This window comes from Pecten maximus, chromosome 15, assembly GCF_902652985.1.
Source record: "Pecten maximus chromosome 15, xPecMax1.1, whole genome shotgun sequence".
Taxonomy (NCBI): Eukaryota; Metazoa; Mollusca; class Bivalvia; order Pectinida; family Pectinidae; genus Pecten; species Pecten maximus.
This window is the reverse complement of record NC_047029.1, coordinates 24,054,124-24,126,212: the sequence shown is the minus strand read 5'-3', so window position 1 is coordinate 24,126,212 and position 72,089 is coordinate 24,054,124. Positions and strand designations below refer to the sequence as shown.

Genomic DNA, 72,089 nt, shown 5'->3' with positions numbered 1-72,089 from the left:
CATACATTCCTTTAGAATATAAATACAAGTACACGGCCATACAGAAAAATAGATATAGGTTGCTATAGGTAATAAAAAGGAAATTGGTATTGCAAAAGTACTGAAAAACGGGTGTTACATTGATGATAATATCATGTTTAAATGGACAGCAATCAATGACTTGTAGAAAATAATGACGTTTTACAATGTCTGAACATTCAAACATAATATAATGGAGTGAAATTATAGTGAATTACAATAAAAATGTATAAAAAATAGCGACGTTTTATGATTACAAATCCATTGTTAAAAATGAAAGCATTTTATCTTGAAAAATCAACTATTAAAATTGATTACTTCATCCAATAATCATAATTTGAAATAATTACAATGAAAAAATACAGAAATGGGAAAAAAGGAAAAATAGAATATATCAAAAAATGTCTTTTAATTAAAAAGAAAATAGTATAATATATGTAAAATTCGAAGAGCATTACTACAAATATGTATATATCCACATCATGGTGTCAAATACATTGTGTTGCAAGTGTCGAGTTTCGTTACAACAGCACAATAATGATACAAATAAAATCCTCTTTTTCAAAATTAGATCTATAATCATTAATTATCTAATCATTGGCCCCTGATGACAAGGATCACCAAAAATCACGAGGATGAAAAGTTATCAATAAAATCAAATTACTTCTAACCTGACGCTATTAACATTTGTCAGTGATAAAAATTGTTCTGGGCAAATCAAACAGCATTAAAACCACATGATATAACCGGCAGACAAGTAACGGTTCTTGAAGAAGTGATTTGTCATCCACCATTTGCGGAATCTAAGAAATTTCCCAGGGTGGGTCGATATCGGCCGTTACGTCGAGGCAGAGTTGTTGACAGTAGGACGACAGATCTATAATCAGTGGTTTCCGTTGTTCAGTTCATCAAATCATGTGTTGTATTATATAAAAAACTTCAATGTTTCCGAGTTATATATGATTGAAAACAAGACGAGTGCATGGCACCATTAAATATTAATTTAGTACAATACAATACAATCAGTCTTATGAAAGTGTCGCATGTCAATTTTACATAAAACATCATAAGTATCTAAACTATACAGAATTAGTGATTTAGTGATATATGCAGTATATGTCGAATGGTGAATATCAAACTACCTTATACAGTTGTTCCGCCCTTCTAAGACTCGTCAGTGATGTTAAGGACCAACCGAGTGGATATGCAGAAAGGAGACACGAAAATCACAATGGCAGATACTATTATTTGAATATAGAGAGGGAGGTTCATTAATCTTGTTATTTATCCAATCAGTTACATATTCTCATTATTTTTGTCATCTTGACACAGATAAGTTTTTTCTACGATAAATGTAAAGGTAAAAAATTATCTTAAATATATAAAGTTTTAATGATAACCTTATTAATATCTTTTTTGCAGTATAAACAATAAACAGCATGAACAATTGATTTGTTATTTCAACAATTGAATGTGATCAATAAACAGTATGTTAAAGTGTTGTCAACCTGTTTACTTACAGAAGTTACAAAAGAAAAATGATTGTACAGAAGGCACCCCCGGATATAAGCATCTTTCAAGTTGGGAGTTTGATAAAATAGAGCGAAAATAAATTAAACTGTATCATAATTCAGAATCTATCAGCATCATTTCGGTACTGTATCTTAGGAAATTGAAATATAGATGTAGAAGAAAGACGAGAATGGTAAAGGATATAATAGAAATATCATGCAGTATTTTTTTTACATACACTGTAGTAAATAAGATATAAGAAGTTAATTTTGCTGTGTACTTATACGAATGCCATATATTACTTGTAACTATTCATAACACAAACAGGCTACAGTCATTTCAGTAAGACATATCATACTACCTCAGGACGCTGGATAGAGAAAAATGTATCAAGCTAATATACATTTATATATATATACACTTACTTCGAGGGGGCTGGATACATACATTCCTTCGCTAATATACATTTAACTATATATCTAGGGTCTAGTAAGTAATAACGACGGTATAATCCAATATAGGTACTGGATCGTAACAAACAAATGTTGGATGCGTATTACTAGAAATAGATAATTGTCAAGTACATATGTAGTAATAACGACAGTACAGACAAGTAAAATTGTCGAATTTTCGAGGCAATCTGCCACTTTATCAAGACACAGATAAATTACAAACGATCACGTATAGACATAGAACATGGAACAGTTACACAAATATAGTAGGTATAAACAACAATAAATATCGTTATGTTGTAAAAACGATCCCTCCTCGGCCGATAACTATATATTTATATATAATATATACTTACCTCGAGGGGGCTGGATAGATATATACCCTCGCTAATATACATTTAACTAGGTATATATTTGTATATATACACTTACCTCGGGGCACTAGATTGATAGATGCCTTTACATCCACATCTATAAATTTGAGAATAAATTCAAATTATTTTGAATGATATTGATATATTTCATCATTGTATTTCAAACATGTACAACATGGCATGAACAAGAAGGTATTTCAATCTTTTCTCTCAGTAAACGTAAGCTGACTGTTTCATTCAATATTCATTCTAAAATAATATACTTTTAATCATAAATAATACATATCGATATTGCATGCTCAGTTTAAGGTTAAACTTACACTCTCTTAATACAGACTGGACTTATGCTTAAAAAATTACAAATCACTTAACAGTTTTTATTTTTTTCATCTTTGCGTTTCACCACTAAGTAAACATTGGTATTTTTGATAATTTAGACATCAATTGATGAGCACGAGATATCCGGTTTGTATTTATCTGACGAGTCGGTCAGCACGGGTACTCAGTATAGTCTTAATAAGTAGCCCTAAGACTTGGCCGTTCGTCCTGTTGTGACAAAGTGTAAAGTGGCCACTTAAAAAAAAAACTGTAAGTCTCCTCTTTCCGACGTATTCAATTCATAATTCAGATTCCTCCCCGAATGAGTGGGGGCGTATCTGGTCGACAAGGTCGTGTGTATGCACATTACCACCTCGATATCCAACCCGGCACGCGACACTCGACGATTCTGATTGGCCAAATGGGATCAGCACGAGCGCTTTATTTACATAGCAGGATTATAATATAAACAGATTTTTCATTAATTTTTAAGATGAAGAAGAATTATTTCCATACAGAGAATGTAGTTGTTAAGATGTTTCCAGGATAAATTGGCTAGTAGGTTTGATATGAATCAAACTGTTTTATAAACAAAATATCTATAAAACATGGATGAAACGGATTTTGACGATTTTGATGCTGCTTTTAACGATGAATTTTCCTTGTCTCCTGTTTCACCTTACTCCTCACTTAGTGACAGTCTATCACCATTTTCAAATGACTCTTTAACCTCCAATAGTCGGAGTCGAGACGATGGATTACGTCGACGAAAACGACGACGATGTCCGTATCAGCTTGTGCAACAGAGAGAAGCCGCTAATCAAAGAGAAAGAAAACGAATGCAGTCTATTAATGAAGCGTTTGAAGGACTCCGTACACATATTCCAACTTTACCTTACGAAAAAAGACTCTCCAAAGTGGACACGTTAAGGCTTGCTATAGGATATATATCCTTCCTGTCAGACTTAGTGCAAACAGACTCCGATAATCAGGAACGATTAAATCCGAATTCCGGATTACAGGCGCGGAAAGTTATCATCCATTACCATACAAGTAAGTCGATCAATTTAAAACGTCATTAAGTTTTCGTATTGTTTAAACTCACTCCCTATACACTCTGTTTCCTCTTTTTTCAGTCTTTAGATTGAGTTCCTTCTTTGAGTTGCTTTAAATAAAATACCGCAATTCGTCAGTTATGTTATAATTAAAAAGGGGCGTTAAAATATTTTGAGATATACAATGTACTGAGACGGATTAAAGGGTCATCTTCAGAGAAAAACATATTGAAATGAAATACACCTTAAATCTGAAAGATAATGATTATTTCGGGGAAATGAAGATACAGACGTGATTAAAAGCATAATGTAAATGTCACATATGACACTTACTCCTTATATAAATAGGTAAGATACTGGTAGCAGGTAACATATTGTGTAAAGTATCCGTAGTCAGTAATATTAACCAAACCACAAATAGAATCAAATGCAGATACAATTGGAGAATACTTGTAAACCTACTAGATTTTCCATGGGGAGATTACCCGTGGCTAACTTTTAAAACCCATATCAGGACAATTTATAGTCCCTGTTTTAACAAATTACATACGTATTGTGAAACGGTATATTCTAAGCTGTGCTGCTGCTAAAACAATTTGAAAATAAGACTATTAACAATAAATAAGCTCTGCGAGAAGTGTGTGTCTAGAGTTTGAGTCGAAATCGGAAGAATTAACAAATATATATGTACCGTAGTGTATTAGTAAAGTACATTTAACAACAGAAGTGAGTTATGATGAATAGAATCATCAAATCGTCGGTTTACGTTATAGGAATGTGTAGTAGGAAGAAAAGCATTATATGTAGAAAGGTTTTACATATCTACCTAATACAACATTTTATCTCCATAATCATTATTTCATAAGCGAAAATGACTCGTTAATCAAAATAAAATTGCTTGTAACAAGCATTTTCACTGGCTTAAAACCTTATGTTATCAATTTACTGCGTAAAAAATGGCGTTGCCGTTTGTAACGTCGCCTTTGACTGGAATAAACAGCTGCGTAATAATTTCTAACAAAAAAGAGTTCGTCACTTAGTGTATGGTAAATCAAAATATAAGGATTGATTTGAATATATTTTTATGTTATGGAGATGTAACACAATAAACAACGAGTGTACTCTCATCATAAAGTACACCCCGTTTTGAAACTAACTACTGTATTAAGATTGAAGAAAAATGAAAAAAAATTAAGATAATCAATATGATATCAGGAGAGAAGAAAAAGCCATGAATATTCCAATTTGAAAAATATTGTCATTTTCATATTTCACATATAATTGCAGAGTCAAAATAGTGCTAAAAAGCAAACACATTAAGAGCACATGTTCACAAGCGAACCACTATTTAGGCCCCAATATGTGTCATCTTAAAGTATGTATTGTTTCCAAACGGGGCAACGTCCCCATGACTTATGGGGTGACACTGTTTATTAGAGGTCGTTATAGGGGAATTTTCGCATTCCCAAACTTATCAAACAAACACGATGCTACAATTTATTGGTAAAGCAAGTCTTAATTAAAGCAACTAAACGAGCATCACTATCTACTTGAAACGCACGATTTGTTTGCCGACGATTGCCGATGTTTACCGACTCTCTGCAATGTTTATTTACGGCTCATTTCAAACGCTCGCCGATTTCTCTTGTAATGATAAATTGCTGTCGACAACCACGTGACTAATTTTTTGTTTTTGCACGTGTTTAGGTTCATCCGTGGATGACAGTGAAATGTATGGACTACCGCCCCTGACCGGACACTCCTTATCTTGGAGAGACGAAAAAATGCCCATGGATGGACGAAAAAATATAATGGTAGCAAAAATATGGACACCGGAAGTTCCTCGATCCCACAACAGTCCTCGGACAGAGACGGACTTTCCTGTTTTAGCTGACTCAACCAACCCCTTGTGATCTAGAAAAACATATATTTATCAATTGATTTTATATTTATATCTAATTACTATATTGTTAATACGTAAATATTACAATATGTTTAATATTTAAGACAATTATATATACTTTAATTTAACTTCTTTTTCACTAACTGTCGAACAACTCGAGATCTGATGTTGAACAGTGACAAATGATTTGACAAATTGAAATGATTTAATAGTGAGCCTTAAGGCTTGTGTGGGTTGCGCTATATTCTTATTCTCGCCCATCGTTAGTGCGCCCCAGTGATTTGTTACTACGTGACTTATATTTAAGTAATGGTGAGAGGTTTACTGTTGATAGAGGAACTGTCACACCGAATGTCCCATACTTACCAAGTATACAAGACGTCTTCATTGTGACATAGCTTATATATGGATATTCAATAGCATATGTGATACAATTATTGACCGGAAAATGTGGTGTATATCAATCTACAAGAACTAATGGAAATCTGTAAGGAGTATATGAAAATTAATTTAGTTAGGAATCTTTGCGATTACATTTAATCGGTTTCTTGTATTTTGATTCAAACACGTTGAAATTTCAGACAATGTTATAGAGATTTGAAAAAAACGGATTAACTATGGAATTACGTCATGGTATAAATTATCGTGTATTTTTTCTATTTCACGACTTTTATTTTTAAATTCTAAATAATATGTATAAAGTATAAATACCGATATATTTTAAGATTGTCGTAAAGTAGTGCTAGTACATATTATGTGATGTACAGCAGTGTATATGGTATTGTGTAACAAGTGTGTCTTACCCGGGACTAATGCAATGTATAAAGTGATATCTCTCTACCTGTATACCTATGCTATACCTATAATATACCTATCAACATATTGATTCTAGTCTAAAGGAATAAATATTTTACTTAAAGAACATTTTGCTTTTATTTCTTTATTTATTATTTTTCGTGTAACAATGAAAATGTATTTACATTGTATGACGTGAGTACACTGGACAATGCAAGTGCTTACCTGTCAAGCCTTGATTCAGACACAAACCTTTAGTTTATGTGCGAATTCCATTGATTTCCGGAGAATATTAACTTGTATGCAGCAGAACTACATACATTGTTGTAAGTTACAATGATTAATCGAGGGTTTTTTTTTCATCTGGTACTACAAATTGTCGTGACGTCAAATATACTTGTGCACATAATATAGTGACGTCAGGTAAAACGACGTTATTTCTTGACGACGTCACAAACATTGTTCTTCGTATCACTACACCAATGGGAACTATGAGAGGATATTATGGTCTGATAATTTATTTATTTTTTTGTTTTGTTTGGTAAGGTTGTATAAAGACAATGCAGAGCGAATGGAAATACATGTATAACTACAGAGAGACGATAAAAAGTGTGTTTTGGTATACGTCACTCATTAGTTGGGCCAAGCTAGCTCTGTGTAAAGTTATCAAAATGGTGGGCGGGCATGTCAACATAATGAAGAGAAAGGCGACGAGAGTTGGATTTTTTTCTTGTTTTTTTTAAGTTGAATGAGGTCGGATGTCTCGGATTGTGGAAGTTGTGTAGTTATATGATGCAAAAAATAATTTTGAGAAATATAATATATCAAAAGAATTAAAAATATCAATAATTGGGCGCGAAAAGTTCAAGCAAGTGTCACGAGACGTGATTATAACCAGCTACACAGTTGCCAGCCTAGTGGTAGAGTATTCGGTATTCACATACACACATTGTACAACGTTTTCGATGGTAATCACCCAACTCGGATTTCATCGCTACATTGTATTCAAGGTGTTTTTCCCCTGGTACACCGGAGATCTACCCACTGAGGAGGTAATTATTAGGAGGCTTTAGTGGGCCGTGAAGCGTAACTCTGAAATTGTCACGGTTAATTTATAATGTTCACGGCCGAGTTATAACACTTATTTAAACGGGTATCCATGCATGTATAACATATGCAAAACTCCCGTGTATCACTTTCGTTTTTTTTCAAATCTAGGTAACCGATTCCGAACAAATAGTCGGCGTCATTCTGTTTCCACATAAAGATAAAATGTTACAGAGAAATTAACGACTGGTTGTGTTTGTCTGGTTACAGATATCTCTAACAAATTATCCCATCAATCAACAGTCAATATGGCGGCGATGACGGATCACCGCTTTACCTGTATTTAAAGTTGAGCAGTTTGTAATCCCCCGTGACGCCATAACAACGCTATGCAAACAAAACCCCGTGTACATTAAACAGCGGCGGACACAAACAAATGACCACAGGATTTAACCCGTTATTACAAAGCTTAATTTTCATGGTCATAAGATACTCGCTGAATGGCCCCTTGCATCATTAATAACGCTAATGTTTACATAGTGGAAGGCTATTCGGATCATGTTACAAGTTAAAGGACCGTATCACCTGTTTCGTAACCTATCGGGCCTTATCCAATGGATAATGCAAATACTGGTCCTACTGGAATCAACCAGCGGTCGCACTCCTTTCGTATTTTTATAAATTCTTATTACAAGTGTTGCCAGGGGATCGATTGCATTGTTCAAAACTATGTTCATGTTAATAAGTGGTCCAATACGAAATTTTCCGATACACATAAGTTTCCTCAGTTTATCCACGGTATCCAAGGTTTTATATCAGAGACGTCTAGGTCTACTCCTAATAAAAAAAATACGCACGTTACCAAACTATAGAATTTCAATGTATCGTTTAAGATGCGATTTACTTATTCTACGTTTGCCTCTCATATCGTTGTTGTTATGTTAATATGCTTGAGCAGGTATATATTTCTATTAATCACACGTGGTGAAGAAAACGCATTTCTGCAACACCCCTCCCTTTAACACCGACCCAACAATAACTCAATCCCTCGCCCTCCCCTCGTTCTGACCTCCTGACCAAATCCGTGTGTTACATCGCCCATTGAACTTAAAACAGGTTGGACAGTAGCAAATCAAGATGTCGGCATATCACTTCATCCTTTGTGAAAATGATTGGCAGTCAAAGGACCAGAAATACCATATTATAAGTCAACGTACAACGAGTTTTGTCATCTAAAGTGACTTCACGTAAGACGATTTTTGTCATCTAAAGTGACTTTATCTCCTCGCTTTTAAAACTATGCATTTAAACTGTAAATATTATATAACAATTAACTATTAAAAATTAAATGACAAAAATATATATAGAATATACATAAAGAAAATAATATTTTAGTTAGTTTCTGTCTGCGTGAGGGAGTATCCCTCTTTTGTGGAGCACTCGGTCCTGTACTACAGTTGTGTGATCGCACAACATTCCAGAAACATGTAAGTTTAACCGTAGTTTAGAGGTCGGTGCCAGTTCCTAATAGGGCCTTATATTTTTATTGTTATGACGTAACTCACAATTCTAAGGTAGCTTTAGAGAAAAAGGAGTATTCTATTGAATTAGGTTACATTTATATTTTTGATATCCGTCTCAAGTTCCTAATAAATATTTTCTAGGAGAGGCCAACATGTTAGTCATCATTTGCCCTTTTAAGGTACAACTCAGAACGATGTCCATCCTAGCAGCTTTGTAGACTAGTGTACCTTCGTCACAAAAAGAGCATTCTATCTTGATCCAACCGCTGATAAATGGGGTGTGTTTATAAGTTAATTGATCTGGTCGGGTTGTATACATTTTGTTTGCGATTATCAGATCTCGTTCGAACTGATTGCCTTTAATTGATTGTTCCGACAAATTAAACACAATCACCTTTTCCGTTATCCTCATACGGAATGCTTTACAATCGCAGTAGGGTTTTGTCAATAATAAAGTATTGTAGTTTCCTTTGCTCTTTCGATGGATCGACGCGGGAAATTTCCGATCGGAACCAGCTGGTTAAAGCCAGAAGACAAAATCAATGCCAATTGATGTTTAACGAGAGAGAGCTCCCCGAAGACAACTAACTCCCTCAGCTATCTAATTAAAACGGGTATGTGTGTATTCGTAAGTAAGGAAATCAGTACGTGGATCATTTAGGAAGCATGCTGTTTAAAAATAATAAATGTTTCTATTTTTGTTTCGCGTGTGAATACTACAGGACGTGAATGACTTTGGACAGTTTGTTATGTGACCAACTCCTTCAGGCCGATATACATTGTACAAGCTACAGTTGTACCTTTTGTATTACTCCGTTTATGTTATTAACAAACATGATCTCGCGACAGTCGCCAACATTAAGGACCAATTAGAAATTGAGGCAAATTCCTCAAATTGAGAAACTGCACTTGTAGAAAGTGTCAGATCAGTTGATTGTTCGGACTCAGTGGAAGGCCTCTCAAAACAAACAACAATCAGTGATTGTTTTCAACCAATGTAACGTACACATAGTGTCAAATTGCCAGTGTTGATTTAAATTGTGTTATTCAATTCAAAGTTTTTATATGCACTAATAATTCACAATGACATCTACTTCATGATCATATTATTTATTCATTTTTTTTTTCTTCTTTTCATTCAACAAACGTAGAATCTCTACAATCCGGAACTCTCTACAAACCGGCTTTATTTTGTGGTCCCAAAGGTGTCCGGTTTAGACAGAGTCCACTGTATTAAGATCGCTAGTCACCCAGAGGTGTATCGAGGTCATGTGTCCCAGGCACTTTGAAAAGAATATAGATATAGATTTTTTTTCTTCTATGGTTAGAGAGAGTAAGAAGTGAAAGAAAATATCAATCTATTTAAATACATTCTTTCTGATTTGAACACGTTTGGTCCGTAGTATCGTTGAAAAGTCCTGGAAAGGATTAAATAGCGATAATGATGATGCATTAATGATAAAAACTTTGAAATCAACCTTAATAACCACTGGAAGGACCTTGAACTAAAATACAACCATTTGGCGGGTTATAACACAATATCCGGAAGAGATACTAACATTTTAAACCAACAATTCAGACATGGTATAGAGGCATATATTGTCTACATCCCTTAATTATCATATCATATCATGGTGCGTTCGTATTCTGCCTACGTTATTTGTGAAATTATCAATCAAAAATGTTTTCTTTTTAGTAGTTTGTACAATCTTACAATGGAAGTTTTTTTATAAAATTTCTACAATTTATTTCTCGTACTCGTGTTTATATTAATCAAAGCAACCCTTCACCCTAATGACTTTGCATCTTACCAAAATATAGGTCCATAATTGCATTTATCATTCCACAATTCTGACGTCTGGGGATGAAGACCCGGATGCTGACCAGGGCTGACCCGTTTTCGGACTACATCGTAGAATATCTTTCAGATAATTAAAAGTTGGGTGTGGATTGTCAAATTGGTCTCTATTTCGATTGTTTGTATCACACTGCTGCGAACATACTACGACTTGCTGACATGTCCGACATTTCGAAATTAAAGTTGTACTTCCGGTTATGGTCGTTCGGAAAAGTTACGAAAATCACCTCACGATGTCATTATCTTTATCATCTCGGACATTTTTTTTTCAACAATGTAAAATTTAATCAATATTAATCTCTGCAATAGCCATCTACTCATCACTGTACACAAGCACAGAAATATGACGTTAACTTCAAAAGATGATACTGGTCGAATTATGCCAAATACCAAAACTGAAGTTCAATATGAATACAAAAAAATTAAATGATAATTTCAATGGTGGTTCGAACATTTACGATGAAGTAGCAATTTAACTGCTATAAATATTTGATTAGAAATGCGTAACGGCTGATCGCTGCCGGACACTGAAGCGGACATTTCCCCAATCTAAATAAACTTTATTTGAACAGAATCGGATATTGTACTTCAATGCCGGTTCCTGAGCGGTGTCGTATACTCAAGCTAATACTGAATTGTACTGCATTATACTAGGACTGGCAAAACAAAGCCAGTGTGGAGTGTGAGTACGTACTTCAGGACGGAATCGTTCTCAACTTGGATTCAATGTCAATATACCTGAATCCGGAATGGAATATCCTTTTTCGCCATAATGCTAACTTGTTTCCAACAATGTTTAAATAATAACGGAAACTAAATATTTATCGAGTAAGCGTAACGCACGTGCAAATGTTTAAAAATGAAATCAATGATGATTAAATTCACAACTCTCAAATTAGATGAAGACGAGGAGGAATATCCGATGGTAAATAAATATTCAATATTTACCTAATTGTTATAACACGGAGGTTTGGCGGCTACCCTATCTCAACAACCATGCATGTGTAATCACGACGCCAGGATTAAAGGATACCGCAAAGGATCTGGATGGGAAGTATCGATTTCATCTCACGCGATTTGTGTTCGCTAAATTCCACAGCCCCGTTAGTGGAAGTTTCATAAAATCACGATATTAAAGGATGAAATAAGAAAACAGACATTACAACAACAAATTTTTTTTTAAAATCAAATCAAAACAAAAAATCAAAACAAAAAATCAAAATCAAAACAAAATAAATACAATATGTAGAAAAAAAATCTCAATACATTTTTGGATTGAATAAACTTTTATTGAAATATTTATTTTCTATTTTATTTATCATTACTTTAGGTTTTCTATTCTAATGGAATCTAACGTAAATTGTTTATTCCGTTGTAAGGTTGAGATCAACAAACAAGGTTAGATCCTTACTCCAATTAATGCTATTACTTGACTTATTTAATTACTTATTAGCTGAGCGTGAAATATCAAGCATCACTTACTAGATATTAGAACTAATGAAAGTCCATCGTCCGTAGTCGAACGGTTCGTCTCATACACCGGAATTGTTGTCTATTGCTGTTTTCTTTATTATTTTATTTATTCTTTTTTAAATCCTATTTAAAGAATATGTTTGATATATATTAACTGTCAAATAAAACAAGATACGGATAACTGGCTTATAATATCGCATTAGCTCAATCGTCTGATAGTGTGGCAGGCTAAGTCGTAAGCGTTTAGACATTTGTTTATTGATGAGGACGATTCTACAGCACACATCGTAATCACAGTATAAGATTGTTAAGACTATTACCGATAAAATACTATACATCATCTATACTGATGGGTCGAATTGAAATATAACAGGTAAACAGAACTATTCTATTCAAACGGAAAATTGGTAAAATCTTGCCAAAATACAATCTTACGATTACGATGAATAAACAATGATATTCAGGAAATACCGAGAATTGGACTAGGTGTTCAGACAGGGTAAGCGTTTTCTGTTTCATCCATGGTCATATCGCACTCCCAAAATTAAAATTAACAAGGTGATAACATCAAAGTGTTAAAATTATCGGGATTCAAACACGTCACAAACACAATTTCCCTGCTCCCCGTACCAATGGTGATTATATATATATATATATATCCCAGGCGATTCGCTATCCAATGACTTGATTCCGTTATGACGAGTTCCGCGACAAATATCGACAACTGAGGGGGAAAACTAACGACACAGTTTCGATAGATGCCGGTTGGTGAAAAAAAAAACCTATGGTTGACATCTTAATCTCATTTGGAAATTATATAATTTTATGTGATATGAAGTCAGAGGTGTACAATGCTTGTTGATAAGGCTAGTAGTTCCGTTATCACCAAGCTAACTCTCATTTTTAGAATGTGACGGTTGTCGTCGATGAAGCAAAATACGCTAACGCTTCCGGAACATCTGGGGCCCGTATTAATGAAACCATTCTCACACTCAAGCTTGAAATATCTGCTCAACCAATCTCCTTCAAACCCTCTTAAATCGGGAAACAGCAACTTAAAAGAAGCACCCAAACTTTCTGAAATTCCTTCAAAATTGTTAATTGAAACATCAGATTGATCAGTATTTGATCATGAACACAAAATGTATACTTAAACACGTATACGGTTTTAATGAATACAGACATTGATCTAAATTTTGTAAATCATTAAGGGTCTACGTACAAATATAAACTTTTTGTTCGTATTTAACCTTCTCTTTAATGTCGGTATTCTCTGTTATATTACCAATAACGGTGTTGACGATAAAACAAACCGATACTTTACAATAGCCTGAATATTTCTATTAGCTATGGACCTACCAGGTAAAAACTAATATTTGGAGTGTAACTTTGAAGCAACAAATGGCAAACAGTGATGTTGCTACCAAAAAACGGAAAGTTTACAATAGCTAAATGTAACTTAAAATAACCTCGTATATTATACTGCTTAGTTGTTATGTGCTAAGGCGAAAGTGGTCGGATTCATGTTCTTGAGGGCATATCCTATCGATATGGTCAATACGTGTACGTTCTACATCTTCAATATATGATTATTTTAGGGTGAAAGTAAGGTTCTTTGTTATACATAGTTTGATAAGCTATGTTTGTTTGTTTGTTTTAAGGGGTTTGACTTTCTCGCAAAAGACACATTATGTAAGAAAAAAGAACAGAAAGACGTAGTAGTAATAAAAGAAACAACAGATTTAAGATATGAAGTGATGTAACAATGGGGACAGAGGATCTAGTTGGTCTCTTTAATGTCCCTTTAATAGAGGACACGGCAGAAAGTGTCAGAGTCTTCAGGGGAGCTCACTCTTAGTCACAATTGAAGCCCCTTTCTTACATAAAGACCGAAAACATCAAAATGTTTCGACTTGCGGATCTTAACAAAAGATCAAAGAATACATAGTTATATGATTGCTTTATTAAAGGATCTGTATTTATTTAGTTACTTTTTTTATTATTATTCATTTATTTATGTATTTAGTGTTCTATGAGAACTAGATGAGCTTGATATCTATTAAGGAAATCATGTGTGTCCTTTTGCCGTTTCTGAGTGGTAGGCTCTGCAGTTACCCCGCATGCCACGTTTAGACTGTTATGAATTTCGGCACCGACTCAGATTATTTCACGTTCTTGTATAATTCTCCAAAATGTAGCGAATCAATTCAGATAGAGGTTAATTTGACCTTCCCTTGTGCATCTTGACATTTCACTGAGATTATTTTGATTTTCCTGGCTTCCTACGTGATTTCGTGATCTAGGCCAATAACATTACTAGCACATTATAAAAGGACAACCGAATGTCACAATCAATAAAGTATATATGTTATTGAGGACGAATTCATTATCCAAAAACTGGTTTTGGTTTCCATTCGGTTCTGCAAATTTCACATTTGATTCACAAACCTATTTCAAAACAAAGTTTTTAACTTAAATCGGTAAAAAAAATGTTGCCGATCAACTAAAAATGTTTTGTCAACAATCGAACTAACCAATGGTTTGGTATGAATGGTTTCAGTACAAGAACAAGATCGCGAATGTGACACTACTGCAGGATGCTCTCCGCCGACACAATGGATATTCTAATTCAATAAAATGACTGCATACTGTATATTTGAATTTTTTGAAAAGCCATGGTCATCAGGTGGATTGTTGTTACTATATAAGGCACAATGGCATTTATTTATTTATTTATTTTGTATTGGTAAGAGTATTTATTTATTTATTTATTTATCTATTTATTTTGTATTGGTAAGAGTATTTATTTTCCTCTTTATGCGTCGATAATAATGATAATCAGAGCAGCAAACGGTTCCTCATCCATCCTTAATATTTGTGAAAATCTCCATCTATATGTGCTCTTTTCTCGTACAGTGTAATTCTGAATACGGAGAATGCAGGAACGTGTTCTTCATTCACAATTTTCTTCATTTAACGCAATTTAAAAAAGGGAAATTTCCATTTGTTTCTCACGAGGAAAGTATTTTCAGTTTAAGAACCAGTTTGAAAACGAGTCTGAAAATGTACACTATAACCTAAACAGGTTATTTTGCAATCAATCCGCCCTAGATTCATATTTAAATGTGCTACCGATTATGAATATTTTGTACAATAGTCTGAATAAGTGAAATAACGGCTGGTATATACGGCAGGTGATCTCGTAGCCACAGGCTTGACCGTTGGAGCTATATGTTTGTTCACAAACAATGACTTAGTCAAGATTGTACCCATGTATCTGTTTACACTGTGTCCAGATTGGTTTGTGTTTTCAATCCCCTCCCTGATCATCATCCTCTCAAAAGGGAACTGATTATTATAGACACAGGGGGCTGATGTATCAAACTGTCAAAGGGGAATAGAGGTGTCGTAAAATCCGTTTTATCAATTATGGTCGCTGTTGGTCATTTTTATCTCAATTTAACAATATAACTGACCCCCAATTACACACCAATGGATGACCCATGGTCATTAACATATAACACGGAATCGTAAAACTCTGTCATTATTTTGCGTGAAGAATGTTTCATATGGGATAACATTGCTAATCTTTATAAAGTAGCGTTCGTGACAACCGGACATAAGGTTGTTTCAAATTACGAACTGATACAATCGAACGAAATCTTTCAAGTGGTTACTGCTCGTCATTTCTGTCTCGAATGACCTTCCAACACGTGCCACGCGCTCGTACACGATCTGGTGAGGCAGGCACGTGACTAATATAATATGACAGACCGGCAATGGTTTCTGCATCCTTTATCCGCTGATCCGTGTCCGAATTGTGTCCACACTAGACTGACCGATGGGCAGCTAAGCCGTCTAGCTATAGGCTGTAATTATAATCCTACTGACCTCTGTGTCGGGTATTATGTTTAGCAAACCGGTCCGATTTTATTACTTAGAGATGTTTTGTTTAATGCCCAAAACCATGGGTACTTGTTTCTAAATGTTGAGAAAGAGACAATTTGGACAGAGAAACAAAGAATAAAAAGCATCCGATCAGACAGTGCACATGATATTTAAATTAAATTCTTATTCTGCAAAGAGGTACATGTCAAGAAACAAACCATTTATAATTACTCCGGCCACGTGTTGGTACGGGATTCGCCCATTAAACAGGCGTCCGATTGTCTGACCCGAGTACTAAGACAAAAAACAAGTCTGCTAAAAAAAAATCCTAATTTCAGAGAGATATATTTCCAAGAATCAAGAGGTGCACTTTTCTATTGTCTGTGCGAAGCCTGCGCTTGGTCGACTGGTGCATTTACTCGTTATGGAAACAAACCACACTACCGTCAGATTTTGGCGATAACGTTGACCGAATTAACGACTATCAAACCACTCCTTCTAGTACCGCTATCAGTCTCCCGAACGTTCAAACGTCACCTTATACAAATATGAAACATCACACCTTGTTCATCTTTCCTTTTTTATATTCCAGGGCTTCAACATTTCTCCAAAACAGACCACGGCACGTTATACGGGTGCGCTGAATTAAATTGGTCATTGAGTGCAGTCCCATGTTTTACATTTCCACTTCGACTTTGTAGCAATACTGTTATGTTCCAGATGATTTAAAGTCAAGAGTTGTACATGAGACACAAATGTGAATAGCATATTTAAGTTTAGATTAAGCAATATATATAGTACATGTATATCTCGATTATAAAACTGCATCATACAGTTGTTTGTCCTTTTAGGACTCGTCAGTGATTTCTAGGGACATCATACAGCTGTTTGTCCTTCAAGGACTCGTCCATTTTGGTAGGTACATCATACAGTCGTTAGTCCTCTGGGACTCGTCAGTGATGCTGGGAACATCATAGAGTTGTATTGTTCTTCTAGGAATCGGCAGTGATGTGAGGGACATACATTTTTGTCTTTTAGAACACCTCAGTGATGTGAGGGACATCATACGGCTGTTTTGTTTTCTAGAACACCTTAGTGATGTGAGGGACATACAGTTGTTTTGTCTTCTTGAACACCTCAGTGATGTGAGGGATATCATACGGCTGTTTTGTCTTCTAGAACACCTTAGTGATGTGAGGGACATCATACGGCTGTTTTGTCTTCTATAACACCTCAGTGATGTGAGGGACATACGGCTGTTTTGTCTTCTAGAACACCTCAGGGATGTGAGGGACATCATACGGCTATCTAGAACACCTCAGTGATGTGAGGGACATACGGCTGTTTTGTCTTCTAGAACACCTCAGTGATGTGAGGGACATACGGCTGTTTTGTCTTCTAGAACACCTCAGTGATGTGAGGGACATCATACGGCTATCTAGAACACCTCAGTGATGTGAGGGACATCATACGGCTGTTTTGTCTTCTAGAACACCTCAGTGATGTGAGGGACATCATACGGCTGTTTTGTCTTCTATAACACCTCAGTGATACTAGTAATCAAGGCTGCTTTGGCAAATATTGTATTAAAATATGCAGATAATGTGTAATAATTTTTTATACATTATGTATCATATATTTGTTAATTTAAGAAAAATGAAGATAATTTATGTGACATTTCACTGCCTGTCTTGCAAAAAAATCGTATATTCAGCATAGCCGCATTTTTATCTAACTCTGATCTAACTACACTGTTTGGTTAAAGATCACCTGATGCTGTCCCTTATCACTAAAGTAGGTGCAGGGGTATGATTTTAAAAAACAATAATAACAACTGTGTGTACTCGATATCAGAGTGTTTGTCTACAGTGGAAGGACCTCTTTACTTGTAGTACACCTACGAGTTTTTTTTGGATAGTTAAAATATTCCGTGCGTTCCTTTATCGGGTTCCTTGGCAGTTGTACTCAAAGTGGAACTCGCTGTATATGAGCAGAACCAGTTCTTTTAAACGTACCACTTGGATCCAAGATGGCCGTACGGCGATTCTTCATTTGTCATGCAAAAGTACTTTTGTTAAAACGAGACGGCGACTCTCTTTTCGCGGTGATATTTTATAAATAATATAAGTCAATGTTTGACGGAACTATTTATTCATTTTACATCCGTTACGTTGTAGAAAAGGAAAATAATCGGTTTTTTATGTTTGGAAACGAGCGACGGTCGCCATCTTGGGAACTCGCTTGGTGTTCCAATGCGTTCCATTATATAATACCGTACCTTTTTGATACAACTGGTACGAAACCTGATAAAGGAACACAATGTAAGTATAATGGTATCGTATCCCAGATAGCGTTCATTACAAGTTGTGTGAAATCGTCAAAGAAAATTTTACTCTCGAGCGTTGTTCACTAATACTTTCGCGAAACACAAATCCGTTAATATATCAGTTTCTTCTTCAGTTGGACTCAATGGAGTTACGAAATTTAATCTGTATCATTTGGTAATGAATTGACCAGATTAATAATAGCAATATGCTCGTATGAAAAAAACTGACTGCACTAAACCGACCGCTTTTGCCCTATCCTGTAACCCAGCACGTACATAATGAGGAAAATCTTAATAGAGTTTTAATTAAACACACAAAAAAAACCTTACTTTTCGCCCCAGAGTGATAACGGATTTGGAATATTATCAGAATAAGCTGATTGTGTTTTAGATATATACCCATTTACAATTAATATATATATATACATTATCATCACTTGGACTGTCCAATTCTATCTCGATAAAAATCGTCCGAGTAGACAGTGGACTGGGAGTCGACTATTCAACAATTCATTCAAAGTTTTTATATTGTCTGTGGGTAAATATGTGGCATAGTCGTATTTTTGTCGGAATGATACTGTTTGATCATCCTCTAATAACGGAATATTACTTTACACAAAACATTTGACTTTCACAAGTTCTAGTAACTGTAGAATTGTACTCTTTCAATGTATTAGAAAAAATACGTGTTAACTGAACTATTGAGATTGGATCTTGCTTTTGTCGATTTCATGTAGTGAGGAATTGAATTGTTATCGATTCAAATTCAACGAACTGCAAAAAAATAGTAATTGGATGTCTGGAAGACTCCTTTATGAGATTGATTGAAAGACCTCCACCTATTGGTATACCATTGTGCTACCTCTCGACCGACGTTTTTTTTTCATACGAAGAAGGCAAAAATGACCTAGCCACGTCCTTCATAATCGCCAATAGATATATTGATGATGAACCGTCTTTAAATAGCAGGACTTCGTATTGACATGTATGATTTGAAACACGAACCCTTAAGAACCTCATACTGCTCCAAGTACACTAAACGTACTTCAACAGCAGCCGCTTACCTCGATCTTCAGTTACATTACACAGTATTGAGTGTGAAAATCTAAATTAGTCCATTTCCAAGAATGTAACATCCATGTTTCTCATTTTTGAAATATATATTATGTTAACGATTTGATTTGGTTTTCAGGAATTGTTACCAATTGTTACCGATAGATGTGGACTACTGCATTAAAAACTACAGATACATCACAGGGTTTCTACAACACCAGTCGTTGAAGACTTTGGAGAATTGTTTACGATCGTATTCATGATCTCCTAACGGACATATTTTCCATTGACACCAAACATTTCCTATTTTGAGAACGTGACATTAAAACACTTAATTTTACTGACAGGGGATGTCGAGAAAGCGGAGACGGTTACTCTTCCAGATCATCTGGTCTTATTCTGTACGTTATCTCACATATCTACGTAAAATCATTTTGTTGAACTTTTCAGCCTCATTTACATGTAAGCCTTTTGTGTGGATATTAAGACCATTATATTAAGTAATCTACTGTATGGACACCTTTCTCTTGGGACGCCCTCATATCAACTTGTGAAAATTTTAAATAAAATTGAAAAGTATTTTGTCAGTATTATCCTGCGTTAACAATGCCGTGCCAACTCCTTGACAACACAGTAGAGTGTGGCCTGGGTTTTAGCATGATGCTTCTGTAAAGTATCTAGTATTCGATGTATGGGTATGAAGACATTTTGTTATTGGGTTATTCTACATTAATAACTAAAATACTGCGAGTTTATAATACAAATATAAAATGTTTTTTTCAACACAATCAACAGGATTATATATCGATGATTGGCTTCAGGTAGAAATTATCAGGTATCATTTTAAATCAATCAGATTCTGTAACGACTGGGGAACACTAAGTCTTCCACACAGACGCAAACGCTATGTCCAACCAATGCGACAGTGCCATATAGGCTGAAAGGATACTGTAATTTTGTGGTTTAGAAAGAAGAGAAGTTCAGTCGCCTCATGCAATGGAGACATAGGATACAATTCGCATGCTTTATCCCATTATAGTCAGCACACTTAAATCATTGTACAGCCATAAGTTCAATTCCAATATCCTCATATACGAAAATATCAGCATATTATACGGATAATAGTAGCGATTTCCATTTATCCGAAATATTCAGCGAGGTAAGAACAAAGGGAATGATAAATGGAACACGATGATCCATCGGAACGTCCGTCGGGAATGTCATATGAAGGATTCAAATTGGATCCAATTACCAAAGGCCCTTTAAGGATTTCGCTTTAGATGTTCACCAGAAGATATACATTGATGTTTAGACAATTTGATATGTATTTTGTCGGTGTCATATCGCATATGCATCAAACTTAAGTGTTGCCAAATAAAACTTGAAGATAAGAACGACAATTCCCTGTTTGGTAAATTTTACGACTTTACCGTTTAGGCCTTCTTATAGAACACGATTTTTGCCATGTTTTTTACCTGTACCAGGAACGTTTGGAACAGAAAGGTTTTATTTTTAAGAGTCATCTCTAAGTAGAAACAAAGTAGAACAACGTAAACGTTCTGATATAATTTAGATAATGCATATACTTTCGCGAATTTACCTCGACATGATTTCGCAAACGCTGATCTAAAAAATTACTTCAAATTCGTGAATATTGGGCAATAATAGATAGAGAATGTGCAAGACTTCTTTTACTGGTATTGGATAGCATGGTCGTAATCCATATGTGTTATGTATATTTACGTACAAATACTCGCAAAGTACTTGGATTCGCGATTGTCTCTCTGTCGCGTATTAACGCGAAAATAAATTCCACGCGAAATATATGTGATTTTTAGTAAATGGAACATACTTGTACATGATTGAGGGAAATATGTTCGTGTCTTGTTTATTGTGACTCATCCTCAGTGTCAAGGTCATTGTACAGCTTAGTTAACAACATTATGGTTTTTTATAATAAGGCAAATATTCATCATTTACATAGAGAACCATAACGTCATGCAAACACTAGTAGTCAATACAGCTAAATAGCTGTAAGTCAACATAAAATATTCACGTAAACAAATTTAACTGAAGATCTCTTCACACCAAAACACGTAAACAAATAGTTTTTACAATAAAAACAGGGTTGCTCAAGATCTTAAATAGACTTGACCTTGTTCGCCATGACGGGATTCACTATCAATATTCTGTTTGAAACAAATGCGCATGATGTTTCCTTTTGAACTTCAGAGACCCTTGCTATGTATTGATGTATAGACTCATTGTCGACTCGGTCATCAAGAATAGTAGTTTATTTGTATTTCCGTAAAACTGTGTTAAACCTAGATGTCCTCTTGAACACTGATGTATTACCATAATGACGTTTAATCAGGACCTGGTTTGAAAATATATTACTCTACAAGAATGTATCGGCATTGTCTACTTTTGTGTATGTCAAGTATAGCAATTGAACAACCCTGAACACCCCATAATCTTTGAAGAGGAGACAACCCTCATATCTACAGGTATACACGCGAGTTCGCTAACGCCTGACTTTCTGTCAAGACAAGTTGGCTTTATCGGTATTTTCCCGCCATTTTTCGATATGCTGTTGATGTATAGTCATTATGTTTTGTATTTGTTTTGCTTTAGTTCAAGACGTTATTATGACATTCAAGAGGTTGTTATGTCATCCAACACAAGAAAAACTTTTTAAAAAACAGCAATTTATTGATTGTCTCCATGTTCCATACAGTTTCTGCTCTTGGTGTCAATATTAAGGCGACATTTTCAAATGTACACCACTTTAAGGTTTGTTTTTTATGTACATTTTGAATCTATATAGGCCTGGAAAAAACATCAATATTTATTATTATTATTATTTTCTTAAATTAAGGCTATTTTACTTAAAACTGAGACCGATTTTCTAAGCATTGTGATCTAAAACGCACGCGAAAACAAATCTGCGCGATACAGTATTTTCTTTTTGATCTCTTTAAGTGGTTCAAATTCTTCCTTATGTTATAACAACTGTTCGCACTTAAAAGTTTTAAAGAAATTTAAATATTATTATCAACAATATCTAAAACAAAGTTCCTGTGTTAAGAGCGCACCTGATGATCCTATCCAGCCTTGGAATAGAGCGTTTTATTTCAAATTTGACCCTTGTTTCAGGGTCATCGGAGCAGGTGCCTGATTATGTACAATGTTTGTTTACTATGCTGTCACAAACATCTCAAAATCTAGATAACATCAAGGGCTTTTTGTCCATGAGCGCTTGAGTCGCACTTCTTCTAACGCATGTTATCAACTGAAAAAGAGGCTCTTGCAGATGGAAAATACATATTTTTATAAAATTTCATCATGGCAGACGACCTGGGAATAATTTCTGATACCCTCCTAACTCCTATAACCAGCTGCGAATTTGTATCACGTGTTTTGGGCAGCTTTTACATACCTGCGAGTTAGGTCCCTTCGGCACATCTGCGTGTATATGGCGTCGTTCTTTTATAAAACAATGAGTTAACAGACTAATAAACTAGAAAGGTTTAGTTTTACTTCTGTCTTTAAGAGCCCGTGACCACTTTCAATCGTTCTCTCGTGCAGGAGACACGCCCGCCTGGACGTGGGCGCAAAACTTATGCGTCAAATATACGCGCGCGACTTCAGGATAATTGCGTCATACCCCTTTCCAACTAGCCAAAGAGAAAATAGGTATACGTCGCTGGATATTGTGAAACTTTCGCTAAAATTACGTAGAAGATATGGGCAAACTAGACATTATCTAATATCACGCAGGCTCTCTTTGTTAAGGGTAACTTTCCTTCCACCCATGCACGCGTTTTGCCTGTAAGCACCTGGCTAGGCCGAGCGGTTCAACATCCCGTCATGAATGCACCCTGTTCAAACCTTGATAGACCCAACTCCAATTAATCAAACTGGGGATAAAAGGAATCTGATATTTCAGAACAGACCCCTTGTTATTTTCTAATTATTAAGAGGATGCATGTGTGAAAAGCAGAAACGTCTTTCATTGAGTTATTGCATGCAAGTAGAGTTAAAAGCAGATGTTTTTCTTTAGAGAATATTAGCAAAGTTATGAATTAGTTGAAAACAAACGATACCTCAAGTGTTTGCTTGGTTATGTAAGGTTATCACAGTATAAAGAAGTTTTATTTCGAGTAATGAATTTTAATTCAAGTGTTTGAGGCTTTTGGGAGCTTGCACGAAGTGTGCGCACTAGTTCGTAAGACGATGGTTGTCAATGCTAACCTCCATCGGTAGAGTGAAGCCAAGAGAGATTTAGTGTCAAAGGTTATATAAATAATTTAAATTGTCTCTGAAACAAGAAAAATGGACGTGTGCTAGGGAAATACAGCTGTTTTAGTGTTCATTTCACAGCAAACAATGCCTCTAAAACAGCGTTAATAAAGACATAATTTCAAGTACTTTGTACACACGTTCATCATAAAATGCTATATTAATCTTTAATGTAGTCGGTGGTTTATAAATTCGAAGTTTAATACGTTTCAGCGAGTCAAAATATGGCGCGAAAGTAACGCAAAAACTTTGAAAAACTTTGAAAGTTTTAGAGTAGTTTAAATTTCCCTCCGCCGACGACAAAGGGAGACCACACGCGCATGCGTCACATACAGCAGCTCTGTCTCGGCTGGAAGCCATCCATGCATTACAATGAACGAAGGTGTCGGCGAAATATTTGCGTTGTGGAAATACAGAGAGGGCTTAAGTGACGGGTATGTAGTTTGCGGACAAAGTGGCGAGTAAGAATGTAGTTTAGCGATATCATTAATTACTTAAAAGTCGGGAAACGGATTTATCGACAAACAAAGAAATTACTGCCTGTAATGTAGGATGAGGATAGCCACAAGCTAATTTATCAATGTTAGTATGTATTAAGTGTGCAGCGGTTGATGTCTGTTCAAACTATCCAAGTGATTACTTAAAGCAATATGTTCCTTTAATTGCTTTAAATAAACATCAAGGTGTAACTTTTAAACACGATTGTAATGATACATTCAAAAGAAATATGACATTCTTATATTTTTAAACAAAAGAAATTATTTCTAATGTCATTTTAAGTAGAAATCAGTAACATTTCACGTAGGAGATTTATCCATATGGATCGCAATGTTTTCTCGGTTTAACAAAATATATAATCTATATGTGAGTGTCAGGGACTTTGTCTTGTTTGATGATATATGTTAGTGAAGAAACATCTTCAATCGTATCTGGCCGAGTCCCCATCTGTCGCTTGTTGGGTTGGCAAAGCTACTGGCCGATAACTGCTATAGGCAATGCTAATATTGAGTCGAAATACTATTCACGCTCATATTACTGAGGTCATGGCTCCTGTGGTGCCTCTCATGCGTCCGTTTTCTATCTGAAAGGTAAGAAGATATCATCAAATATGAATGACAATCGACCTATCATCTCAAGTAGAAAATGTCCGGAGATTATGAAAGTAATTACGGGGCTATAATATTACAGCATTCTGTACTATGTTCAAAATCCCGAAACAAACCGTGTCAAATTGTTAAATTCGGTCATCAATAATGACCATTATCATATATGTACCAAAAATTTCCATAAAATTGTATAAATATTTTTCATAATAATGGATATGCAGCCACGTGTGTACCTTGTATGCATAATGACCTAAAGAGTCAGACGTCCTGTTCTCTATAGAAAATCGTCCGAATAGGTTAACAATAGCCAAGCATATACACGTCGAAATAAAACCAATAGGCGTAACCGTGAGGCCGATGGTTCTCCAGAATGTGTATGACATGTACGCTAAAAATGTATGACTGCATCGTGCTCTGATAACCTCATTCATCACATGATATTTAACATCGAATAACAGTTTTTGGGTCTGTTTTAGTGATATATTTATGAAATATTAATACAAACATATCTTATATTTTAATTTTCCTTACAGATTCGTTAATATATTACTATTTTATAAAACGATTGGTAATTATCTCATATTGATATTTGATTTGATGGCGGCGTCAAAATTTATATATAGAATAAGCATAAAACTATAATATGAATATCGCTTTATTGCCAACAGGTAACACACGAAACAATGAAAAAACAAAACAATAAAACATTTGTTACAGCTGCAACAAAAGTGACATCATAACATCCTGTATTCCGTCTCGATTGCACGTGTACGATCATAACACAGCAATCCAATTTCACGGCGACATTTTGTTAACTATGGGTTACTTCCAATCAAATAAAACTCTTTAGTGTTATCCATTTATCCATAATAAATGTCTTGGCGAAAAAAATGCAATGGAATTCCCCGTGCTCGATGGGATCAGTTTTCTTTAGCCTTTATTACGTCACGTTAACGACTTAACGGGTTTTTTTCTTACTCACAAAGATTGTGTTTTACCTTCAGCTCACATTTTTCAATCTTGTCACTTAACATTGGCCCGTTGTTGACTTACCACGCTGTCTATACAATTGCTCGGAGTAAAAACGGGACGTGTAGGTTACCAGGCGAGTTCATGTACCCGTACAATCTATAATTGCCTTGTCTTTTCAATAAGAGATTTGTCGAGACGTCAGAATCCGGAATTCTAGAAATAATTTCATTTTGTAAAACGGTTAAGCTTGTAATGATACGAGTTATCTAGTGAGTTTGAGAGATGAAGAACAAATAGCTTTTCCTATATAAGTATTATCTCCACGGTGTGGATATATAAATGTATTTACATAAATTATATGGAAGAGGTGTATAAAATGCCTTACCTGTGCCTGATTGAAATGATTTTGATTTTTATCGTGTTTTTTTTGTTGTTTTTTTCATTTTTTTCTATGATTTGTTTTCTCCTTGACACCCGTCCTCATTTGACCTTAATTGCTGCAGATGATAGCTGCACACAATATACCTTTATGACGTAAATAACATTAACAAATTCACATCACTATCCCTTAATAAATTAATCGGGCATTACTCAGCTAACTAAATGTTAAATTAACAAGATGTTATTTGCTTTTCCTTTTAGGTTGCTAGGCTATGTAATGGTTTTGATTTACAGTTGTTTTCATAACGTAAAACGTCCGAATGTCATTTCAAAAACACACATATATTAAAGTGACATGAAGTTATTTTTAGATCGCCGTACTCGACAACCCCAGGAGAAAAAAGTACAATGATATAATGTATGGATATATGAGCTACCTCTTGTAATCACAGCATCCGGTTGTTACTCCGAGCAGTTGTAAATACATTGTAGCGAATCAACATCAGATAAAGTAAAGTAAAGTAACAAGATCTAAAATACTTAAAAACATTATCTTTGTGATTAAGAACAAAAGATGGTGTGACGTAATAAAGAGTTAAGGGAATATGATCCTGTCGATTACAGATAAAATGGATCAATCGGTTACACTAAAGATCTTCATTATGATGTGAAAATTCTGATTAACTTCTGACGTCATAATGACTGCATTTAGTTATGTTAATGTATGAGTAGTAAATGTAAACGTGTAATAAACATTCTCACATGATTTGTGTCTTTTATACAACTTCTGATTTCTAACCATCTATTTAGCTATATCGTTTGGCCTGAATAACGGGCGACCGTTCAATTTAGGTGATGGGTACTATCGAGTGACCAGGAAAAACATTAAATTGGTACAGTTTTGCTCCCTCTTTCATTTTAGTGTAAAAATAGGCAGCAGTCAGGACAGATTAAGTCGTTTACCTCCAGGTTATGATATTTAAATTGAACTACACTGTAAGTTTGCGGTTGAGTAGTCAAACACTCCATGGATAACTATTCATATGATATTCACGAAGATGATAATTCTACTTAATTAAACCTATGAGGATATCAACATGGGTCAAATATTGAGCATTGATAACCGGCATTATTTAACAAAAACAAACAAAATGTACTCAAAAGAAAGAAATATTAGGTGGTACAAGCTTTTGCCAATGGATTGAAGTATGTTTTTCGCTGTTAATTTCCTATACAGCAATGGGGACAATATAATCTCTTTCGAAAAAACAAAATAAAAAATAAGAATGTTTTGCTGTCTTTTGTTTTTCTTAATCCGCATTTGACCTAGATTTGTATGGAGGTTGTCGTCGTGACCTAGATTTGTATGAAGGTTGTCGTCGTGACCTAGATTTGTATGAAGGTTGTCGTCGTGACCTAGATTTCTATGGAGGTTGTCGTCGTGACCTAGATTTCTATGGAGGTTGTCGTCGTGACCTAGATTTCTATGGAGGTTGTCGTCGTGACCTAGATTTCTATGGAGGTTGTCGTCGTGACCTAGATTTCTATGGAGGTTATTGTCGATAAAGCAGAAGACGCTTACTCCCCGAATCCCCTGGTCTTGTACTTTTTCAAGAGTTTAAATAAAAAACTATGTATTTGTTAAGTTTTTGGCCGCGGTTTATCGATTTTTGGGTCGATTGCTGACAAATAGAAAACTTATTTACCATACAGAACCGTGACATCTTTTGGTTGACATCACTTATAGGATTTTTTTTCTGCTTAGCGCTGAGCATTTTGGGAGTGGGGTGACTGGTTCGCCCGTTATCAGTGTAATGTTACCAGGGTAGACTTTCTTCCTGAAAATCTTCGGCAGTATGCTTCAGTGAGGTAGCACTATGAAGTCTGCATCATTTCCACGTAATCACAATGCGACAAACACAAACACACCGGAGCCTCCCAAAACAAACTCATACACTACACGCATGCATCTGTCACAAAGAAAATGATGTCCTTGAATGAGCATAGCAGTTGATAGGACGTTAAAAAACACTTTAATCTTCTTTCCTTTTGTTATATGATATTGGACGTATTTTAAGCTCACTAGTAGTTCCAATTTGACTATCTTGTCTCTCATTATTAGGACTTAATTTTACATTATTTTGATTTTACATATATGTTTAATCATATCAATAATTATACTGTATCTAGGTATCCTGATCTATTCGGCATTTAATATTAATATGATATCCAGATCAAAACCTAGAAACATTTATTCTCCTCAGATTTATTAAAATATGTTATCCAGACAATTAGATTTACACACATGGGTATCCTCCCAAGGAAACCAGGGCCATTCTATACCACTTCTAGATTCTTAATCATATACCATAACTAGGTATCACCCTGGTATAGCACATACAGAGTCATTTATATAGACCCACATCAATACCATACCTATGTATCACCCTGAATAATACATACAGAATCATTTATATAGACCCACATCAATACCATACCTAGGTATCACCCTGGTATAACACATACAGAATCATTTATATAGACCCAAATCAATATCAATACCATACCTAGGTATCACCCTGGTATAACACATACAGAATCATTTATATAGACCCACATCAATACCATACCTAGGTATCACCCTGGTATAACACATACAGGGTCATTTATATAGACCCACATCAATATCAATACCATACCTAGGTATCCCCTGGTATAATACATACAGAGTCATTTATATAGACCCACATCAATACCATACCTAGGTATCACCCTGGTATAACACATACAGGGTCATTTATATAGACCCACATCAATATCAATATCATACCTAGGTATCACCCTGGTATAACACATACAGGGTCATTTATATAGACCCACATCAATATCAACACCATACCTAGGTATCACCCTGGTATAACACATACAGAGTCATTTATATAGACCCACATCAATACCATACCTAGGTATCACCCTGGTATAACACATACAGAATCATTTATATAGACCCACATCAATATCAATACCATACCTAGGTATCACCCTGGTATAACACATACAGGGTCATTTATATAGACCAACACCAATACCATACCTAGGTATCACCCTGGTATAACACATACAGGGTCATTTATATAGACCCAAATCAATATCAATACCATAACTAGGTATCACACTGGTATAACACATACAGAATCATTTACAAAGACCCACATCAATATCAATACCATACCTAGGTATCACCCTGGTATAACACATACAGGGTTATTTATATAGACCCACATCAATATCAATACCATACCTAGGTATCACCCTGGTATAACACATACAGAGTCATTTATATAGACCCACATCAACACCATACCTAGGTATCACCCTGGTATAACACATACAGGGTCATTTATATAGACCCACATCAATACCATACCTAGGTATCACCCTGGTATAACACATACAGGGTCATTTATATAGACCCACATCAATACCATACCTAGGTATCATCCTGGTATAACACATACAGAGTCATTTATATAGACCCACCTCAATATCATACCTAGGTATCACCCTGGTATAACACATACAGGGTCATTTATATAGACCCATATCAATATCATACCTAGGTATCACCCTGGTATAACACATACAGGGTCATTTATATAGACCCACATCAATATCAATACCATACCTAGGTATCACACTGGTATAATACATACAGGGTCATTTATATAGACCCACATCAATATCAATACCATACCTAGGTATCACCCTGGTATAACACATACAGAGTCATTTATATAGACCCACATCAATACCATACCTAGGTATCACACTGGTATAACACATACAGGGTCATTTATATAGACCCACATCAATATCAATATCATACCTAGGTATCACCCTGGTATAACACATACAGGGTCATTTATATAGACCCACATCAATATCAATATCATACCTAGGTATCACCCTGGTATAACACATACAGGGTCATTTATATAGACCCACATCAATATCAATACCATACCTAGGTATCACACTGGTATAACACATACAGGGTCATTTATATAGACCCACATCAATATCAATACCATACCTAGGTATCACCCTGGTATAACACATACAGAGTCATTTATATAGACCCACATCAATACCATACCTAGGTATCACACTGGTATAACACATACAGGGTCATTTATATAGACCCACATCAATATCAATATCATACCTAGGTATCACCCTGGTATAACACATACAGGGTCATTTATATAGACCCACATCAATATCAATATCATACCTAGGTATCACCCTGGTATAACACATACAGGGTCATTTATATAGACCCACATCAATATCAATATCATACCTAGGTATCACCCTGGTATAACACATACAGGGTCATTTATATAGACCCACATCAATATCAACACCATACCTAGGTATCACCCTGGTATAACACATACAGGGTCATTTATATAGACCCACATCAATATCAATACCATACCTAGGTATCACCCTGGTATAACACATACAGGGTCATTTATATAGACCCACATCAATATCAATATCATACCTAGGTATCACCCTGGTATAACACATACAGGGTCATTTATATAGACCCACATCAATATCAACACCATACCTAGGTATCACCCTGGTATAACACATACAGAGTCATTTATATAGACCCACATCAATACCATACCTAGGTATCACCCTGGTATAACACATACAGAATCATTTATATAGACCCACATCAATATCAATACCATACCTAGGTATCACCCTGGTATAACACATACAGGGTCATTTATATAGACCAACACCAATACCATACCTAGGTATCACCCTGGTATAACACATACAGGGTCATTTATATAGACCCAAATCAATATCAATACCATAACTAGGTATCACACTGGTATAACACATACAGAATCATTTACAAAGACCCACATCAATATCAATACCATACCTAGGTATCACCCTGGTATAACACATACAGGGTTATTTATATAGACCCACATCAATATCAATACCATACCTAGGTATCACCCTGGTATAACACATACAGAGTCATTTATATAGACCCACATCAATACCATACCTAGGTATCACCCTGGTATAACACATACAGGGTCATTTATATAGACCCACATCAATACCATACCTAGGTATCACCCTGGTATAACACATACAGGGTCATTTATATAGACCCACATCAATACCATACCTAGGTATCACCCTGGTATAACACATACAGAGTCATTTATATAGACCCACCTCAATATCATACCTAGGTATCACCCTGGTATAACACATACAGGGTCATTTATATAGACCCATATCAATATCATACCTAGGTATCATCCTGGTATAACACATACAGGGTCATTTATATAGACCCACATCAATATCAATACCATACCTAGGTATCATACTGGTATAATACATACAGGGTCATTTATATAGACCCACATCAATATCAATACCATACCTAGGTATCACCCTGGTATAACACATACAGAGTCATTTATATAGACCCACATCAATACCATACCTAGGTATCACCCTGGTATAACACATACAGGGTCATTTATATAGACCCACATCAATATCAATATCATACCTAGGTATCACCCTGGTATAACACATACAGGGTCATTTATATAGACCCACATCAATATCAATATCATACCTAGGTATCACCCTGGTATAACACATACAGGGTCATTTATATAGACCCACATCAATATCAATACCATACCTAGGTATCACCCTGGTATAACACATACAGGGTCATTTATATAGACCCACATCAATATCAATACCATACCTAGGTATCACCCTGGTATAACACATACAGAGTCATTTATATAGACCCACATCAATACCATACCTAGGTATCACACTGGTATAACACATACAGGGTCATTTATATAGACCCACATCAATATCAATATCATACCTAGGTATCACCCTGGTATAACACATACAGGGTCATTTATATAGACCCACATCAATATCAATATCATACCTAGGTATCACCCTGGTATAACACATACAGGGTCATTTATATAGACCCACATCAATATCAACACCATACCTAGGTATCACCCTGGTATAACACATACAGAGTCATTTATATAGACCCACATCAATACCATACCTAGGTATCACCCTGGTATAACACATACAGAATCATTTATATAGACCCACATCAATATCAATACCATACCTAAGTATCACCCTGGTATAACACATACAGGGTCATTTATATAGACCCACACCAATACCATACCTAGGTATCACCCTGGTATAACACATACAGAATCATTTATATAGACCCACATCAATATCAATACCATACCTAGGTATCACCCTGGTATAACACATACAGGGTCATTTATATAGACCCACACCAATACCATACCTAGGTATCACCCTGGTATAACACATACAGGGTCATTTATATAGACCCACATCAATATCAATACCATACCTAGGTATCACCCTGGTATAACACATACAGGGTCATTTATATAGACCCAAATCAATATCAATACCATAACTAGGTATCACACTGGTATAACACATACAGAATCATTTACAAAGACCCACATCAATATCAATACCATACCTAGGTATCACCCTGGTATAACACATACAGGGTTATTTATATAGACCCACATCAATATCAATACCATACCTAGGTATCACCCTGGTATAACACATACAGAGTCATTTATATAGACCCACATCAACACCATACCTAGGTATCACCCTGGTATAACACATACAGGGTCATTTATATAGACCCACATCAATACCATACCTAGGTATCACCCTGGTATAACACATACAGGGTCATTTATATAGACCCACATCAATACCATACCTAGGTATCACCCTGGTATAACACATACAGAGTCATTTATATAGACCCACCTCAATATCATACCTAGGTATCACCCTGGTATAACACATACAGGGTCATTTATATAGACCCATATCAATATCATACCTAGGTATCACCCTGGTATAACACATACAGGGTCATTTATATAGACCCACATCAATATCAATACCATACCTAGGTATCACACTGGTATAATACATACAGGGTCATTTATATAGACCCACATCAATATCAATACCATACCTAGGTATCACCCTGGTATAACACATACAGAGTCATTTATATAGACCCACATCAATACCATACCTAGGTATCACACTGGTATAACACATACAGGGTCATTTATATAGACCCACATCAATATCAATATCATACCTAGGTATCACCCTGGTATAACACATACAGGGTCATTTATATAGACCCACATCAATATCAATATCATACCTAGGTATCACCCTGGTATAACACATACAGGGTCATTTATTAGACCCACATCAATATCAATACCATACCTAGGTATCACACTGGTATAATACATACAGGGTCATTTATATAGACCCACATCAATATCAATACCATACCTAGGTATCACCCTGGTATAACACATACAGAGTCATTTATATAGACCCACATCAATACCATACCTAGGTATCACACTGGTATAACACATACAGGGTCATTTATATAGACCCACATCAATATCAATATCATACCTAGGTATCACCCTGGTATAACACATACAGGGTCATTTATATAGACCCACATCAATATCAATACCATACCTAGGTATCCCCTGGTATAACAGGGTCATTTATATAGACCCACATCAATACCATACCTAGGTATCACCCTGGTATAACACATACAGAGTCATTTATATAGACCCACATCAATACCATACCTAGGTATCACCCTGGTATAACACATACAGGGTCATTTATATAGACCCACATCAATACCATACCTAGGTATCACACTGGTATAACACATACAGGGTCATTTATATAGACCCACATCAATATCAATATCATACCTAGGTATCACCCTGGTATAACACATACATGGTCATTTATATAGACCCACATCAATATCAACACCATACCTAGGTATCACCCTGGTAGAACACATACAGGGTTATTTATATAGACCCACATCAATATCAATATCATACCTAGGTATCACCCTGGTATAACACATACAGGGTCATTTAATATTGTACCAGGTCTGTATCGATGTCATTCTTTGGTATCCTGCCTGAAGACATCTGGACTTTTATTATGCAGTCCTGATCAAACACCAAATGTACCTTCATAGATAGCTCTCTTATCAGCACCACAGTTATTGGATAAGCTGCCAGGAAAAGAATATCAAAAAAATATTCTTCATCCGGAAATTAAGAACTTTTATATCATTTCTAAAGACCTCTGAAAATTCCCATAGAGCGTCATGATTCAACTTATTAGAGAGGAAGTTGACACGATAATATATTATCCTTTTATATCTTCGATTATCTTGACTGATTTCGTTTTATGCATTAATCGCAATATTGAAAGGCATTATGTAGTAAGAAAGATATAACCTTTTGTACAGCTTATAAAGCAATAGTAATTTTAAACCTGATTCATAACATGTAAAGATGAAAGCAGGAAACATATTCACCTGAGCTTCCAAATTTGTTATTAAGGATGAAGCATGCCATATCGTTTGAATCCAAGCTTCACCGGTCCAGAATGTCCTATAGAGATGGTGAAAACGGTCGTCACATTTAAGGGTACAACCATTGGCCCAAATAACTCGATGTAACATTTCAAAATAATTGATTAATGGATATCTCAAAAAGCCAGTTTTATTTTATTTATATAGCTATTATATTCATATAAAAGTGAATTATATCTTTGGTATGTTTTTATACTTTCATATTTTTGAAGCGATCAAAATCTGTATAACATCAGTTGAGTATTTCTCCATGATTTGATATATAATAACAATTGGACCAGACGAAATAAGATGAGTTGATATCTAGATATAATTAACACGTGCCAACAAGAGCAATTACATGTAATGTAGATTTTTCTTAAACTGAAAGAGTCTGGCTAAACTGTGTCCTTCAGCGGAGAACTTTGTATATATCCACGTCTGTTGTAAAGGAAATCTATTTTTAGTAACGCCACGCGACCTCTCAACACTCCATGAGCTCTGTGATAGGGTGGGCTGGGCTAGCAGGACAATGAACAGCGTTACCGAGCCGTCTTCCCTACCCGCTTACACGTACAATCGACAACAGTGAAAGCGGTGTAGAGGTTGAGGCCGGTGTGAAACCGTGCTATATTGATCCTGTCTCAATTATCTGTCAGATGTGGTAACAGAATTTTGTCTCCAAGTGGTACAAGTTTACACTAGTGACAGTGGTAGGAGTATCTGTTGAGGATATCCAATTCGTATCCTTTTTTATCCTGACACACAGTATGTTAATTGTTGAAACATTTGTGTCATAGGGGAGTTTTATTATCGACTATTTTAACATAGACATTGTGTAGTAAAGGAGAGCATTGTACAATAGGGCGATTCATATGGTTATAACATTATGTAAATTAACAAATATGTGGAGTATAATATATTTGATTACCTTTAAAGAAACCGTTAGGGTGGCTGAATTGTATAGAGGTGCATTTTAATAGGCATATTGTTATAGCTAGCTACATCAATTAAACGTCAGAATATATTATAAATTGATAAAAAACGAAACAACAAAAGTACACCGAGAATAATAAGAAAAACTACGATTACCTGGTCAATCATTGTTACTCCTGGCTAGATGATTACAAATGCCGTGTATTTATATTTAGATGTAGTAGCATTCATGCAAAATAAAGCATTTGCCAATCAAACAATGAGCGTTGTGAAGGTGTTAAAATAACAATTGAAGAGAATAAAAAATGTAACTAAGAAAGTTGACAGAATTATTAATATAAATCGCAGGTGTATGTATACTTGAAACGGTATTGATCACCTTACAAGTTCTCTTTTGTAAATGTATCTATTAATAGGCTATTATAGATATTCATGAATATACTTTAATGTAACAAAGAAAATTGGCAGAGGTATTAATATACCGTACAGGTGTATGTATACTTGAAAACGTATTCATCACCTTACCTGTTAGTTACTGTAAATGTATCTATTCTATTAATAGATTGTATTATAAATATACGTCTGTTGGTCGATGCATCAATATCCTCATCTTTATGCTAAAACAGTGTAAACATGTTAATTACGACAATGTACCAGGTCACCTACATATATAGGCAAGAAAGTATTAAAGGGGCATTCCTTCCTATTGAATAAAGTTTAGGTCGTCAAGATTAAACTTACTGGATAATATATATTTTCCAAGAAGTAAAAGTTGAATTAATTTTTACATTTATACGCAGTTTTGCTCTCAAGATAAACCAAAGTTCTTCGAGTATAAAATTCCTGAAAATTCTTAATTCGACCCGAAGTATCACTAATTACCGCAAAGACATACAATTTTGTATACGATACACTTTTTTCCTTTATATTTCGGCGTTAATTTCATTACATGTAGGCACAAACACTCAAATAATCATCGTTCGGACATAGATTTCATCAATAGAAATCGGGAAATCGAACCCAGGCCATCTAGTTGTAAAGCAAGTGTGTTACCACTGTGCAACCTGACCACCCTATTAACATACCAAAACAGGTCCATTCGCAAACGTACCTGAGGCGCAAGACTACAACTTCTGGACGGGTAATTGAAATCTTATTCATTAACATTAATTCGAATTTAAATATAGATAATATTCGTTTAATGCCACGTCCTCTAAAAGAGAACCAATGTGATAGTAACGCAATATCCATATATAAAGTGAACATCGACATAGCCATACTGATATTATACAAGGTACACATCCCAATGATATACGACTTTGACTATAAAGCTTAATTTATATACGAATGATTTTTAATATGTTTGTAGCTTTATCACTTTTTAAATCACTGCAATTACAAAACTCTTTGTCGTGGGTCTGGTAAGTCTATCTGTTATTGAGTACTTGTTAATTACATTCAATCTCGTGTAAGTCACCTGATGTCATTTACCAGCACCATGGGTAGAATAATCTTGACTATGTGATAGTGGGGCATTAAATCACTATAAAAATTAAAACAATAAGCATGGATATATTTGTTTCAACCAAGATACCAGTATTTGACACCATACTAATATACCAATACACTTTTGTGTTTAGTACGGCTCGTCGAGCGCACTTTGTATGCTTATATTTTTAATTTTCCCACAGAGACAACATTGATGAAAGTTTGGAACAATCCACCTCCTCTCCTTATAAAATTAAACATTTGTTTAGTTCCATTTCGATTTCCCGACTTCCCGCCTGAATTTCCCTAAGATCACTGACAAGCCGTAAAAGGAAGTACTTGTATTGTTTCCCCCGAATATTAGTATATTTAATGTGGTGCATCAATTAGCAGTTCAATGAGATCAGCGAAATCCCTACGCCGGAAAGATATGCCCTAGTAATTTAAAATAGTTCCCTTTTCAATTGTGCTTCAAATCGGGATATTCACTGATAGAAATAAACCACCATTATCATCTTTAGTAGCTAGTTTACCTGATCTCTACAAATACTCAGAAACAGCGAGCCTGGCAGTTTAGCATTGACAGAATTATGTCCCTTTCTTTTGATTTCGGGTACCCAGCTAAAGGGAGGCAACTCGATATAATCCGGCTGTATACAGACTACCTCTATCACTACGTTTTTTTTTTATTCATTTTAATTACAACGATTGAATTATAACAGATACAAAACAAATGAAAAAAATAATAATATCTGCCAGTTGTGGTACTTTTATGATTTTGGAAACAGAAAATATTACACCGTTAATGATCATACCTGTCATTTTTTTAAGAAACATAAAGGTTATAAAAAATCATTATTTCTTATTTTATATTATCTTAATTTTCACTAAAGAAGAATCCGGCACTTCGTTTGGTGTTTATAGAAAGGATCTTGACTTTTCATTTAATATGAGACGATTTATTTTGAGACGAGTTTTATAAAAAGAAAAAAAAAAAGAAAAAAAAAATCTGATATAAAATGAAATCAAATTAAACATACTTTTCATCACATAACTCAGAAATTCATATTTTGACGAGTTTTAAATTGAAAATGTAATGGACAAAATAAAACAGACATTCACAATTATTGTCCATATCGTGACGTCACATTTAATATTCTTGTGCATATTACACTAGTAATATATGAATATTGTATTACACGGTCGAATTAACTGGATAACAGATTATGTGATCAATGAAGTTATTTCGTAACACAGACCATCATATAAATGCAGCAATTCAAAGCTATTGATAATGTTAACGGATAAATTTTGGTATAGAAAAACCAGTATTGATGATTTGCCTTAAGATTCGGTGACTACACATGTTACCATTCAGACTGAATTTTAGCAGGACTTTGGATGATGAGAGTGTAGTCACAAACAATCAAGCATAACATCCAATACTGGCTGCTAAACGAAAATTTGTTCACATACATACATACACTTACCATACTGAGGAAACTGTTTCGTGATGTTAATACTGTTGTAGAAATGTTAAATGTTAGTATTGATTAGACTACTATTTTCAAAAAATGTAGCAAGAGTCATCAATAATAATCACAATACAATTATTTTCTTATAACAGTATTATTGAAATATTGAAGCTATTTGATTATAAATACAATTATTCTTAATATTTGAAGTGATAAATACATATAGTTTAGTAACATTTTGTATACTATGTATTGTACAGTCAGTCTATGAGTTTAATCAAAATTGTTAATTTTCCATTTCTAGATAGTAACATGCCTGTTTCCAATACATATTGTGTTTACATGAACGAGAACGTGTTGTCACCGTCACCATTATTTCCGTAACAGATGTCGACTACTGTTAAACAAAGATGCAACATGCAAGTTGATAAAGACCATGGAATGTTTTTGGTCGACAAGGTAATCTCGAATTTTTTCTATTTTCTTGTACGATATTTAGTCATATATGTTCGATGCTTGTTGATATGTCTTGTGGTTCCGTTGTCACCAGCCTAGTTCTCATTAACAAAATATTGCTTAACCCGATTTGACCCAGATTTGTATGGCTGATGTCCTATATGAAGACACTTTCTCTTCCACAGCACCTGAGTCTTTTATTCTTGCACTTGCGATTTAATTTTTTTTTATTTTTACTTATTTATTGATCTATCTTTTTTTTGTATTTTGTGTTCTGTTCATCCATTTTAAATTGGAATTACAATTTTTCCATAATGTCAATATTCTCTTTTCCATTCCTGAAACAAAAAATAACATAAAAAATAATACTGTAAAACAGAGCTATCTAGTTCTTCCATGACTTAGCAACTATGCCAGAAACAACAATCGGAAATATAAGAGGGCTGATAGGAAAATCCAAATTAGCCAAAACCAAAATTAAACAAAAGTTATTTACTCTGAAATTCCACCATTTCATTTCAGGATATTGGATAAATCAATGAAAAAGATTTAAGAAGGAGATAATAATGTTATTGTCGGTTTCATAATAATTAGTTTTTGATATGCTAATTGCATGTTTTTCTTTTTAGTCAACCATGAAATTACTGGTGTAGTCTATGGAACGTTGAGAATACACGTAATTTGATGTATAAAAAGAATGTTTTTTATTGTCAGAATTATCAAATAGATAGACCCAACATGTGTATTTGGTTTATGTATCCCCACATATGAATACTTCAGTTCAGCCGTTTTAAATTGTCCTGATGAGCTTCTGGACTAAAAATTGCTTTTACTCATCACTGTAGGACGACAATGTTTTATTATGTAGATTGAACAATTTTGATGATCACTCTAGCTGTTGCAAAATCATACGTTCAAGTGCTTTACTTGCATACGTGTATATGTGTTTCATGATATAGGTCAAAGAAGTAATGTAAATCATAATTTTCCGGATGACACTGGAGATACGAATTACTTACAAAATGTTAATACTGTGTGTATGAGGCAAAGAAGTACTTCCAACAGTTGGACAATGAAAATGTTAAATTTTCGAGGCAATCTGCCCCTTTATCAAGACACTAAGAATACAAATACAATCACATGATATATAACAATAACTAGAACTACAATATGAATTTGTGATATATGTCTGTTTACAGGCAACCGTTTTAGGCAGAAAAATTCAGTTCCTTGAAATAAACACAAAATCATCAATTCTATCAATCTAATCAATGATTACTTGATTACTCCTACAATATGAACGGAAGTGAGCAGTATTTATCAGAGAATGGTCCTTTCCTCATATTACGATAAAGTTGATAACAGTTGTATCTATATAAACTATATTCTTTATTCTCTTAAAACATACAAGTATACCCTTGATACGTGATTTTATTAACCTGAAAAAATATCGACCGAGGACGAAGTGCGAGGTTGATATTTTTCATTATTATTTAACCGATACAAAAGAATATAATAGTTTTATTATGAAATGACGAATGCGAGTAACACTTGTTCATGTAACGATATATATAGAGACTGATTTACGAAGAATTTGTAAATATTTCATAATATCTGATATATTTGATATTACTCAATCAAAATGAAGCTAATGCATTAAAATGCATTCAATGCGCTAATTCTAAGAATGAAAGTGATTGCTTATCATGTTTCAAAAGCGTACAGGATACTTTACACTGTTAGACAATAGCAAAGGGAAGTAATTCATAATTTAGAAACACCAGTCAACCGGCACTTTGTACAAGCTTTTACTGCTTGACCGGTCAACATGACTTTCATCGGGAACACTATTTTAGCCAATCAGAAAGTGTGAAAAATATGATTTCATTATAGTATAAATTATATCCTACAAAAAAGTTTAATAAAAGTAATTAGATTTGTTAATATCATATGTTAAGAACCTTTGAGAGCGTTTTATTGTTCGTGGGGTTGTACGCAGGGCCCCTTAATCCTGCCAATCATTATCTGATGTATATTTGCAGGCGTATAAATACGCGTCAGAATGATGAGGACATATTATAATTAAACAAACAAAAATAAAAGTCTTAACTGATATCCTGACCTATGTTGTCGATATACGGATCTGTAAAATCGATTTGGACGGTAAAGAACACCTGATTGTACACATATTTGAAATATTTTGATGAGTTAAATTTTGCGTGACTTCCTGCAAACTGAGATCAGAGAGCAGAGAATAATTGGCCGGGTGCAGATAGAACGAAATATTCTCTCGACTTTTCCTGTCACGCATGTGCGCAAACTGTCACCTGTGAGCTATAATTGGAATGAAAACAAAAAATATATATGATAAAGGCGTGTCGTAAATTAAGAGCTAGACCATGTTGTATCCAAGCTATTAAGATTATGAATATTATTGACACTGAAAAGTGCACAGCAAACGTTTATTAAGGCGCTGATTATACTTGTTGAAAAGTAATCGGATTATCAAAAAAATATCAGATACTAGTAATATATGATCGTTCACGCAGTTGCTTTCTTCATACTCACTTACATGAATAATCAAGACGTCATGAACAAGTGCAATTACATTAAAGTTATATACATATACTGCATCTAGTACAACATATATGTATATAACGTTATTGTTTTTGTTTCCATTTGTGGGGCTTATGTTGAATCATTTGTTAACCTACACTGTCTATCTCATACAACTTCAGTATCCTCGCAATTAAACGTGTCCTGTTTTGCCTCGACGGTGTGGAATATTTCCTGATGTATTATTTACTCAGTCTGTGAAGTTTTCGTAATATCAAACTAAGTTCATTTTCATTTTCAGTAAATGCATCCAGCCTCCCGCAAAAAAATGTAATTCAAGTATTTATAAAAGACTCATTACAGTTGATTTCACAATAACTTTTATACCTTAAATTGTCGCCAGTGATTCGACAGTTATGTACTTACCAAGAGCCGTGGTAATAATGATATACTGTACTGAAAAAAGAAAATTTCAGTTGAAAATCTGATGACACACAAGTCTATTTCTTTTCCGTACAGAACTAGCCAATTCATAGTTAGGAACAATGGAATCCATCATATGTAGTCTTATGTACAATATATATACACTGATGAGTAAGATAATTGAAAATAAATTGCAATTTATCGTGATGGAAAGTATCAATTTGGGCAATACAAAGATTGACGTATTAGATGCTTAATATTTTTATTCATTCAATTCATACATATTCAATACACATATTAGATGCTTGATTCTTTAACAGGTTATCCCGTTATCATCACCCCGGTTTTCATTTTGAGATCGTGCTATTATTTGATAGATTGACATAATTTTATCGTCGATAAAACAGAAGACGTTTATCCTTCCTGAACACCTGGTATTTTCCAGTATTCTCCGTACAAACCCATCCTTTGTTCCTAGTGCGCCCGTATCTCCGTAAATCTGTTTCGTTCTCATATTGCTATTCCCTTGTTACTTTTGGTGTGTCTTAAGAATCAACCAGTTCAGTTTTTACAACTTCCTAAACGAAACAGAAAACATATTTGAGTTTATGATTATTTTGGAAACTTGATAATATGCAAAAGAACGGAAAGAGATTATGAGCTTTCAAAAAAGCTTGATACCATTCAGTACTGGAACTAATTAGGAAAAATGGGAAGTTTTTTGTCGAGGAAAAGGTTTGGCCTATCCTTGGAATCTTTATCGTATGCTTGCACATAGAAGTAACAGAATATATTCGAGCAGTTTGATATAAAATGGTGCTAATATCTTTTTCGGATATAGATTCCATAATCTTCAAATGCAGTATCAAATATATGTAAGTGTAAGAATGGTTGATAAAAAAGTAGGATAACAAAGCGCCCTCTCTAATTTTGAAAAGAAGTTGACGGTACTTGTGAGATTTTACTATGAACGGATGGTTTCTAGAGAGTTGGTGAAATGATTTAACGGTGGATGAAAGCATCTGCATATGTAATTTGCTATTTGTAGAGGAAACGTACGTTTCATCGTACCGAGGGTTTGGGCTCCCCTGTTCCTCGTCCCTTGGGACAAGACCTCACAAACTGATCCAATCCCATTTACTGCTGTTTTGTACGATACAGAAATTTACGACTATCATATGTTTTGCATATGACCACTTGCAAATTAATTTCTGTTCTTGTTAAAAAGTAAAATTAATATAAAATACAATTATATTCTGTGTGACTCTGAGACAATACAGTCTCATATAGAATGATAATAAAACGTGGAAATGTGGAATGTATTGATGTTAACAAATGCAACAAAAACAAATCAGAGTAGGAAGAAAACGGGTTGATCTTGCTATTTCTTACCTAAAAGGACTTGTTTCCATGTGTCTTATTTCGTCATATTATCATCAACACATTTTCTCTTTGTAAGGGATTATGTGATACGGGGATGAAAATTATGTTGACAATTTTATTTTTTCCGTTTGTTCATATAAGTTTGTGCTTTACTGCATCTTATGTTGTCGGAAAATGTTGAGCGAACATATTTGGAAGATATAGTAAGTATGCAATGTGGATACCACTATAATTATCTTAGAAATGAGACAACAGTAAGAGAAAGTGATGTATTTTCTACATTTAGGTAGGTATCTTCGTGTTATTCTATATATATTCTTGGCTATATATTCTCGCCCATGATAATCAATAATAAGATTTAATTTTGAATGTAATCATATTTGTGTCGGAATAATAAACATTAATTAAATAGTCCAGAATTATTTCAACAAATCAGATTACATAAGTGCAGAATTATAGAAGATCGCATTGCTTTTCTAAAAGAAATATCATTTAAAATTCATAAAAACAAATATAAAAGATACGAAAATAAAAATTCAAAAGTTGGGATTGGAACTTTTTTTTTTTTTAATTTCCTTCGTGTGTCAAATAATGAGATACTGAGGACTACATCTTAACAATAGATTAAACACTATGTATTTATCTGATAACTAGAAACTTTGAAACGCAAAAAATCCAAATAAATTCAAAATAAATTATATCACTAATTTGATGATAAGCATTAACGACTGTACATACAAATAGGATACACGAGTGAATACCGACCGTAAATAAGAATGTAGCACGAAAAATACGTTAATAATGTTGTAACTACTTATGTCCAATCCTGTTGTCATTTTCCTTCGCAATAAAATCAGTTTAAACAATAAAATAGATAATAATAAAAAACCTTAATCGTGTCGCAGTTTTGTCTTACACTCCTCAGTAGGGACTGGGGATGTGAAAATTCAACATGATCAAATGATAAAATCTGGAAGTGATATCATTTTATTGATTTGGCAATTTTTTTTTTTTTTGAATTTTTGTCTAAGAAGTTAGTAAATCAGACAGGGCTAATAAGGCGCGGTAACACACAAGGGTGTTTCTGAGTTCTATGATAGCTCAAATATGCACCACTTGATCAACATTTAATGAAAGGCAAAGTTTATGGATCCGGAAAATATATTCAATGAATCAATAGGTTCATGATTGTTTCAATGGAACCAAATGTAATTCTGTAGTTGTAATAAACATGATGATTGATTTCAATAGACGACATGATTAGAAATAAATAATAGGTAATACTTTCAACAGAACATAGATGTAAATGCCACTGACAAAGATACATGGAGAGTAACACCATGTGGCCCGGAAAGGTGAGCGTCTTTGCTTTGTCGACAACACTTTTAACTTGAATCTAGGGTGCGTTATGGCACATCATCAGAAAATCAAATAACAACGATAATCATAAAATGACGTAAAGAAATGTTTGTACAGAATTTTTGCTATATGTGCGTCTGTACCGAGAAAATGTAGAGGCACTGACATTTCTGGTTAGAATCGGAAAGAATGACAAACAGTAAATGTATTCGTCGTCGTCGATAGCGAAGTGATCACTTCTATCGTATTGTAGATAAATGACAAAGAACTGAAACGAGTGTTTGTGGAAGAACTAAATATGAGTTCTGATAGAGGGGTAAATGAAAAGAATGAATTGAATACAATTAGTAAATGCACTATTTGACGACTGCTGCTCTCTGCTGTAGAAGTTGATTACCACATTGGAAGAGTATCAATTTGTACCAAAAGAACATCAATGATGATTATTAATAACTTTCATAATGGTTGTATGATTCGTGTTTGCACTCCGTATATCATAGTTGTCTTCATAATTATGTAAAAACTTAATTTATTATACCATAGGTTTTGGTTATACTTTAATTTACTTAAAGTTTTCGGTTATGCTTTATTATACCTAAGGTTTTTGGTTATACTTATATATTTACATTTTGGTGGCAAAGCCACGATATAAACTAAGTAAAAAGATTTGCAGTCTATGTGACCATAATTGACACCCAAAACATGACATCAATCCATGCCGCGCATGAATATATTCACTCACCGGAACTACGTGTAACTAACGTAAACAATCATAGCTCTATGAAAGAAGCATAGGACTACGTCGTTTTTTATGTTAATTAAAAAGTACCAAAAGAAATTTTATACAATATTGTTACACAAATAATAAAAAGAATTGAACAGACTGTGTTTTATTTCGTATTATTTCAATGCACTCTTTTATTTGCTAAACTGCACGAGACAAATGAATTTTGAAAAAATCGGCTGTTCTATTTGTCGAACCTCATTGACGAAGTCGCTGAATATTGGCATATTTTATGCTAACTCAACTTTAATTTTCAAAAATAACAAAACAAATATGTCGAAAATGTAAATATAAGCATTAAACTGTCTTTTTTGGTGTCTATGGTCGATATAGATGCCAGAGCTTTGCAAACAAACGTGTCATATTGTGCTAGCGGACAATATGACGTTTGCTTGCAAAGCTCTGGCATCTATATCGATCATAGACACCAAATAAAGAAAGTTAAATCCTTAAATACCTAAGGTTTTCCGTCATACTTTATTATACATAAGATACCCAAAACTATTGTCTATACCTGATGGTATTTTGTGTTAATATTATATTTCTAAGCATGTTTATTTTGCTCTAACATATTGAATTGTTATCATTTAATTATCATCATATTCTGTATTAAAAGCATACATTAATCGTTTACATTGAAAACGAAAAATTCTCTTCTATGTCTTCAGTAATATCGGATATCTCTTGAAGCAATATCATCGTTACCTTCCCCTAGACAGCAAATTAAAATGTTGGTCTACTGATCCTGCCTGAAAACAACGAATTCAACTATCATAGATACTGATATCATTCCTGTAAGTAACGGTCAGTGATAATTTTCATAAAAACAGGTCTATCTTTCCCTTACAAAGGTATACAGTGTATGTTGGGATTTCGTTTTGCTGTTCTATGTATTGTATATAACCCCCTTGCCAGTCCTAAAGGTTGTACTAGATTAACTTTAGGGACAATTAAGATAAACATTTCAGATGTTAATATTATATTACACATTTAAATTCAAAGATTGAAATCATTTTCATGATTGTTTTTCTTGTATTCCTCATTTTCGGGGAACAATACCTACGCCCACCAGTGAGGTACATTATCAATGATGACATATTTCTAATTATTGAACTCATATGCATTCGTAAACTTAAGTATTACTTATATTTGACACCCGGAATGGACAACAATACACCACTTTGCTTCCCTTACAAATGACTAATATACCTGGATACAGCAAGTTTCATCCCGTCTGTTTTACTTTTTAACTGATATTTCTGGATACATCAAGTTTCATCCCGTCTGTTTTACTTTTTTACTGATATTCCTGGATACGTCAAGTTCCATCCCGTCTGTTTTACTTTTAACTGATATTTCTGGATACATCAAGTTTCATCCCGTCTGTTTTACTTTTTTACTGATATTCCTGGATACATCAAGTTTCATCCCGTCTGTTTTACTTTTTTACTGATATTCCTGGATACATCAAGTTTCATCCCGTCTGTTTTACTTTTTAACTGATAATCCTGGATACAGCAAGTTTCATCCCGTCTGTTTTACTTTTTAACTGATAATCCTGGATACAGCAAGTTTCATCCCGTCTGTTTTACTTTTTAACTGATGATCCTGGATACAGCAAGTTTCATCCCGTCTGTTTTACTTTTTAACTGATATTCCTAGATCCCTGGTTGCGATCTTGCATATCCCACGAGTAATAATAGATCCAATTTGTACGACTGTATCGGGTAATATATACATTTTACACCGATGACGCCATAATTCCAGCAGGCAAAAAGCCTGCGAAAGTTTCGACTAAAAAAGCGAGGATTCATAATGCAATAGTCTTTCATATCATTGAAACAGAGTCGGAAAACAACGAATTTACTTTTTCTACATCATAAATTTGATTGTTTTCAATAAATAGCCTAAATGATAATATATGTTAAATACTTTAAATTTTCTTTAGAAATCGTGCCGCTTATAGAAAAGTTTTTTAACGACCTGTTAACTATCCCAATGGTAATATTTTATCACTTCTGTGAAACAAAAAAGGAAAAGCGTTTATGTGGCTATTTTTGATATGTTAATATGTGTCCTATTTAATTAACACGCTATTATATGGTTGTTGGAAGTAAACGAACCGTTAATTTTCGGCCAAACGTCGTATATACATTGTAGTATACATTTTCGTATATGGTACAGGGTCAATGTGCATTAGAGATACAAGTTTGTATTCTTCCAAATGCAATGCGTGCATATAGGAAACAAATATACAGTGTCGTATTGCCAGTGTTGAATTAAATGTACAAATTATGTTTTTCAATTCAATTTTCGTATATACATGAACAAAACACAACGACATTTTCTTTATATCGTTTATTAATTTTTGTTACGATTCAACAACGATATAAAAGCAGACTCACTGTGACGTCATGAAATTATGACATAATAATTGAAACACTACAGAAAGGGACAAAAATATCAATTAAGTATCAATACCTACATGTAATTGTCTAAATATACACTTTACAGAAATAAAGTTTTAAGTAGCATTCCAAACCATTATCAATAAATTAATATCAATGAAAACAGTTTTTCTTTTAGCAGCAGCCTGCAAATGATATCTACCTAATCTATTCCATTTTTAACACTTTTATTGGAAAACGATTATATTAATTTATAGACATTTGGACTTTTTTATGTATGTACTTCATCCACGACGTAATTTTTGTCGCAAACTGTGCATAGTCTTTGACTTCCAGGAGCGTTATCATAATGCCCAGATTAAATATCAAGATTGTGGCCTTACATGCAGAACTGACTAAATAACTTTTTAATTTATAATCAATGGGCTTAGTTAGAAGAACTAGATACAGAAAGTATCAATAATATGTTTGTACAAATAACATCTTGAAGATACAGTACATGAAACACACTGTGTATTTTTTACACAGAAACATTGGTCCGTACTTTATGCATTTCGAAAGACACAATGCTTTCGGTCTGAACTAGGGTCTGCCGACAGCAGCCATGCCCCTTTGTTTTCACTTGCTTTAAGCAAATAGGCATCTTCTCTCTGGTTTAACTATATTCGTTTAGAAATGAAACGGGGAAAACAAGACGTTTTTATTAAAATTCGCAAAATTGTATCCGACCGATTACATATAATCGATACTCCAAAGGTCCAACTCCAAAGAATTATCAACAAATCGGCGTATTATGTTATAATATTCCTTACTTCCCTCCTGGTTTATAAAACATGCAGTTTCGAAAGCAAGATAGCTATTTCCGTAAGAAAACAAGTGAAACAGTAAATTGTCCATATCGCTTTGACGCTTGATGGTGGATGTAAACATACCGGGGCATGAGGAAGCAGACAAATTTGACAGCCCAATGACAAATTACCCTGGCAACCACGCCCCCTTTCATCGCTAAATCTCCATCAACGAGTTACCGGAGCTTGTTCTAGCCGTCATTTTCATTACAAGCAATTATCAAAGGGGCTTCGCGAAAATGTAATGTCAAATGTACAAGTAGCTCTGATGTTGTCAGGAAATTGCCATTCTAACTAGTTGTAATTTTGCATTGTTCCGGCGTGACTGTTGGGTACTTTTGTAGATGTACAGTCACAATTGTGGCATAGATTACCCCGTCCGTTAGTGTTGGAGAGTGGGAGGGAACAAGAGGGGGAATCGTTTCCAGGTTCAGGGTCTGACACACTGAAGACTAACCTGTTGTACTCAAGCATAAGAGGAGGGCAGATGGAATGGTGATTTAGAGATCTACACACAAGTCGCTTTATGAGGGACGTACGTTGATTTCAGAAGTTTTCCTCAATTTCTTTACCATATTCTTAAATCGTAAATTTCATAACATTGTGTCGTTGAGAAAGAGCACAACAGAAGTTTTATAAATGAGAAAGGCTATGAAAGTATCCAGTCAGTACTGTAGTAGCAATAAGCAAAAAAGTGAAAACGAGGACAGCATTCATTACTCAGACGGCAGTGACAGCATAGGATCGACAGAGGAGTGTATTACAACCGGAAAAGGGAACAAGAAGTCTACTAATAAAAAGTGTCGGATCGTAACTCCGGACGACGGGGAGTTGGATCTAAACCAAACCGATTTTTTATTCGAATCCCAACCGAAACAAAGGCTGGCGGCCAATGCACGGGAGCGGGATCGAACCCATAGCGTCAACACGGCTTTCGTGACGCTTCGGACTTTGATCCCGACGGAACCTGCTGACCGGAAGTTGTCCAAAATTGAAACTTTGAGATTAGCGACGAGCTACATCGCTCACCTGAACACTGTATTAATGGTGGGGTCTGAGTGTATTGACCAACCTTGTGTAAAACACCAAGCGATGTTACGTGGGGGACTGGACAATATACCTAAACCCGTATGTACTTTCTGTCTCAGCGCGTCCAGGACTCGAACGGTAAGTACCCGGATGATCTCATCTTAAGAATACCCAAAACTACAAAAGGCACTATAGTGATGTTTGATGGTTTCCGGTATTAAATGCAAAGGTAGTGTATTTAGATGAAAAGATTAATGCAATTACCAATTTATTTATTTATTTATTTATTTCAACATTTATTCAGAAAACACTTTGTAATACAAAGAAATATTACAAGCTTTAAATCTACTATTTCCCAATAATTCAATAAAATTCAATTTCATTTAATTTACCAGTATTAATTATAGAGGAAAATAATCTAAAACAGTGTGTTTAGAAATAAAAGATTTACATTTGATTAGAAAATGCCTCGTATGCTAAAACTCTTCGTTTCCAAATTATCCTGAACATCATAGCACGAATGCTGAATACGGATTTTCTCCAAAAATTCTTTGTTTTTAATTTGACAAAAATTAAGTAGTAAAAGAGGTATATAATGGATATTTTGAAATCTTGCAGTCTTCCGTTTACAACAAGAAAAGTTTTAGCCGAATAATACGCAGCGTCATGAATGTAGAAAATTGGTCGGGATTCTTCAGAAGTTGGACAAGAGCTGTCCGCTTTCGTTGATATTGTTACCTGAGTTTTTTGTTATTAGATTATTCAGTTCCAATAATAGACATAACTTTCGTTATAGTTTAAACTGTACTTTATTTAATCCATAGACATTACATACAAAAATACAAAAATATCAGTTCAGGATTTGCAAAATGATCTGGAAACAAGCTTAAAACTTATATCAATCCATCTCCCTCAGAAGTTTAACATAACTTTATCTGGTATAGCGGTCAAGTCAAAACACTGCTTAATCGTTTTACAATTATAGATAGTTATATAATTGAAATGTATTAAAACCTACGATGTGCATTCAAGGAATGAAATGTCCGTTAAGGAACATTGTTGGAACATATACACCGAAAATTAGTTTCGTTTTTACATATACAACTATGCATACCATTACAACAGTTTTAGAAGACAATTACAATTTTTACTTCATGAACATTACCTGATATTTAAGATATATACCAAATATTTGCTGAAGCTGTTGAATTTAAAACATATAATTAGATAATTTCTTTTAAATCGGTTATCGAAATTATATCATATTGGGTGACAGAAAGCTATATAATATTCAAACATAATTATCAGGGAAAATATAAGTTTCACAAAAAAAATCAAAATAATTTTGCTAAAATATCTTAAATCATATATATGTATCATAGTTGAGGGTTCATTTTTCTTGCAATGGGCTGTAAGGCCCCCGGAATCAACTTGAATTGAATTAGATTTAATTAAAAATACACACTCTTTTCACTGACAAATGTTTTGTGTACATGCATAATAATATACATGAAAATAAATAAACAACAATTTAAGATCGATACAGAATGTATTACGAGCTTGAAATGTATCTGGTTTATGTTACCTATATCTACAAACAGGAATTAGTTTTATTTATTTTAGCTTAAAAACACCATTTATTTATTTTAGTTTAAATCATAAAAGCATATGCTATTATTTGTAAGCAGGGAGCGTTTGTATATTTTTTTATTGTATACAAATAATGAATTTCCTTTTTTTTATCTATCAAAAGTCTCATTACAAAAATATTATAAGGCATTAGCATATTATATTAACCAAAGGGTGATTTTGTATAATTTTATAAATCTACCTTACATGTTTTTATAACACGACCGCTACATTACTACAACTGATAAATATTGTGAATTTTCGTGTGTATCCAAAATATCATACACAAATGGCCCTTATTATGTATTTGACTTACAAATACGAGACAATTTCTCGGCCCACTGACAAATAAGTCTCAGTATACCGTTCCATTTAATGATCATACGGGATATTTAATTTGGTGGAATATTTATAGATAATTACTTTGGTCGTAAACCAACCAACCGCGTAGAATTCATTTTCTCCAACTGCTGAAGTCTGCAGCTGCAACATTCATGACCGTTCACTGTCCCTCGGGATTTTCTATTGACCCATATCGTAAACAACAGAGATGTCCCTGAGGAATCTGTTTAATTTCCCACGTGCTAATTACTGAGATCTGATGAGGGGTCAACTGGAAGACAAGGGATAAATGGCCTTATATTTGTTTTCAATAAAGTCGGTAGGGTATAATTATATGGTATAAGGAAAGTAATAGGGATAATTCATTTTTATAATGAATAAATGGAATAATCGCCGTACTTAACTGTGATACTGAAAAAAATGTTGATATTCAAATATCACTTCAAATGATAGCTTTGACCCTAATGATCGACCTTTAATTGTTTTCCACAAGTAAAGGGATATGTGTCAAGAAATTCCATATCTTAAATGTCATTTAATTATGACGATATTCGGAAAAAAAATGTTGAAAGATATCTTACTGTTTTGACCAGGGTATGTAGATAGTTTACAATTTGTATTTCTTTCTAAAACGACACGTGTCAATTTAATATGAAATGATATACATTGTTGTGTAGGTGTTGCAGGCTTTACACTGAAATATGCATATTTGGATATATATAGATACATTACAATGCTATTGTTATGAACAATCATCTACATAACTTGTAAACAATACCACGTTGGAAGGAATGAGAGAGACGGATAGGGACGGGAAGAGGAAGCGCGTGCGTGTTGGTATTTACGGGGATACAACGCTTGTTACAGCAAATGTTGGTACCGCTGTATTTAACACCAGACATCATCAATTTCAATTTTAAATGTCAAATGTTTTACAAATGTATACAATTGATTCAGATGTTTCCCGCACAACAAAATTACTTTTGACAGGGAAATGCCAACGTTGAAAACCAGTAATATACTGGATACTCTAACGAAAACGGTACGGGTTACGCGTATCACTCAACAAAATACGTCTTAAATTCATTGTTCTTTTCCACATTTTTTATTTTGTAAACAATAATCTTAATACTATTTTCTAAAATTCCGACATACCTAGCAGATACCAGCTTCCCAGGAAATATATTTATTAACAGATTATGCACTCATATAATACTAAGTTAGAGTATGACGTTTGGAAAGGTTTTCAGAATTACCTTATTGTACTCAAAGAAAACCCTCTACTATGACATGTGTATCATTATATAAAAAAATAATGACGCTATTTGTGTCAGTAATGTATTGTTATATGTAAAGATGAACCTCTTGTGTCAATATAAAACTTTCTACTTTATAAAAAGCATAATCGTACTTTGATTTGTATTTTTTTATCCTCACACGTTCCGTATATATGTCAGTCAGTTTCAGTACAAAAAAAACACATTTTAATGTGATGTGCATGATGCTATTTATAGATGTTTCTGTAAATGACCCAAATCTGTATGTCTCCTTGTGCCTAGTACTTCCGTTGATTGATTAAGTTGATCCTATGACTATGTAACGTATTGTTTACGAAAAACTTTTATTCTTTAAAAACTTAGTGAAATGCACCATAAACTTGACTACATTAGTTCCATGTTTGTGAAACAATTTACATTGTGATTTACTTTAATGTTTTATACCATGCCTATCTATAATATAACCACAAACGTTAATTTTAAGATATAAAAATATGTTCGTTCAGTTGGTATCCAAAGTCGGTATCATTCAGAAGGACTCCCCGTCCAACACGCTGTAGTTCTGTGAAATCTTCTCTTTAGATCTAAGGCGGTTTTAAATGTTCTGATTTGTTTAATACTTTCTTTTATTGGAAGGAATATAGAGAATAAAAAGAAACTGTTCAAGATTTTATAATGAAAAACACATACATGTACATGTATGTAAAACACATATTTCATTTATACAATAATAATTAATTTTGATAAACTATAGAAAAACTATCTAGCATTTCATTTAGAGATTAGACGTTTGAAAAACTAAGTTACATTTCGTTTACTGATACGATGAATTTATGATTTTTATGATACATTGGAATGTGTTTTGAAACGTCCCATGTCTTATTTAAACACTTTGAATAAATACACCCGGTGCGATTTTATTTTTGAAATATTTGTCTAGACTGGCTCCCTGTCATAAGAATATTAAACCTTTAAATACAATAGAGATTTATGATTTTGGTCCATTGATTGTCTGATTCTAACCCAGGTTTCAAACTAGGGGAGATAATCTTGTATTAAAATTTAGCTGGGCAATTCTGTACAACACCTTAGGGGCTGTTGACCAGTCTAGATTTGCCCTGACGTCAGAGTCCGTGTTTTTGTTACTACATACACCGTATCAACTTTGTTTATGTAAATATTTGCCCCAAGTGGCCATCAAACGGCTATTATTGTTTTTATAAACAAACCATCTTTGCTTCATCCTAAGTGTTCAAACATACATGTTTACATTAATTGACAAACAACAACAGCATACACGTAACAATATAAACTGGTAGCGACCCTTTGAACAAATTCAACTTCACAAAGGGATTATAACCCTAATTAATAAACCTTTATCCCATAGCAAAATTAACCCCAAGAAAAAAAATTAACAAAGGAATCTTAACCCCAATTAACAAACTTAACCTCAAATAGAAGAATTAACCTCAAAGAACAATTTTAACTTTATTTAACAAACTTAATCTTAAGAGCAAACTAAACCACACATGGAACACGTAATCCAATAAACAAAGTAAACCTCACAAAATAAGCTTAACCTCAATTAACAAATTAACCTAATTCAAAACCTCAAATGGTTAGTCAAACTTCTTGAAAATAACTTAATGTCATATTCCAAACTTAAACCTCAATTTAAAAACTTAAGTTCCGTTACCAAAATTAATTCAAAACCTCAGATTTGCGTAACTTACTTAATCTTAAATGTGTACCAACCTTAACATCGGTTAACAAATGTAGCAGCAACTACATATATCAACTTTATTAACAAACTTAAGGTTATATATGATTTGACCTTACAGAAAAGACAAGTTCAAAGCTCGAATATCGTTCGATTTAAACATTAAGTATTCCATGCAAAGTTAAAAAGGAAACAAACATTCACAAGCGTTTCACACATTATATCTCAAGTAAATTGTCATATTGTACAGCCATCGAATATATATTCTATTTAATCATTTGAATTTTAAATGTATCCGTAATGCTATTTCCAGATAATATGTACAATTTAAAAAATCAAAAGCGTGTTAGGATAAAAGTGTGTTTAAATTTGAAGCATAGCCACTAACCACAAATTCTCACCACTACTCCGGTATGAGAAACAAACCCACATAAAAACAAACGCTAAGGTCGTTTTCACTGACCATTAAGGGGTCATGACCCTAAATACCTCCATGGTCATTAGGAGGAACTGGACATCGACTATGATGTTTATTTAGTTCTGGGCGAGGGCTAAAGTTGATGAGTATGACGGCTGAACTGAAATGGCCCCGGACATTACCCTACGTGTCCACAACACAAGTCAGGTCAAACCATAAAAGTAAATTCTGTTTCTAATTTTCTGGGTCGTGAGTTGATTTTTTTTTCTGTATATAATTGAAATCAGAGCCCCAATTTAGCAATGTAAAAACGTTGAGCTGATATTAATTCCAATAATGTATTTGTTCTGTCATTCAAAACTTACTATTGCTTTTCATGTTCAAATGTATTTCCGACGAGAACTTCTGAAGTTTCACTTTCCACATTATTTTACCTTTTACATACATCTTATCAAAAATAATATTCCTCTTCGTTAAATGTTTAAGAAATAAAGTGTAGAATGATAGGTTACACCTATCTTATATAAAAGAAAAACCAATCGGACTTCCGTGTGTCGACCAGAATGTACATCGTGACGTCACAATGCCCTTACATCATCATCACAATTAACTGTATGGATGAGGCCAATCACAAAATAGCAAGTAAATTTACAATATAACACAATACAATACGGCATCTAAGTAATTAACCCATTGTCATTTTGATAATCGCATGTCGTTACATTATTAGATTTATTAGGGTATCATATGGTGATCAGTTTTTCCGGAATCCGTCGTACTTTATCGCCGGTTCCGTATAATATACAACCCTCTGATACATCCAATCGACAGGGCTGGCGGGTCCTATCTAATTTACCAATTACTTGGGGCTTTCAGATAAAATCTTTCTGTCATTCATTGCATAGCAAACACCGTCTGAGTCCTTGACATACGCATGAAGCAGTTGTATTTTTAAAGATAGTGATAAAAACTCCACACCTTTCATCAAAAGAAACTCGCTCGAAAAGACGCTATCAATACAACAAACCTATGGCAAGCAGCCGCTCAAAGAGTAAAATGAAACATTTTGTATCAGAAAGTCGACATAAATCAACTCTCTATTCGGTTTTTGACATAAATAGCCATTTATATTCTAGTACCGTTACCAAAACGAATATTTCCAGTTGTTTGTTCGGATTCTTTCTTCTAATTTCATACACATTACAAAAGGTTTAGAATGACAAATAGCCATATCCGGTTACTCTCCATCTGTTCCGAATGACAGTTTGACATATCTTTGGCACCATTAGACGCAGCTCGAGTTCCGAGATTGGATGAACCTTAGTTAATCCGATATAGTGTAAGAAAACAGATCATGTTACTTCCTGTTTCCCATGATGCATTTGTCTTCTCTAGACACACATTACACGGACTCGCCAGAGTAAACATCTTAATGATTCAGATTTCAAAATGCTTGATAAATGTAGTTTTAATTCATCATTGGAACACAAACTTTGAGACTGAAACCTCGATAAGCCTTGTTTTAAAAGCTGATATAATTGGACTTGAGAATTTGTGTGAGCAGAGAATTGTTTTGCAGCTCGGTTTTGTGGTTGAGATACCATTGAATCTGACATAAGTAAACAACACAAATGTCAGACAAGCGTGTACTGTCTGTCTTCCAGACAAAGGATAATTCAATAAAACTGTTTCTGGGATATCTTATTTGGGAAGTTCTAGTAGTTTTTAAACAAGGGTACTATTTAGTTTTTAATTTTCGCAGGGAATCTAATTTTGCTATATTGGCGGTCATTAAATATAGCGCGAAAAGAAGTACCCACGAAATAGGTCCGAAAGGGACAACTGCGAAATATTAGCCCCGCGTGACTTAACAACTGTACAGTATGATTCGATTGTTTCGTCAATGTTATCGTCTGTAGACTATCTAGAAATCTAGACACATCATATCTCTGGGTTTTTTTTATTTTCTGATTTTGTACATTATCACACAAGATACCCACTATTTCAAGACGAACCAGTAACTTGTCTAGATATACACTATCGTAAACAGAACAGCAACAAATGAAGTTATTGCAGTATATATATATATATATATATATACTTGATATGACACGGAACACATTCATTTTCGTAAATAGGATTTTATCATCTGAGTAATGAAAATTCCTTCTACGACTCGTCATTGATGTCAGAATTCAACAGATGTAAAATCTGAATGGGAAATCGAGGAAACAAAAACATGTCTTAGCAAAAGTCATCCAAATGAATATCATTTAAAACATGAATTTAGGAAAAAAAGAGTATATGCTGGATATTGAATAATGATTTAAACAACTAAGTTTGTTCTCTAGGACTAGTCAGTGATTCTGGGGAGTAAATGGTCGTCATACGGACGAGAGGGTTGAAACACCAAATCGACCAAAACAATGTTTAAAGCGCGAAGGTTAACTTTGCACAGCAGCGTTTTATCCTGAACCAGTTCCTTTAGTGATAAGTCTTAATTTTACCAACAATTTGAATATTTCTTATGTTGTTCTAAATATTTTGCTTCAAATCTACTTTTCTCTGTCGTTTTTGCACCTTCTTATTGTTGAATAGAAAGAACACGCAAGTTATCTCAATTCATTGTCGCAAAAAAACGTCGGCGCAATAAAACAAATCAAGCTGCAAAGACCTGAACTTTGAAGAAATCAGAATAAATAAAATTGCGTGAAAAGATTTTCAAGTGTTATGCTGTAAATCAAATGCGCTGTAAATATATTCATCAGCATTCGTTTTTGAATCATTTTGAATAATTAGCTCGTATCTTGTCTGAACATAGCAGGTTTTCTTTTCTTGTAACATGATACAAATCGTCGTCGCCGTTCTGTACCTTGGTGAGCCAACGGTATCGGCTAGGTACCTAACGGTAATAATGGTATATGGTTTATAAATTACATTACTTCAAATTGGATTTCACACCAAAAGATGACCTCTATTACAAATATATGATTCATTTTTATTTATCAAAAAAACATTAATTGACAAAGGGTTCAACATGTTTTGCTGAAAATATTAGAATGTATTGTTCTGGTTTCTAAATCAATTTGAATAGTACGCTGAAGTGATACATTTGAAAACGTGATCATTTGAAAAAGTCTTCGTCAATTTGTCAATTGCTTATATTCAAACATTATATAAGATATACACTGTATACAGAAAATAAATCGACGATTTTTATAGTTTGTACCGTCGCTATTACTTTTCCTGCAATATACAAGGGTATGTTGTGTTTTATTTTGCATTCTACCATGTTTGCTTTGCAACGGCAGTTTTGATTGGTTTAAAACCATGTATTATTTTCCAATAATACACGCTCGTGCCAATAATACACGCTCGTGAGTCACGGCTGTTACAACTTTATATATCTAATATTCACTTATTTCTTATAAGGTTAAAATAGCCGAGTGGGCTAATAGGTTAGTCTTTCATTAATTTTTTATCACGACGCGAGTTCGAATCCTACGGAGGCCCCCCTTTTTTTCTTTTCTTTATCCCCTTTTTTTTAATTTTCATATTCAACGCCATATTATATATGCTCTTGATCGTAGTACTGTAGTGCCTGTAAAGAAATGTATATTTCATCAACAAATAATGCAATACTCAAGAAATAAATTACAAGGTTTTCCCGGGGTTTCTTTGCTGTTTTTCTATTAGAAAGAGGTCGATCTCAGAACTAAACAGTACATGGTAGAATAGAAATAATCAACTTTGACTCGTGTGTTGTTGCAGGATATACAACTCGGACTCGGATATTTTGAAATTTTAATTAATAACTCAGGCCTTCGGCCTTCGTTATTAATTTAATTGCAAAATATCCTCGTCCTCGTTGTATATCCTGCAACAATACACGAGTCATCGTTAATTATTTCTTAAATATCCAATTTATATTTTAATTACATGATATTAATTAACATTAATTGAAGCAATCATTGAGAGAGGAACCTTGACGCATTTCAGCATTATAGCATTTTATTTACACTTTAAAAATAATCACTGCTCCCTCTCTCATCAAATATGCCTGGTACATTTCACTGTAGGAAACATTTCCTGGTATATTTTTAAGCTTGATTTATGTATGAATTAGTTTCACGCAACGCGATATCGAACTATATTTATTCAAATAAATCTTGCTCACAATGGTTATGTTCAAACACTGCGTACATCAAGTAGATCATGTCTTTGGGTAAGATATTTTACTTTTTGTTCTTGTGCGTTTTTCGTCAAAATATGTGGTATTGTTTTTATTATTTTTAATCTGGATAAGGAGAGTATATTTTATGGAATTCATTAAACTTCTTAATTAATACACACATCCTTACATACACTTTGTACCTTGACATGCAGTTGCTGACCCATTTTTGTTTTCCTAACTTCCCCTCTTAGATTTCCACACTTTAGACCCTTAGCATCACTAAATAGTCCCACAGTGATTAGCCGTTGTACATGTATGATGTAGTTTTATACTCACTGAATGTATCTGTCCATTTCTCTCGATTGCTCTTGCGTCTTCTGTACAATCCCTCACGTGAGTTGTTGTTAAATATTCGTATTTATTCCCATTGAGAAATGGTCACTTGTTGGCTGTGGATTACCAGATCAGCCATTTATGTTTCGAGAGATGCAGGTTGATGATAACCATGATACAGTTTTACTGACGACATCATGATCTCCTTTGAAATATCATTTGTCCTTATGCCATCTAAAGTCAAACATGTGCCTGTTGGTATGCCTTGTGGTCCCATTGTCACCACGCGAGCGTCAAGTGACCTGGAATAATATACATATAAATGCCATATACACTTCTGTTATGAAGAAAATAAATGTTTTCAGAAGATCGAGGTTTTGCTAAATCGAAATAGACTTTTAAAAATTTGCAGAAAATAACAGTGATTATCGAGTTCCTCCTTTTGGGCTTTATCTAACAAATATCCCGTTTATACCTTCCACTAGTCGTAGCTGGAACTTGTTAGATCTATCTGGACGATCGTTGCCTTTCCTTTGTTTGTTTTTAGACTCAAATATAAAACCATCTCCACCTAGTTATTACAGTTATGGTGAAAGAAAGTTAAACATTTCACATACTAGATTGAGGCACACATGTAGTGTTCTCAACTATGATCTTTATCGAGTAAATCTGATGATCCGTTTTGCACCTGTCGATATCCTTGCGAAAATAGCTTTCACTTTTTCTTTGAATGCAAATTGTATAAATTGGAACGATTAAATATGTTTCAAAGTTTAAATGCCTGAGGTTTGTTTTTGGATTTAGAACAATTCTTGTTTGGAAGTTCAGATCTTTCTGTAGCCCTAAACTCTCTTGTGTTCCGACATGTGCAAAACAACATCAAATCCAACAAGATATTTTGATATGTATTTTTTTACTCTTTCAGGCAAACCTGTGTCTATGTTAAATATTCTATTTCTTCTTTATGTTCATGCCTATATCAATGTTTTCATGTAATATAATTGTATGATGAAAGAGCGCGTCCATAAGTTGAAAAAAACGTGTCCTAACCTTTTTCTCTATTTGGCAGTAAAATATGTTTAAAGTCAAAGTGTTACCACTCAATTGTTTTCATCTTGAGAATGTGACGTAACCTGAATTTACCTAGATTCGTATGGCGGGTGTCGTCGATGAAGCAGAAGACGCTTAACCAACCTAAACACCTGGTCCTATTCTCCTTACACTTTCTGAAGTGTCTCCATGCAAACCTCTATTTTTGTACATATTTTGCCTTTCTTTTGTCGATTTTTAGTTAGACTTATGTTGTAGTAATTATGTCGGTATTATTTTGTATTTCGTCTTTGTTTACTTCCTGGACACAATCATAAACACATAAAAAGAAACCATTTCAGAGATTAAGATGACGACCATGTTGAAACAATCTACAATTCCAATAGTACTTTATCAAATAACACTAACTGATATGTAGCCAAATGAACCGTATAACGAGAAGTCATTTGTTTGTTTTGAAGGATTGGTGCGATCTGATAACGATAGAAAGGGATTAAGCCAACGGTTTATATAGATCGAATTTCATTTGAAAACTTGAACATAGATCTGTTTTACATTCTGTGGTTACAATAACAAAATGAAATGTTTTCTTGGTTGTTTGAGTAGGGTCAGACAATATACATATGGTGTTGATATAATCTGCATTGATCGCCTCCAGTTTCATTTTAACAGACCAAAGATAGCTCTGATAAACAATGATATATGCCCGTAAACATAAACTACAAGAGAACGACAATGCACTTTTAATCCCTGCAAATCGCACGATAAACCCACTTTTCAATTTGATTGTTTGCCACAGGTGATGAATATCTAACATTTATAAAACGAGAAAAAATATAACTGTTTTAAGATAAGTGGGTGAGAATTGGCAATGAGAGCTTGTCAATCTCTTTTTATCTCGTTTCCATGACAACGCCGTGCACACAGTTGTGTGGACGAACATCGTGTTCTTTCGGGTAAGTCATTAATTTTCGTTTCAGCTGTTGAAACAACTGTATCTTTACGCCCTTCCAAGCGTTAGAGAGTTCATGCTCAGCGTCACGCCTGACTGCCAGTGTTCCACATGTGTGCACTTTGATAGAAACAGTCTGACGAGCATCTATGTCATAGCTATGATTTATTAATTTGAGAAATGGGAACAACGTAAAGATAGTAAATTGTAACTTTATTACAAAATATGTTACATTTCTGACGTACATGTAAGAGGCAGTGTTTACCATGCTAGTTTGTAAGTTTAAATCTTGATGTATTTTACCAAAAAAAATGAAAAAATAATAATAATAATATTTCGTTCGAGCGCATTAAGTTTATTGTTTTTGTGTCTGTTATATAAAATTGTATTGCATTTTTGCCAGTGAAATATAGAAATATATCAAAGAGATAAAACTTTATCTTTTCACTGCAGCGATGAGCAGTGAAAATATAAAATTTTGCAGTCAACAAATAACATTTTGCAGTGAAAATATAAGTTTTCGTTTTTGACCAATCAGAGCGAACCATTGTATTCACGTATTTGAAACTGGCCGGTTTGTCCAATCGAAGCGAAGATAGATAAATAGGTTATGTTGCTGTATTTCTGAAATATTCAGACTATTTTTTGACAAATTACTCACTTGACGTTAGCTGTTCATGCACACGTTCTCCGATGACAGCAGAAAACGGTTAAATTAGGTTGATCAGTCCTTTCAAAATGGCACCGGCAAAGTTGATGTAAAGCAACGTCACAAAGAGATGACGTCATGAATTACATTATTTTCTTAATATGATTTTGATTTTGTTTTCAGCATATAAAATGCAAATAAAAGAAAATTGAAAGGTTTCCCAATTACTATAACATATATTTCACTCGTATGACATAATATATTGATATTCTGTCATACTCATGAAATATATGGTATATTAAACGAGAAACCATTTAATATCCTCTCTATATTAATCACTCTTGTTGACCCGGGTGGAAATTCGAATGGTCTTACTATGGGAGAAAGCCGGAGTACCGTGAGAAAACCCCCTTCAATGACCTTATTATGATAAATTAAGGGAAACAAACTCAAACCAAACACTCCTGCCTTGAAGAGCCAGTGAAATCAATCATTGATTTATTTACCACACAAAAAAAAATATAATAATTCAATCATATATATTGGAATTGTCGGTGTGTATTTCATTTCTTTAAAACACAGAAGAAAGGTTTCTTCTTTTGTATATTGAACGAGGTTATAGCCGAGGGCAAAGCTCTTCCGAGAGAATATCCCTATATCCTGAAATATCTTATCCTATCGATACGGAACGATTTTTAAGATATTTCGTTAGCAACGTCGCAAACCATGTTATCGACATCGCTAATTTACTCTCTCATAAACGTTCAACGTGAATCTTCAATTGATAAAATATCTGAGGACTTCAGATCAAGCACTTGTTTTTTTTATAACAAGGGGATCAGAATACTTTGCAATTATACTTAACACGAGGTGGATAGTGTATAATATATATATACCAAAATGTAACAAAGGCATTTCCATGTCCTTTATCTGAAAATGTAACAAAGGCATTTCCATATCTTTTTAACCTAAAATGTAAAAAGGGCATTTCCATACATCTTCTTCAAATTCATATTTTGTTCTCGTCTAATAAAATTTTAGTGTGAACTGGGTTTCGGTTTTCATAAATATTGACAACATCGATTGGATATGCTCTCATGAGGACACTACTGCGTTTTATATATCAGCTGCCCACCTCGATCCTTACTCACAAATGATGAAACAGGGACCACTTACCACTCTTCAATTTCTCCATTGTGATTTCCAACCTCTAGACGCTTTCCTAACCTACACTATTTGTATGTCACATGAATTGGATGTTAAAAGGATTTGAAACCATATGAAAAATCTGCTGTCATCGTTATCTTGACTGTCTTATCCGATTTTAGGATTGACATGATGCCTGACAGCTCCGATTCATTTTGAGAATGTTACATTGACTGGATTTTATCTAGATTTACAATGGCGGCAATGGAGAAGAAAAAAACGCTGAGCCTTCCCGAACACCTGGTCCCATCAACTCTTTCTGTTTTATTGATCTCGATGTCGGTTTTTCTCTTGTTAACATTTTTCATAGTTGGCTCTTTTTATCTAGTTTTAGTTGAAATTATAGAAATATCAGTATCAGCATTGTAAATTTAAACATTTACTTATCCTTAAACAGGATATCAAATTAACAAATATAAGTACATTATAAATGTTATGCTGGCCTAGACTTATTATATATTTAACTACATTATATATAAGAACACACTGGGTTTTATTTGGATAAGGTATGTATCAGGTTTTGTTGAAATTTCTACAACATATTTCGACATGTAGAAGTCTTTGTATATAGCATTTTTTAAATGTTTCTTTATTCTTTGTCACTATACTTTGTATCAAAAGAAAATAAGGACATTTTGCCAAAGATATATAATATATGTGTAGACACCGTATATTTAATTTCAAATGCTTCACATTTCTGACATATCAAGTATCAATTGATGCACAACACTTGTCAATTTCAAATAAACAACATCCACAACTCCGAATAAATCTCCTAATTACGGGGAATTACGAAGTACATGTACCCTATCAAGTTAGACACACTTTATAATAATTAGCTGTAGCTGTTTAAAGTTGTAATAACAGCATAATAATTAATATCGCACATCGAAAGCATAGAATCGGAAATGCATTATGTCTTGAACACAAATGCATTCATTCCTCAAATGACTGAACAGCTGTTTGCTGTTAAAGTACTTATGAACTGGGAAACGGAAAGCAAGCTTGACAATTTCCGCAAAATGACTTCACCACGTGCGCTTTGTTAAGCGTTTAAACTCATATCTACACAGTATATATTTGTGTTTTCGCTGTTATAGGCTGTTCAAAATCGCACGAATCTGACTGTGAATTAGATAGTTGCTTTGCTATCATGGTTATAATTTATTTGATAAATGAAGCTACTGGTAGCACACTAAGAATAACTTCCAGTATTTGTTATGATAAATTTGGTAGTATAATATTTGTCTTCATTCTCATAAATCTGAAATTCTTGTCGTATTTTTTTTCATTTTTTTTATTTTTTAAATTTATATCAATCGCCTTTGTTGGCTTGGATGGAAGCACATGAGGGGTCTTATTGTGTGTAGAAACCGGTGTACCCGGAGAGAAAAATCACGTGGTGACCACATACGGCTCTGTCATGTAAACTGGAGATTCCAAAAACTTGTTCATTTCTCGTTTAGTCCAGTATCATCTATCAGAGATATGATTTAGTTTGTTTTTGTATCTTTAGTTTAAACTTCATTTTATTATTATCAATTGAAATTGTACATACATGATTACAACATGAAGGATTCAGAAACAAGTACTTGGTACTTATGTAAATCCGTCTCCTTGTGTTTATAGATAGCTAATGAAACAGTGCTGACAATTTCATATGTGTAGGGAAAAGAAAAAGAAAGGGTGAAAGGGTTTTCGAAAGGGATGATAATGGGGGTATTTCATTTACAATGTATGACTATAGAACCATCAGGGCTGCACCTGTTGTGGTTAATAGTACGTATACAAACTATACTGCAGATACAACTCTAAATAGATATCACAGATCATAGATAAAGGATAGTTAGATTTTAAAAGCGCTTAGATTAACTGATAAAGTTTTGGACACAATCAAAAACAGTTCCATTGTACTGTACTGGCATGTCTAGACTACCACATAGTAAGGTATTGATAATATAATTAGGAGGAAGGCTCCTAAAACATTGAATTATTAGCTGCTGGTAGTTGGGACATGGAACTTGTATCGAGTATAATGCAGTCTGCGGACCTTGTAAGAGTAGTTAGAAAGCTGAGAGCGTTTCTGTTTCCTACACAAAGTACCAACTGACATAGTTCGTAAACATCTCATCCAACCAATTATTTTCATATGTAAATATATATTATATATACTGAATGCTGATAGAACCACTGTTATGATGAGAATGTTAACCACTCACGTTAATACAGTGGGGAATACAAGCAGTAAAGGAATTACCATTGAAGAAAAATAAAACATGAAAATTTCCCAATTGGTCAACGATACAGCTTTACTTTTAAAATTAAATAACTAGAATTGCAAAAGTGTCGAATCTATGGGAATGTGGTTAGGCAAAATCAAGCATAGAAAAGCAACTTAGAAGTAAAGATGTCAAGAGACAACGTAAAGTCGTTATAAGTAACGTTTTGAGTTAGAAACGGCAACGTGGAGCAACTGGGGAAAGTTTAAGATACATTTACCTACCTTATAAATCAGTAGGAAAAAGGAATCTAACACAAACAGATATAATTAATATCATTAACAAGTTAATTATACCTAAAATAATATAACAATTATCAGTATAATATTATTTTAGCGTCGTGAATTGTTTGTATTTATTTTATTTTCAACTTTGACATAATATCCCGCTTATTGTCAATACTTACCAGATATTGTTTACTATAATGTTAGTTTTAAACTGTTGGAGGCTATATTTGGCTATATTTGACATGAGCGATCAATGTTTAAATTGTTCTGTGTTGATCTTTTATTGAATACATGGTTTAACACTATTATAACAGTATTCTTATATTGAATGTTTGATTGAATAAATATTCCACAATGAAGAACTGTAGATAATTCATTTTACTCTGATCCTATTGCCTTAACATGATTGACATGTAACACACGCATATGCGTGCCTTCAGTGAACGAAATAAATATTGAAATATTGAAATCTTAGTTTTAAGTTACCAAACACTTATCCTTGTGTTTGTGAACTTAAATGTCTTACAGCCAAGGGACAAGGAATATATTTATCTTTCTTAAAAAAAGTGCTTCATTTTTTGCAATACAAACGAGATATTTTCACTTTTAGGACATTTTATCGGTTATTATGAGTTGTATATTCAAATATTATGAAAGGGTCGATGGATAGTTTTATTACCCTGAGAAAAAACATCGACAAAGAAAAATATTTGTTGAAAAAATGTTTATGACTATCAAGTGATGGTCTCTGATGTTTTACGAACGGCTAGTCAGGTCATACAGAGGTTTAGTTAAGATGAGATTGGTGATTGTTTTGATAAAACATTTCTTTGTTGAATATTTCATATCTAAATTGCATATTATAGTGCTCTTGAAGCAATTTGTATTGCACTATTTTGAACAACCCTGATTGTTCGTTAAGTTGCCTCTTGTATGCCCTGTGTGATAATACATCGCGTAAATTGGAGATTAACGAAGTCAAATAAAACATAATCTAACGCTACCTTAATAGAAATACAAAGGTACAGTTTTATACAACAGATTATGCACATGTTACACGACAAATGATTTACTCCTAATGTATTTAAGTAAGTAATTAATAAAATTGTATTGCTTTAAAAAAGGGAACGCTTTAATTTTAAAATGCATTAATCTGTACACAACGGAAACTTGATAAATCTATCAACTTTCATATACAATGAATATTTACAGCGTATATTTTATTTTGATTTATATATTTTTTGCACGAACCTTTTTGAAAGATGTATAATTGATTTACAAATTTGTGTCTTTTATAAGAAATATCCCTTCAGTCATCTTAGATATTTTCGACTTGTTTTCTAAATTGTTTATATACTTAACTGTTATACAATACATGTAGTTTCCTCTCCTTTCTCATCTCAATGCACGGCTCTTGAGTCCTCTCATGTTCTGTTTCCAACATATCATGCTGACAACCTCAATATTATCAAGGTCGAATTGTTTCATTGGCAATATCACCTCACCCTCCCCTTTATATTTAAGAAATCCTTCATTCAAGGGGCATTCCTTCGTTCGAACATCACATGCGAAATTTCTGTTTTCGAAATCTATGTCCGAACGATGATTATACGAGTGTATCATATACAAATACCGTATGTCTTTGCGGTAATTAGAAATACTTCGGGTCGAATTAAGAATTTTCACGACATAATACTCGAAGATCTTTGGTTTATCTTGAGGGTAAAACTGCATTATTTATGTAAAGATTATAACTTTTACTACTTGGACAAAATACGTATTTTTCAGTAAGTTTAATTTTGACGACCTCAACTTTATCCAAACGAAAGAATGCCCCTTTAAAAGTCACAGATGTTAACGTGAGATAAAATTAGGAATCGTCATAGAATTTTAAAACTTTAATGAATGTGTACTTATGTAGGTAAAGTATTACCAACATAGAAATACTCCCAGTTAGTTGACATCGAGTGGATGTATGCTTATTTTTTTCAGAATTAAATGCGTAATGTAAATTATCTAAATGTTAATGTCAATCATCATTACTGCCTTTTCAACCAGGCCATAACAGCACTAATACATTAGTTGTATGGTTCTAGTACCATAGTAACCGGTATAAACTTCGTCACTTTTGATTTATTGTATTCTATTACTTATTCTCTAATAAATATTGTTTAAACTGAACTAACTAAACTTCGCCATCGCACTGTTATTGCTTTCAAAGCCTCCGATTGGTCGTGTCTGACCTCCAACAGTTCTGATCGGGTAACCTCTGACATTTGACCACGGACTACTTTTACTACTTTCGCCTTCAGATAGTCTTGTTATTGTTATCGGTTTCCATATTACAGTGTATATATCACTTACTGAACAGAAATGACATACATTAAGCTTACCCATGATACATTTTATCGTACCCCCACGCAATATCATTTTAAGAAATTAAGTCCTTTTGTTATTTACAATCTATGGAAATTGTATATTATTTTGTGAATATTGCTATTGCCTGATGCCTCACATAGTCTTTTGATATTTCTACACCATTTTCTAGATTTTGACATTTTCCGACCTGGTTATCAACGTTTTAGGTCTTTACAATAACTGACGAGTCCTTGAAGATCAAAACAATTGTATTATTGTTCAATTGTTCTAACGCTCAATTTTTATTGAAAGATGCTGAATTATATATAATTATGTATTTATATATACAATCCTTTTTTAGCATAGGGACATTTGCTTCGCAATAAGGTTGTGAGTAGTAGTGAATAAATAGTGTTATAATCTGTATTTTCCAGATGAAACCCGAGAGTTGTATGTACAAAGATGTCCGACCTGGGATGCAAGTCCGGAGATGACGATGTGAAACCCAACGGACATTCAATGAATACAATAATATGCAAACCGAACCATGATCCGGGTTTTTCGGTTACGGACATCATAAACAACGACATCGACAAGATTTGAGCAAGTCTTTGATCTACTTTAGTATGTTAATATTTAACTCGGCAAAACTTAAAATCTCTCTCATTCTCACTATAGTTATCGGGATCAACTAAAGATAGGAATATTTATAATAAAGATAATATAAAGATCACGTTCTTTATTAGTCACTGGCTTTATGACAGAGTAATGCTTAAGAGATATGGAGGATATCTCTCTCAAATTAATATCAGGATTCAACGGGCAATTCTAATAGTCAAACCGTCGGGACCTGGGTAGTATAGATGCATATGTAAGTTCATGATTATGTGTGGGTTTTTTTTTTTTGTTTTTTTTATATGTTTCACTAGTTCAATATGATTTCATTCATTTGCTGAAAGAATATCCACGTAGTTCAATGCAATATACGTACGTGGGACCCAAACCATGTCATACATATATATAATACTCTAGGAGAAATAGATACTATCACTGGTAAAACATTACTGCCGAGATTGATTTAAGATTGTTTTGGTGACAATACGTGCTGTTAGTGAGAAGAGCTACTTGCTCGACAACAGTATGATTTAAAGGATACATCGCAATAACATATTTGACACGGACGAAGAACTTCAATTGTGAGTGCTGAACATACTTCATAACTATGTGCCTGTCTGTATCGCTTTTCCTGGAGAGTCTTTGTGAAAGAAAAAATAATAATTTTAGAAGTTACAGATCATCGATCGGACGATGATTTGTGATGGCGCCATTAAGCATGCGCACTCACCTGTCTGTGTGTCTATAGTAACAACGAGGTGCGTCAAAATCAATGGTTTCGCTGATAAAGTACTTGCAATTTATAAAGTTATAACAGAAATAAATATTCTACGAAAAGTATGACCAGGCAACAGTTATAATAATATATACTTGGTCAAATAGACGCCATTATCGTGTTACTATGTCATTTTTAATTTCACTCATTTGTTGCCTATTGAAGACGACTAAGAAATTCAAGCTTCATTCTGAGAATGATTTTAATTTGGAAAATATTACTACTTCTAATTAATCAAATTTCGAATTCTGACTTGACAATCTTGTGGTCCATGTCATCAATATTGGTGAAAATTGATTTTAAATCCTGCTGGATGTATCATAGCCGACATCACAATGTAGTCTCGTTCAGTCAGACGCTTGATCACTTAGTAATTATGCTCGAATAACATGCACAGACAACAAGAGTTTGGTTGAACGTTTAATATAACTTTCTGGATGAGATTCAATGGATGCTATCTTTAAAATAGCCAGCGACTGAGAACTGTTCTGTGAGCTATCGAAACTTGACTAAGGAAACAGAAGTTTTTGAAAGTACGCAATCACAGTTTGCTATTGCTGTTTGTGTTAAAGATAAACATAATTCTGGATAGTTTACTTGACATACAAAAATAATAAATAGGAAGAGTGTTTCCATCACATACACATTTGTTGTAATTTAATTAATTGTAATGATATGAACCATCTAGTTTATCAATTTATATGTATTACAATAGTTTCACGTACAATGTAATAGCTGTTTTGGGGTGGGTTTTTTTTTCATTATGGAAAGTAAGTTTCTCAGTTATGTTGTAAGGGAAGTAACTCACAGAGCTACATGTATAGATATTAAGACGTAATGATATTGGATTTTTAACTTCATGAAAGTTTGTCTGCTAAAATTTACATTATTGTGTTGAATATTTCATACCATGACAGAGGTTTATTTAAGTAATGACCGATAGAATAAATTGATTGTGAATGAATTTGATGTTTGTGATTTTTTTTTTTTTTTTTTTGAGGTGGAGGGGTCTTATGGCAACGTGCACACTTGTCAACAGGCTAGTTAAACAACGATATCATCAAATGCCTGTACCGAGTAAACTAAATTATACATTGAATTTTCCTCGATCGAATTCGATACAAAGGAAGGGATTAGGAAAAATAACCTTAGCCCCGTAAATCCATTTTACAGGTTTTGTGAAGCAAAGGGAAAGAACTCGTTCAAAAAACACCTCTTCTGAATGATACACGCGCATACAACGAGCGAAGACAATTAATTATTACCATATGGGTAAAATATATAATAGAAGCTCTGTTCTAGACACAGTACGCTGACCAATATGGCCTTGAGAGTTCGTCACGCGACCGTACCAGTGGTGACACTTCTGTGTGATGGTGTGTAGGAAGGATTCTCTCATTCGCGGACACCGACCTTTAATGACAGTATAGTGTTAATAGACATTTTTAATATTCAATTTAATTCGAATCAAATGTTTATTTCACAATTTTAATTAAATAAGTAATTTGATGACAATGCATTTACAAACATACCGTACATATAACACTTCAACAATATAAAGTGGAGAATCAAATTATACTGGATGCAAGCCCACTCTTCTCAGTTCTAATAGAAAAAAAAATATCAGTAGACAAGTTCTTCGTATAATCTCTTAGTTACTAGCTGCCGACTTCGACTTTACAAACTTAACAGAAACTTTATTGGAGTATTCAGTTTGATGTTGCTTCATTATTTTTCCCACTTTGTATACAATTAGATAGATCTTATTTTGACATACAAAAATAACCGCCATCTTCTGACGGCCATTGCTCCACACATAAATAAATTATAGTGGACGACGCGAAAATTAGCCAATGAAACGCTTCAGTACCAAGCTTAATTCGACTATTTGCGATTGAACCCATAACCGTACAGAATGCAAATGAGGTCCTAAAACAAGACATCTTATAGATTTCCGATTTTCAGGAAAACGG

At 34.0% G+C, this 72,089-nt stretch overlaps 2 protein-coding genes across 2 annotated transcripts; both read left to right on the top strand.

The window, feature by feature from the left end:
• Positions 1-3,170: 3,170 nt before the first annotated feature.
• LOC117344390 (pancreas transcription factor 1 subunit alpha-like) lies at positions 3,171-6,554 on the top strand. Its single transcript, XM_033907134.1, has 2 exons — positions 3,171-3,727; positions 5,437-6,554. Exons 1-2 carry the CDS (start codon positions 3,283-3,285, stop codon positions 5,640-5,642), a joined length of 651 nt encoding a protein of 216 aa, XP_033763025.1. The 5' UTR covers positions 3,171-3,282; the 3' UTR covers positions 5,643-6,554.
• A 42,848-nt stretch (positions 6,555-49,402) lies between these two features.
• LOC117344352 (basic helix-loop-helix transcription factor scleraxis-like) lies at positions 49,403-71,080 on the top strand. Its single transcript, XM_033907092.1, has 2 exons — positions 49,403-50,250; positions 69,161-71,080. Exons 1-2 carry the CDS (start codon positions 49,723-49,725, stop codon positions 69,218-69,220), a joined length of 588 nt encoding a protein of 195 aa, XP_033762983.1. The 5' UTR covers positions 49,403-49,722; the 3' UTR covers positions 69,221-71,080.
• The last annotated feature ends 1,009 nt before the right edge of the window (positions 71,081-72,089 follow it).

Bases quoted from the DNA above. Each gene is read 5' to 3' on its own strand.
- LOC117344390 (XM_033907134.1), top strand. From the start codon at position 3,283: ATGGATGAAACGGATTTTGACGATTTTGATGCTGCTTTTAACGATGAA. The intron at 3,728-5,436 runs GTAAGTCGATCA...GCACGTGTTTAG, and splicing joins TATCATCCATTACCATACAA to GTTCATCCGTGGATGACAGT.
- LOC117344352 (XM_033907092.1), top strand. From the start codon at position 49,723: ATGAGAAAGGCTATGAAAGTATCCAGTCAGTACTGTAGTAGCAATAAG. The intron at 50,251-69,160 runs GTAAGTACCCGG...TGTATTTTCCAG, and splicing joins GCGCGTCCAGGACTCGAACG to ATGAAACCCGAGAGTTGTAT.